The 72089-nt window shown below is 37.3% G+C and overlaps 3 protein-coding genes and 1 long non-coding RNA gene across 6 annotated transcripts in view; 2 read left to right on the forward strand and 2 right to left on the reverse strand.

Annotated features, from left to right (window-relative positions):
* Positions 1 to 2107: 2107 nt before the first annotated feature.
* On the forward strand, positions 2108 to 6157 carry LOC125652921 (uncharacterized). The gene is made up of 4 exons (XR_008803052.1): positions 2108 to 2305; positions 2606 to 2739; positions 2988 to 3226; positions 3564 to 6157. It is a non-coding gene; the product is annotated as an uncharacterized LOC125652921 (long non-coding RNA).
* A 28675-nt stretch (positions 6158 to 34832) lies between these two features.
* LOC125651427 (28S ribosomal protein S27, mitochondrial-like) lies at positions 34833 to 57780 on the forward strand. 3 transcript variants are annotated; one of them, XM_056165412.1, is made up of 10 exons: positions 34833 to 35545; positions 36500 to 36589; positions 41551 to 41621; positions 45082 to 45146; positions 47436 to 47550; positions 47973 to 48051; positions 49157 to 49302; positions 54644 to 54922; positions 55025 to 55174; positions 57082 to 57780. In XM_056165412.1, the coding sequence occupies exons 2-10, from the start codon at positions 36535 to 36537 to the stop codon at positions 57481 to 57483; spliced, it is 1362 nt and encodes a 453-aa protein (XP_056021387.1). In that variant the 5' UTR covers positions 34833 to 35545; positions 36500 to 36534; the 3' UTR covers positions 57484 to 57780. The 3 variants fall into 3 exon arrangements, with proteins under 3 accessions (XP_056021387.1, XP_056021386.1, XP_056021388.1); XM_056165411.1 differs by lacking the exon at positions 34833 to 35545 and adding an exon at positions 36208 to 36332; XM_056165413.1 differs by lacking the exons at positions 34833 to 35545; positions 36500 to 36589; positions 41551 to 41621; positions 45082 to 45146 and adding an exon at positions 45725 to 45788.
* A 4371-nt stretch (positions 57781 to 62151) lies between these two features.
* On the reverse strand, positions 62152 to 63247 carry LOC125651429 (uncharacterized). The gene is made up of 4 exons (XM_048880010.2): positions 63083 to 63247; positions 62713 to 62999; positions 62450 to 62635; positions 62152 to 62328 (listed from the first exon to the last, which is right to left on the reverse strand). The coding sequence occupies exons 1-4, from the start codon at positions 63234 to 63236 to the stop codon at positions 62215 to 62217; spliced, it is 741 nt and encodes a 246-aa protein (XP_048735967.1). The 5' UTR covers positions 63237 to 63247; the 3' UTR covers positions 62152 to 62214.
* Positions 63248 to 67069: 3822 nt separating this feature from the next.
* The window catches only part of LOC125651482 (uncharacterized), a 21376-nt gene continuing 16356 nt past the window's right edge, over positions 67070 to 72089 (reverse strand). Inside the window, exons 10-17 of the mRNA XM_048880105.2 lie at positions 70834 to 70947; positions 70520 to 70746; positions 70144 to 70346; positions 69124 to 70022; positions 68863 to 69037; positions 68500 to 68780; positions 67414 to 67599; positions 67070 to 67311 (exon numbers count right to left, since the gene is read on the reverse strand). Of these exons, the coding sequence (XP_048736062.2) occupies positions 67204 to 67311; positions 67414 to 67599; positions 68500 to 68780; positions 68863 to 69037; positions 69124 to 70022; positions 70144 to 70346; positions 70520 to 70746; positions 70834 to 70947 (2193 nt within the window). The 3' untranslated portion in view covers positions 67070 to 67203. The remainder of the gene's footprint in view (positions 67312 to 67413; positions 67600 to 68499; positions 68781 to 68862; positions 69038 to 69123; positions 70023 to 70143; positions 70347 to 70519; positions 70747 to 70833; positions 70948 to 72089) is intronic.

The raw sequence follows: 72089 nt of genomic DNA on the forward strand, positions 1-72089 counted from the left end.
GATGATGTGCATCGTTACTTCTGGAGTTGGAATTTGATGTGTAATGTTTGGGATTTCATCACATTCAATGATGGTTGGAAGGTTGAATTGACAACTTCTGTCAAGTGCTTCAATGGCAAGTCCTCTAGCTCTCCGTACACTACAGGTAGATTGTCCATTACATAAAAACAGGGTATAAGTTTGTTCAGAATCATTACGAATGTCAAAAAAGTCAAATAATTATGTTTTCACAAGCTTGTGATTGCTTTGCTCATCAATGATAGCATACACTTTAATTGGAATAGCACAGTTGTCCTTCGAATAAACACGCACAGAAATAACTTTTGCGCATGATCGACTACTGAAAATCACTCCACATAGTTGAGTGCACAGATTTGATGTTTCGTTGCTTGTCTGGGCTGTGCATCTGTTATCACTTATTTCTGACTTTGATTTCTCTCTAGTGACAGTCACCTTTGACTTGACTTTGTCGCCGCCATCGACAGGTTTGGGAATAGGTATCGATTGATCCGGATGTAATCCTGTAGCATGATGAGAGCTTGCACATAGTTCACATTTTATGGTAGCTTTACAGTTTCTTGATAAATGTTTTGATTCGCAGCATTTGTAACAGAAGTCTATCTGTTTTAGAAATCATTTCCTTTCTTGTAGAGGTTTGAGACGGAAAGTCCTGTAATGATTCAGAGAATGGCTAGCCTGATGTATTTGGCATCTTGGTAATTTTTCCGCTTGATCCTTATTCTCCGTAATTAGATCTGTCTTTCGAGTGTGGACTGAGAAAAATGCATTAACACCACTCATACACCACATACCACCACCTATACGCCACTAACACATCAGATGTCATCACTTACATCTTCTTTAACATTACTCACACCACTACCTATACAGGTCTGAGAATTGATAGTTTTACATATCAATATCAACGAAAAAGATACATATACCGTTATTAGTTGGCATGTATTACCATCATACTACCACACACATTTCCATTAACACCACCATACTACCACCCACATTTTATTAACACCACATATCACCACTTGTACGCTAAATAACACCTACTCCCCACTATCGGCACACCAGTCCCCATGACTTAGGGTTTCTTTAACACTACTCACACCATTACCTTTATAGGACCTTAATTTTGCATTTATTTCCATATTAATTAAAGAGATTGATTTAGCGTTATTAGTTTGCATGTTTCACCACCATAACGCCGCTGACATTTTCGTTAACACCACACACTACCACCCAAATTTTCATTAACACCATATACCACCAATTATGTACCACATACCACCACCTACATGTATCACCCTCACATTCTCATGAACACGACTACTGCCACCGCCACCACTCATATTTACTTTAACAAGGATCCATGTTTACCCTACTCTCAATTGTGTAATCATTATAAGATTGTTCATTATCTTCACTTTTTCATGAAAAATTATGAGATTTCCTATATTAAAAAAAAAGAAAAAAAAGAAAAAAGATAGTTGATATAGTAAAAACCCAGATCTATAGAGAGAGCAAGTGCTCCGATAAAAGGAAGTTTTAAAATGCATCTAATGCAGGATACTCTTTTTTCATTTTCAAGAGTATGCCAGACATAATCAAATGCGGAAAGGGTGGTTTCTTTATGTGTCAGAAGTGTGTCCTAACTCTTCCTTTTGTAACAGGAATATAAATATATACACTTTATACACCACCATACACCGTATATCGTTACCCCCTTTACATTCTGCTCGCAATAATTATGTAAATTAGATTTCCTTACATAACGTAGTGATGATCGGGAAAAAATAAAGGGGACAATGTGAATTACGACCTTCGCGCAAATATAAAAATGTCGAGTGATTTGACACGAAATTGAAATAATATATTATCTGACAAGAAAAAATTTCACGTATACAACTTATCACTTGATAACGCCTATCAATATAACGACAACATATATCTAGATGTACGTCGTGACTATAAAACTGTTCTGCTATATCCATACTATATCCATACTAGAGTTTAGGTCCAAAGTACTTTTAGAGTAAAATGAATAGGGTCTGTAAGTCTCGTCATGTGATTGCCGAGAATTAGCGAGATTATTAACTTCCGGGTACATCAACATCTCAGATTGCGCTGTGTAGAGAGTGGTATACATAGATATAGCGTTATCAATCGAGTATGTGGAGGTTTTAACGAGATAAACATGGGAATTGAAGCATTAGTGGAGTGGTCGAGGATTCTTCGCTTCGTGTTTGACGAATTACGTGTAATAACTGCCAGTGTACAAGCATCGACGAGGGTACGTCTTGCAGATAAAGAGCACGTTGGTAAAAGCGTAATGAGATGTACGATACGTTTTTATATTCTCAAATAATTCCAATTGAAAATAAAAACGGATTATGCATAAAACTTGCTTTGTGTTTATACGAATGTACGATCAGAAGGGGGGGGGGGGGGGGGGGGGCAACGATACTACATGTACGTACCTGCAGTGTACAGTTGTATACATATTCAATAAACAAAGCTCATTAAATGTAAATATCTATATCAGTTACATCACAGATGGGTTGATTTTTAATATTTGAAAATTATTTTATAGATATGCCTTGAATCTGAGGATAAAGGTGTTGTGTATTATGCAGTCATCATTAATGTGGATGTCTGATGCCAGTATGCCCATAGTGGGGCAGTATAAGTGTCGATCTTCATATGGCAGCAAATTTTCAAAGGCAGGTACACAATTTAAAGATAAAATAATGTCAATACATGTTTGGATCTATATTTATTATGATTATAATAATTATAAGATTATATTTTGTAAACTTTCTTTCTTTTAGAAATTTCTTTCTTTATAAACTGTCTTGCTGTTATGCCCTCTGGGCCCAAATTGGAATAAACTTATCTATACCCAAAGTAAGTAATAAATGGGTTCAAACTGTGAAAATAAAATTTTTACATGTAGATATATTGGAATTTTTCAGATATAAGAAGGCAAATATAACTGTTCAATGTAAAATACTCCAGTAGTTGGATAAAACATCCAAAGTCGGCACAGTCAAAGGTCACAACAACAATGGAGGAATTAACTGCATCCTCATTCCGAAGGGCAGTAGGCCATTTTCAGCAACCCCTGAAATTCTTAATTGAGGCTAAGTGCCCATTTTCAGCTCGAACAATGACAATTAAAGAGGCCTGTGCAAATGTTGGGATTTCCCTCTTGGTAAGTCAGCATTATAGATTGAACAATTATGTGTACCTAATACATGTACATTAGCTGTATATATATGTATTCATATATATTATTATGGATGTATCCAAGTTTATTATAACTTTAAAGTAACATTTTATGAATGAAATACAAATACTACTTAGACTTCATTGTGATATTGAACTGCTAATGTTCTTTATAAACTTTACTTGCATCAAGTTTTGAATACTGCAGTACATCTATGTCAAAAGAAGTATGCATATTGCAGTATAATACTTTCACCACTAATCCGACCACTTGTAAATCATGTATATTTTATCAATACATGTAATGACAATTGCCATTTTAGAATGTGATGTAAGAGATGGTTCGCTGCCCATTAAAATGCTCTCTCTCTCTCTCTCTCTCTCTCTCTCTCTCTCTCTCTCTCTCTCTCGGGTTTCTGTGGACGTAGTGTTTGTGTAACGATGGCATCCCAAACAGAAGCTGACACGAAGTATACACCCCCTCCTCTCTCTCTCTTTAGGGTTTCTGTGGACGTAGTGTTTGTGTAACGATGGTATCCCAAACAAAAGCTGACACATAGCTAGTCTACCCCCCCTTTCTCTCTCTCTCCCTTACTCTCAATCATTGACTAAATGAGTAATTATTGTCATACGTATGCAACACTATTGCCATGCCATATTATTTCATCTATATTATTGCTACAGTTTTACACATCTCTCTCTCTCTCTCTCTCTCTTTATAAACATAAAACGGTGATAAATTATAAATAGCTCAACAACTCTCTCTCTCTCTCTTTATCTTTATAAATATAAAACGGTGATAAATTATAAATATAACTCTCTCTCTCTCTATAAATATAAAGCCGTGATAAATTATAAATAGAAATATCTCAGTAACTCTCTCTCACACACACACACACACACACACACACACACACACACACACACTCTCTCTCTCTCTCTCTCTCTCTCTCTCTCTCTCTCTCCGGTCCTACTAAACAGAGTACGATAGAGTACTTTAGAGTACGCTAGTAAAATTTCATAATTTAATGCAATTTAACTGCTGTTCGTAGATGTTCTTACTTTAGTTTAACCTAATAAATGTATATCTGAAATATATTGTATTTGTTTTCATTATTTTAGGAATTATTGTAAGTTAAAGTTTACCGTTTGATTCCGATCCCGATCAAATTTAATACTTTTTCAAAACAAACTACTAATAATCGGGATCGGGATGTCGTAAATCTTCAATACATTTAATGTTTTCTGGTCAAAATATCGCTAAAATACCAAATACTTTTGACAAATATTGCACTTTTATTTTATAATCATCTTTATTTAAGTGGTATACATACAAATAAACAATTGAATTGCATTAAATATTGAAATTTTACTAGCGTACTCTAAAGTACTCTATCGTACTCTAACGTACTCTGTTTAGTAGTACCCCCCCCCCCCCCTCTCTCTCTCTCTCTCTCAATATAAAGCCGTGATAAATTATAAATAGAAATATCTCAATAACTTATTTATGCTTTTTTACTGTTGTTTGATTTCTGATTGTGTAATTTATAATCCATGTGGTATCTCAAACAGAAGCATTTTTTAAACTACTGTAACAGTTTTACGTATGGGCAATATAACCATTATACATGTTGATGTGCTGCGCCAATAAAGAATTGTTCATGTTTTTATAAATATAAAGCCACAATAAATCATTAATAGAAAATATTCCAATAACTTATGTTTGTTTGTTGTTTTTTTTAAATTTATTATTATTGTTTGATTTCTGATTGTTTAATATATAATACATGTATAAAGATGGAGAGAGAAAATACGATGATAAATTGCATGGTAAAGGGGACGTTAGAAATTAAAATATTCTAGGTGCGAGTCAATGCTATCAAAACTCAGGTATACTGGGGCTTTCCTCGAGATCTGAAGACTGCCGGTCATCATTAGCCATGATTGTTATCAAAACATCTTTCTCAGGTAGCTGTAGACCACGGTCTCTGCAAACGTCAATCAATCTAAGCTCTATTGTTAAAAGTTTGATTGACCAGCGGCTTATCATTGATCGCGACACAGGTAAAATTTGGGGGCGTTAACTTAAAGTTGGGTCTTTAAACGGACAAAATCGCCTATAGAAACATGTACTGAAATTTCTGATCACTTAAAACTGACAAGTATCTACAGGAATTTAAGGGAGTAACCTTTCAATTTTTATTGGGATATAGAGGCAACTGCGGATCCTGCCTTTTCCCGCAGCATTTTCGATTCCGTCATTTTTTTTTTTCCTTTTCAATATTCAACACTATTTGAATTCTGGGATATTGCTATCCTGCCTTTTCTTTACATATCGGAGCTCGCCTTTTTCACCCTGTATTCCCCCTCCCATACCTATTGATACTGCGATGGATTATAAGTATAGCACGGTTATTCCTGTTTAAAAGATCAAATTTATAAGGTATCTGATAAAAGTTATATCTTCTAAAGTTTACGAGATATCTTGTAACTTTTATAAGACATCTTATATTTTTTTCTTTATAAGATATCCCATTACTTTTTTATGCATGTAGATATCTAGTATATATAAGATAAACTTTACAAGACATTTTATTAACGTAATCTCAAATCTCCGTTGTCAAATCAAAACCGATATTGAATTTCACGCTACGTACGGTGCAACTTACACTGAAATCAAATAGTGAAACTTACACTTGTTAGTCACGAGATAACATAATGCCAAATACTTGGGAACGCCTACCTATAATTTAACCGACCAATCAAAAGCGCTCTTTAAAATCACTCGGGGACTTTCCATTGAACTATCTGGAGCACGTCATGTACTTGCCGATATGTCTCGTTCACACTTGCTGTAAACTAAGATATTCTTATAAAAAAATGGAATTATTTAGGAATTATCAATTAAGCTAGACTAGAAGATTTCCCCCCAATTATGATCAGCTACTATAAAATTCCATGAAATTTCCTTCAAATATCATAAATTATTGAATAATCCTTATTTATAATACAAAGAGACCAAGAAAATAACCCTCAGTCAATTGTAATTTCTTAAAAAAAATTTTTTTTTTAAAAATTGTAATTTCTTAAAATAAATTCTAAGTACATATATTGTGGCGTTACCTATTTTCGATAGTATCCTAATTTCGATAGATTATCATTTTTAACGATCATTAGATAATCGTAATGTCATTTTTGAAACGTTTTCCCCAAAATCAGAGTCAGTAACAAGAAGTGTCAGATAGCCGAAAAGATCGAGAATTACGCTTTTCAGAGAGGTAAGACTACAATTCTTTATGCATCCATTCTGAAAACGCCATTTTTCCTAATGCCAAAAAAATTCACAATAAAAATCTGATAATTTTCCGTTGAAATCAGCGTCCTATTCACCTATGCTGTCATTTGATAATAAACTCAATATTGTGTTCTAAAAATAGATAAGCCTCTCTTTGGGTGTACTATCAGTTCAAGAAACGCATTATAGTTATATTACCATACGTTTTGAAAAAAATTCTCTTGTTTTAGAATTAGTTTTGATTGATTTTTTGTTTATTTCTTTGCAGATATTTTCCATCCAGAGAGGAAGCTATAAGAATGATGATCCAGAGGCCTTGGACAATGATTTCCAGTCGGTGAAATATGGAATGAATGTCCATGGTGAATTGGTACTGCCAAACGTTTCCAAGTCCCCTTGACAATTTTAAGATATGTATAATAAATGGGCGTAATAATATTGGTGTGTGTCTTCAGAACCTTCATCAATTTTTTAAATTGTTTGAAGTTGCTTTATTTGTTCATCATTTAGTGTAATCAATTTGTTCGAAAAAAAAATAAGAGTAAAAGAATTATTCTATTTAATGTTGTTTTAACACTAACAGCGCGCCATACTTACTATCGAAAATAAGTGACGTCAGTCAAAACAAATCTGATTATGGCGGATCTCACGAAAGTTGAAATGCTACATGGATTTTGATAGTTTTAAACAAAAAAAAACAACAACAAAAAACAGCATACATGCATAATATAGGGTTAATTGATTAGAACAGATAAAATTCAGGTGAGAAATAAATTGCTGAATATATCAAATATGTAAAAATATTACTGCACTATGTAAGATCAAAAATTACCCGATCTTACCAGGTCAACCGTACTTACAATTACTTCCAGTTATAGTATTTATAGAGTTTGGGAATAACCCAAATTCTATAAATGTACCAAAAAATCTAATAAAGAAAATCGCAATGAAATTATTTAATATCCCTACCAAAATTATGAGTCCTGCATGTAAAAGAGAAAAATCGAGAGTCCCCGGCAGAGCCGCTGCATATCCTTATATCCCTTCTGACCGTCCCCCGGGCAACGCTCGTGCCTGGTGGGAAACTAACGGCAGGGCTGTCAGTGTCGCCGCTGGACACCGGCCCCGCCGTTAGACACTGCCTCCCACGGCAAATGCTAGTACTAAAAATAACTTTAAAATCCTACAAGATATCTTTTACATTACGATGGAAAAGAATAATAATAATATTAAAAAAAAAAAAATACAATTTACATTGCATAAATTCTAGATTTACATATCGTAATAAGTTAACATGCTAAAAAGAGAATCGGGCTCGTAATACAACAGTAAATGTAGGTCAATAAGCGATGGCGCCGACGACAAAACCACGAGCTAACAAGGGTAGAAAGGTAGTTATTTCACTTATAAAACAACATTCTGATAGAAAACCATTGTTCATAAGTGAGAAAACAACACACAAACTTCATATAGTTATACTTGTTAAAAGTAGGGTAAGTGTCAAAAGCATACACGATTTTCACTCGCTCACATACGTTAAGTACGGTAGATTTTGATTCATTTAATATATATGTATTTTGAATGAAATTTCCTTGCGCTAAACACCCAGTAACATATCAATATTAAAGGAGTTTATATGGGGACAACAGTTTCACATGATCCGCCTATTCATTGAACGCAAGAAATAAAACGCAAGGCGACGTAAACTGTGCATTTTGACGTCACATTCAGCCTCGACCTTTTTTCTCTTTTTCAAAGCAAACAATTATAAACAGCAATAATACATTCCGTATGCAATGAAAAAGGCCGTTAAAACTAAACTAAATTAACCAATAAATTCAAAATGGTAAAAAAGTAACCGTAATTTTAGGTGATGACTAGATGGTATCCCTCAAAAGCAGGTGACCCACGAGTTATTTGCCCCTGATCATAGATGGAAAGATAAGTCGTACGTCGAATAATATTTCGTAAAGAAATGTGTTTACGATGAAGAAGGCAAAGAAAATTGTTGGGATTTTTTTTACTAATTAAGATTACTAATTAAACCCTAATTAGCTGAACTATTAAAAATGTAAGAAATAAATAAAGCAATGAAGGCAATATGGAGAGAAATACGATTTGATAGAAAGTGTACAGAGTATTATTTAATTAACATAATTAATCAAATCCTAATTCTCTCAGATGTTAAAAACAGTAAGAAATTTGATATAAAAAACTGTAAGGGGCGAGATCAAAAGATTGATTTCGGATAAAAATCTAAATTCAGATAGTTAGGGGGAGGAGGGGTGGGGGGGGTGTTAAAACTTCTGTAAGTTTCTCTCATCCGACATCGATTACACATTAGTCGAAAAAGGAGAAAGACAAGTGACTGTTAAAACTACATGACGATATTACATTTTAATGAACATTTGATAGTTTTAATCTACACTTTCATTTGTGAATAAACAGAAGATAGGGTATACAGAGTTATTTATACTCGTTTGTTCTTACTTGTTAATCGATTATAGTTTAAACACTCATCATATCTAGTTTAGGGGGTCGTTGTGGGGGCGGAGGGAGGGGGGGGGGCGTAAAAACTATGTGAATTTAGTTTTTTGTCAGACATTGAACTTTCGATCTCGCCCCTAGGAAGTAGATAAAACAGCGAATGCAACATGGAAAAAAATAATATTTAATAAGAAGTCTTATTAAAAGCAAAACTGATGATATCTAGTGGTGGTCAAAGTAACATATCTTTAGAAATTATTTTTGAAAGTACAGAAGGGTATTTTTGATCAAAAGTTAATCATAGAAATTATTTTAATTACCCCCCCCCCCCCCCCCCCCCCCCCAATTCAGTACACAAAATCAACTCAAAACTTTCATTCAACATTATAACTCACTAAAACGACCATTCCTCAAAACCTGCTTTTGGATATCGAGTTAATTATTAAGACCAAACTAACTCAAGATCCAGGGCGATCTAAACACCTACTTTTGAGGAATACCAGGTAAGCTTTACCACCCAGCGAGAGCTATGCTAGACCTGCCTTTCAGGCATACCGAGTTAATTATCAAGGCTCAACTAGCCCGGGTTCCTGAGCCCTAAAGTCACCTACTTTTGAGGGATACCAGATAAGCTTTACCACCCAGTGAGACCTATGCTAGACCTGCCTTTCAGGGATACCGAGTTAATTATCAAGGATCAACTAGCCCGGGTTCCCGGGCCCTAAAGTCACCTACTTTTGAGGGATACCAGATAAGCTTTACCACCCAGTGAGACCTATGCTAGACCTGCTTTTCAGGGATACCGAGTTAATTATCAAGGCTCAACTAGCCCGGGTTCCCGGGCCCTTAAGTCACCTACTTTTGAGGGATACCAGATAAGCTTTACCACCCAGTGAGCCCTATGCCAGACCTGCCTTTCAGGGATACCAAGTTAATTATCAAGGCTCAACTAGCCCGGGTAACCGGACGATCGAAACACCTACTTTTGAGGGATACCAGATAAGCTTTACCCTAATTATGATGTTCTTAAACCTAACCCTAATTGCCCGCCTAATTAAAGAATCAAGTCCCGTGGGTAGAGTAATTAAGGTGTGGGCACGGCGTGGGTGTTAGATCCTCCGGAAATCGCCAAGTTTTAACGTGTCCCAACCCCCGGGACGCTAGGGTTTTTTTTTGACAAAGTTATGGCAAAATCCCTAAAAAGGCGAAAAATGCCCTTAAACTCTGATTTCCCATAAAGGATCAGATAAAACTAATTAGGGGTTGAATAGGGGGTCAAAATTAAGGGCTAACCCTCTGGGAAGGGATAGCCCAGCACCCCTAGAAATATGGCTCCAAGGGACCCAGGAACGAGGATGGGCTGAGGGAGTATACCCAACTTACCCAATAATAATGTCTAAGTATAAAAGTATTTCATTTTTTGGGTTAATAGTATGTTTTTCTTTATCCTTGGATTTTTACTGGGATTTTTACCCTGGTCCGAGGGACAATGGTTGAAAACCTACCCTCCCAAAATTGCAGCCCGATCCACCAACTTGGGGGGTGGGGATGGACTTTGAATTTTTTTGAAGACAAGACTGGCCCTAAAATCTCATATCGGTGGCCAGTTTGAGCCTTTTTTTAAACCCCCACCCCGGGTGCTAAGCGCCGCCCTCAGAGATTTTTTCTGGGTGGGGTAATGAAGAGTGGACCCTGCCCTACGGATCTGGCAAGTTTCGCGCCTGAAATCAGTCTGGAAAGGGGATAGGGTGATGTTTTACTAAGGTAGCCACTTGCCCTTAAAGTGCAGGGCTCGCCCTAAAAGGCTTTTTTCAGGGTTGTGCCCCTTTAGAAAAGGGGGTTAGACCCCTTCTTTCGACCCCAAAGGACCCCCAACATTTCAGATCGGCTCCTAAAAGGATATTACAGAAGAAGTCAAAGGCAACGGGTGACACTCCAGTTACTTCCCGGAGGCCTTGGGGGATGGTCTTGGCCCCTAGCTCCTATTTTCAACCATGGGTCAATAGAGTGGGGCCAGGTCATGTTTGGGTGCAAAGGGGTCTTCGGCAGCCCCAAAGACTTGGGCTCAGTGAAGAATCAAAGTCGCCGACTCGCCCCAAAAGGGTGGGGCTAGGGTGGGGGTCAGACGGACCGTTTACCCTTGACCCAGGGCCCTGATTTTTGGGGCCCGAATTGCACAATCATTTTTAGGTTGGCCCTGTAAAGGGCAACAAGATCCCTCAAAGGATCTTGGAGATAGCGTCTTTCAAAAATGGCCCATTTTGGTCATTTTGGCCATTGGGGGACTTCAGTCCTGACCCCATATCTTCGCTACCCTGTACGACTCGAAGCTGTTCTTTTGGGATCTCAAAGGGAAGGTTTGGGGTCCCATTTCATGTTAATGTCGATTCCCTAGCACTAAGGCTTATAGGACTTCCGGCCCTTCAAAAAAGTGGGAAAAAGTGAAAAAATCGACCTGGGCCTCACTTGAACCCTGATTTCAAGGGGCCAAATTTCCCCCATGGGAGTCGAGGACGGTCCCTTAAGAGGTCCCTCGAGAAAATTGGAACCCTCCGACCCCCTCGACCTTAGGGTAACGACTCTTGAAAAAAAGGTCGAAAATGGAAAACATGGGGTCCATTCGGGAGTTGTTGTCACCAAACCTTTTGAGGATAAACAATGCCTTTCTAGGATCGAGTAAAACATAGATGGGGCTCAAAAGGGGCCAAAACTCAGTCTCCTCCTACGCTCGGTTTTAGAGTTACGCCCCCTCAAAAATGACCAAAAATTCGAAGGTCACCATATGGGCCCTTCGACCCCAAGGGGCCAACAGACCCCATGAGGGGCGACTCCCATCCCTATTAAGGGTCTTCCGGTAATTTGAGCTATGTATCCCCGTCAGTTCCGGACCCTCGAAAAAATGATTTTGAGGTGATGACCGGGAAGGGACAAAATTCCGACTTTTCAAAAAATGGGACTCACTGGCCCCAGACCGGTTGAGGTCGCGTCCCCGAAGGGCCATTCAGCTCATACTAGACCCGGAAGCCCCAACACCCCCCAAAAAAAGTTATTCAAAAAAGATCACTTGTGCGAACAATGCTTGCATGGGGTAAATTGGTCCCATGGGGTCCGAGGGGCACCTCATGGAAGGGGCCTCGAACCGACTGGGGCCCCTTGTCCCATCCGTTCTAGAGCACCAAACCTTAAAAGAAAAGGAGTACTCCCCATGGGATTCCCGATGACCGGAGGGGCCATGTCACCCCATGGGGATTTCGGATCGCCCCCTTCCGAGGGCCCCTCTTTCGAATCGGGGACCCTTTGCCCCACTTCTGTCAGGTAGCCATTTTGGCCCTAAAACACTTAGACAATTTTCCAGGACCCAGTAGCCATTTCTGCCCTCAAAGTAGCCAAGTAGCCCTATAAAAATCACCCCTCTTTCCAGCAAGCACGGTGACCATACCTCGGAACCTAGGGACCCCATTTTCCGCACAGGAACTCCCAGAGAGGGGCTCTGTTGACCCCTAGAAGGGCAACTCCCAACAAGGGTCGAAAGTGGATTGGGGTCACCCCTTTAGAAGGGTGTGGTCAGGGTGGGTATTTAGCCCCCTAGTCCCAACACGGCCCCATGGGGCCACAGAGTGGGGCCCCAACATTTCTCCCACAGAAAGTTGTCTGGTCTGGCCCCATCCAGTAGGTCTCAGTCCTGACTATAAAAATGTTGGTCCCGTCCCTGATGGCCCCTGACCCCACTGGGGCTCTGGGACCCCACAGGGATTGAGATCACCCCCTTCCAAGGACCCTCTCCCAAATTGGGGTATCCTAGCCTCATCGACCCCGGACCTACAGGTCTTCCACTAGAGGGTGATCACTCAGGGAAATCCTGCCCCAGGGGGCCAAACTGGACCCAGGGGGCCCCATCCAGGGTCCTTGTCCCAATTTCGGTTCCGTAGCCCCTTCCACTCCAGAGCTACAAAATTTGCAAAAAGGGTCCACAGGGGCAAAAGGGGCTCTTTTGGAGGGTTCATATCTCGGGAACTGAAGTACTTGAGGACCCCATTTTTTGCCCCCCGACCCCTCGAGTAGTTCTCTTACGATCCCTGGAAAGGCAGGTCCCTAAAAGGGCCCATAATAGTTTGGGGCCACCTTCTTAAAAGGGTCATGTCAGGTAGTATTTATGGCCCTTAGCTCCAAATGGACCCCAAGTGGGCACAGAGTTGGGCCCCACTAATCTTCCAAACAAATAGGGTTAGGTCTGACCCCATCATGAGGGGCTCGACCAAAGGTTAAAAAATTCTAGCCCCACCCCTGGGGACTACTGACCCAAAGGTCCGGGACCCATTTGCCCCAAAGGTCCGAGAACGGACCCCTCTTAGGCCCCATCCCAAATTGGGGCCTGCTAGCCCCATCGACCCCAGTGCTACACGTCTACCAGGGAAGGGTGACCCATTTTTCAACTCCGGCCCCAAGGGGGCAAACTGGCCCCAGAACCCTCAAAGGCGACCCCTCTCAAGGTCCCTCCCGAACTTTGAGTCTTCTGGCCCTACAAGTTTGGCAGTGACCCCTTTTTTAAAAAGGCTGTTATTCAGGTAGCCAAAATGGCCCTAAAAGGTAACCAAAATGGCACTTAAACAAAAACGTAAACAATCCCAGAAGTTTGAGAGTGAACCATTTTTTCAGAATTCGGATCTTCCGGTACCTAGAACGGCCCTTAAAAAAACGTTAAAAATCCCCAACTTTCGATTGGTCATATCTCGAGACCGAAAGTACCTAGGGACCTCATTATTTGGATCTGGATCCCTCAAAGGGCCCTTGGTTGATCCCCGGAAGAACAGGTCCCTAAACGGGCCGGCAAAAGTTTGGGGTCACCCTCTTCAAAGGGTCATGCCGGGATAAGGTTTTTAGCCCTTTGCCGAAAATCGACCCCATGGGGCCATACAGTGGGGCCCAATAATATTAGCCCCTTAAAAAATATGGGGCTGACCCCATCAAGTGGGGCTCAGTCAGCAGTCTAAAAATTCTTAACCACCCTTTGGGAACCCCTGACCTCTAGGGGGCAAATTTGCCCCACAGGGGCCGAGAACGGACCCTTATTAGGTCCCAGCCTAAATTAAGGTCCCCTAGCCCTATCAACTCCAGAGTTACAAGTCCTCCGGTAAAGGGTATCATACTTAAATACTTGGGTCCCAAATGAGCCCCATGGGGCTACAAGTCGTTCCCCTCAAAGGCCCCTGCCCGAATTTGGGTCCCCTAGCCCCAACCACTCTCGAGCCCCATAACTTGCAAAAAGGGTCGAAATTGGCAAAGGGGGCTCTGTTGGATGGTTCATATCTCAGGTCCGGAAGTACCTAGGGACCCCAATTTTTGGCCCTTGACTCCTTGAAGGGCTTTCTGTCAACAATTGGAAGGGCAGGTCCTAAGAGGGGCCGACAATACTTTGGGGTCACCCTCTTCAAAGGGTCATGCCGGAGTAGGTTTTTAGCCCTTTGCCCCAAATAGACCCCAAGTGGGCACAGAGTGGGGCCCCACTAGTTCTGTAAACGAATAGGGTTAGGTCTGGCCCATCATGAGGGGCTCGACCAGTGGTTAAAAAATTCTAGCCCCACCCCTGGGAACTGCTGACCCCAAGGGGGCCAATTTGCCCCACAGGGACCGAGAACGGATCCCTGTTACGCCCCATTCTAAATTTGGGCCCTCTAGCCCCATCGACTCCAGAGCTACACGTTTTCCAGTCAAGGGTGACCCTTTCTAAAACTCCTGCCTCGTTGGGGCAAACTGGCCCTGGGGGCTCGAGAGAGAGAACACGGAAGGCCCCTCCCCAAACTTGAGTCCTCTGGCCCCACCCATTTGGCAGTGACGGGTCTTGGTAAAAAGCCATAATTCTGGTAGCCAAACCTACCCTTAAAAGTAATCAAAATTGCCCTTAAAAGTAACCAAAAATTGCCCTTAAAAATGTAAAATTCTCCATTTCTCCAATGGGCCATAATTCGGTACCGGAAGTACCTAGGGACCCCATCTTCTCAAAAACTGACCCCAAATAGGGCCCTCTGATGACTCAGCGAAGGCCAGGCCCCATGAGGGGGCCAGAGTGGATTGGCATGACAAATTGAGAAAGGTAGGGTCGTGATAGGTTGTTTGCCCCTTAGGACCCCATGGGGCAACAGAGTGGGGCCAGTCCTTTTGCCACTCGGGAAAAGTCCGGGCTGGCCCCATCAACTTGGGCCCAGTCGGAATTCAAAAAATATTGGCCCCACTTTTGAGGACCCCTGACCCCAAAAGGGCCGATTTGCCCCAAAGCGACCGAGAACGGACCCCTTTTAGGCCCCATCCCAAATTGGGGTCCTCTAGCCCCATCGACCCCAGACCTACAAGTCCTCCAGTAAAGGGTGTCACCCACTTTGGCCCTACGGGGGCAAATAAGTACCATGGGGCTCCAAGGCGCTCACCACGAAGGCCCCTCTCCAAATTTGGGTCCCCTAGCCCCACCCACTCTCGAGCGCCAAAACTTGCAAAAAGGGTCGAAATCGGCCAAGGGGGCTCTCTTTGAGGGCTCATATCTCGGTACTGGAAATACCTAGGGACCCCAGTTTTTAACCCTGGACCCAACGAAGGGTCTTCGGACGACCCCTAGAAGGGCAGGTTCTTAAATGGTCTCACAATAGTTTGGGGTCACCCTCTTAAAAGGGTCATGTCGGAGTAGGGTTTTTCTTATGTATAGTAACCATTGGTGTAGCACCAATCAGCGGGGAACCAGTTTAGGTTGGGACCCAATCGAAATTCCTCGAATGTCTCGCGCACTATCATTCTCTCAACAAAGGAGGCGTTACGCAAGCTTCTCTTACCAGAGGGGGCGTTACGGAAGCTTCGCTTATACCTCTGTCAACGTTTGGAATCACGTGATAATATAATCACATGATATAAACAATTATTCTCGTTTCCTTTCCCTTTAAAAGTAGCGCACAGAACACTGGGTAGAGGATGGTGCACTATGTCGAGTGCACGAGACATTCGAGGCGTTCCGATTGGGTTGGGACCTAGGTAAACTGGTACCCTGTTGATCTCGCTTCTCTCGTGTGTAGCACCAATCAGTAGGGAACCAGTTTAGGACCTAAGGTAGTCTCGTGCAACCAGACGCTCGGCTGTCTCCAGAAATCTCCGACGAGCAGAGATTTTCGTTGCAGATTTGCCGAGACAGCCGAGTGTCTGGTTGAACGAGACTAGACCTAGGTCGGGTATGACGTAACAATGGAAGCCGGGAGCGGTATGACGTAGGAATGCAAGAGCGTACAAACTCCCCGTCGAGGCCTCACTGTGTCACCTATGTATAGACCTCTCCTATGTGACACAGTACAATATACAGATTTGTATATTGTGAATCCGCGATTATCACGCGGGCAAATAACACTAAAGAAGTAGTTCGTAGTTAAAGCTTGAAAAATTGATATTAAGAGCATATATATAAAAGTATGGATTTTATTTTAAATATAAAATGATCAAAAGATCATTAAAGAGAAGGGAGACTCTGTTCAAATTATAGTGTAAAGTAATAAACTTGTTGTTTACGTTCTTGATTTGAACTATTTACGTTTGACGTTATGGTTCTTTTTTCGTCATTCTATAGTGACGTCACACAGTATACAATCGCTATCCCATAATGCCTAACTGGAAGAATTTGGTTTGTGAGCAAACAAACTCTGGCGGAAGTTTGAAGAGCGATATGACGTTAAGTCGAGCATGACGTAACAATGGGAGTTATTAGCTTTACGTCGGGAAAATAACGTTAGAAAAATTGAAATAGCAGAGAATACAATTACGTAACAGTTGCAGTATTGTGATATAGGTGTAATGGTAAGTATGGGTGGTGGTATGTAGAGTATGGGCAGTGTAATAGTATGTGGTTTATAGGTTGTAGTTGATAGTGTATGGGTGGTGTACACCACATACCACCACCCATACAATCACCTATATCACCTCCTATACATACGTGGTACCACTGGCACACTTATTATTAACACATTTAAACACTACGTCGACTTTATCGATTTTTCCCTTGTCATTGCTACGTCATAGCGCTCTTGGCTTTCTCAATTTTTTCTGTGTTATCATTACAACATAGCACTCCCAACTTCTATTGTTACGTCATATCCGACTTGACGTCACAGGTCTCTTGTATTTTTATATATATTTTTATATCATACCCTAAACTGGTTCCCCGCTGATTTGCAAGAGAAGCGAGGTTAACAGGGTACCATATATAAAACTTATACGGTACCAATTTTGATGCACCAGATACGCATTTCGACAAATAATGTCTCTTCAGTGATGCTCAACCGAAATGTTTGAAATCCGAAATAGCTATGAAGCTTTAGAGCTAAATATAGCCAAAAACAGCGTGCCAAAAAAGTGGAGCCAAATTCGTCCAAGGATAAGATATCATACCCAACCTAGTTCATCCCAATCGTAACTACTCGGCTATTTCCGCAACCGCAAATGAACCTCATATGTGGATCGACGCCATCAGAGTCTGTTACCATGTGTACAGAAATGCAACTATGACGTCACAGGCGTACGTTACAATATGAAACGCGAGCTTTCAAATGCATTTTTAAAGATATCATACATATCTAAGGTATTCTACCATTGTTATTTTTTACTTTTATGTTTATGTATTGGAGTGAATAAGACGTTAATGATACCAAAACTGAATCTCTGGTGAAAATATAAATAATACATTATACAAGGATTCGGTTTTGGCCTTTTAACCTAATCCACAGGCGCGCTTCCGGCGAAGAAATGCATCAATTTGATGCAATTCTTGCGCCGATCCACGTCCGAGTCTTTTTACCGGTTACGGAAAAAGACGAGCGCGTGATCCGATTGAGTCCATCCTAATCCTACGTCATTGACATTTTACGTTATAGCGCTAATGTTTTATATTGTTACATCATCACTTGACCTTTGACCCACCTATCAATGCTGTTTATACTTACAAAGAATGTGATATTGCAGAAAAGAAGGATCAATTATACGCGTAACTCTCAATTAGATTTTTCACCCAAGATTTATAATAAATCATTTCTTTTTATGGTAATGTTGGTATATCAGTAACAATTCTGATTACATATAGTTGCAATGTCTCAAGCTCTCTCAATGCAATGATACATGCTTTTGTCAAAAATATGATGATATATCTTGCGTATATATTTGTATACAGATAAAACAAGAGGTACTGTGAGCAATGTTCACTAAGAATACCCCCCGCTTACTCCAATCTCCCAAAGGGTGTAGGTAATAGGTAAAACTTCAGTATTATGATCCAAAAGGTATCTAGGAACACAGCATCTCCATGCGATGAAAAAAGCCATTAAAGAATTTAAATGGAAACCATATTGCTACTTCGATGTCCAGTGCGCATGACCTTTGACCTTTTGACCCCAAAATTGATAGGGAACATCTTCATCCCATGGGTAGTCCATATGTATGATATGGTGACTGTAGGTGGAAAGGATAACGCTTTAGAGCCTGGAAACCATATTGCTACTTCGATGTCCAGTGCGCTTGACCTTTGACCTTTTGACCCCAAAATCAATAGGGAACATCTTCATCCCATGGGTAGTCCATATGTATGATATGGTTACTGTAGGTGGAAAGGATAACGCTTTAGAGCCCGGAAACCATATTGCTACCTCGATGTCCAGTGCGCTTGACCTTTGACCTTTTAACCCCAAAATCGATAGGGAACATCTTCATCCCATGGGTAGTCCATATGTATGATATGGTGACTGTAGGTGGAAAGGATAACCCTTTAGAGCCCGGAAACCATATTACTACTTCGATGTCCAGTGCGCTTGACCTTTGACCTTTTGACCCCAAAATCGATAGGGAACATCTTCATCCCATGGGTAGTCCATATGTATGATATGGTGACTGTAGGTGGAAAGGATAACCCTTTAGAGCCCGGAAACCATATTACTACTTCGATGTCCAGTGCGCTTGACCTTTGACCTTTTGACCCCAAAATCGATAGGGAACATCTTCATCCCATGGGTAGTTCATATATATGATATGGTGACGGTAGGTGGAAAGGATAATGCTTTAGAGTCCGGAAACCATTGCGTCTACAGACGGACGGACAGACAGACAGACGGACAACCCGATTCCAGTATACCCCCCCCCCCCCCCCACAACTTGTTGCGGGGGGTATAAATATTATTATTATCTTACCTTCACTCAATGGACTTATTGATTAAACTGCAAAATCAAAATAAATGAGGAGCCTTTCTTTTACACTGCAGTCGGAGAGAGAGGGGGAGAAAAAGAAAGGGAGAGAGAGAGGATGGATAGAGAGATAAAGAGGTGAGAATGATGGAGAGAGAGATAAAGAGGAGAGGGTAGAGAGTGAAGGGTGGTACAGAGAGAGAGGAGGAAGAAGACAGGAGATAGAGGAAGGATGGGAGAGACATGGAGTGGGGAGAGAGAGGGTAGATAGAGAGAGAGAGCTGTGGAAATAGACAGGAGAGAAAGAGGGTAATCAGAGGAGGGAGAGGGAAAGAGGTTAGAAAGATGGAGATAGAAAGAACAACAGAGGGAAATATATATGGAGAGAGGTTAAGAGAGAGAGAAGGGGAAAGAGGAAAGAGATAAAGAGGGGACAGAGAGAAGTTAAAGGGTGGGAGAGGGAGGGAGAGTGAAGAGAGAGGGAAGAGAGACATATGGCATAGGGAGATAGAATGGGAAAAGAGAGGAAGTGTGGGAGGGGGAGAATGAAAGGAGAGAGATAGTTTAGAGAGAGGAAGGATGGGAATTGGAGATAGAGAGATGGGGACAAGGGGAGAGAAGAACATAGAGAGGGAAGAGAAATAGGAAGGGTGGGAAAGGGAAGGATAGAGAGAAAGAGGAGAGAGATTAGAAAGAGAGGAGGGAGAGAGATGGAAGAGGAAGGGTGGGAGAGGGAGCCGAGCGAGAGAAGGGAGAGATGGGGAGAAATAGAGGAAGGATGAGAGAAATGGAGGGAGAGGGATAAGGGGAGATAGGAGATAAACAGGGGAGAGGGAAGAGAGATAGGAAGGGTGGGAAAGGAAATGAGAGAGAGAGGGTAGGGGAAAGAAGAGAAAGAGGAGGGAATATAATTATGGAAGAGGGGATGTGGGAGATAGGGAAAGAGGGCGAGAATAGGGAGGGAAGAGAGAAGAGAGAGAAGAAAGAAAGAGATATGAGAGATAGAGAGAGAGGAAGGATTGGAAAGAGATAAAAGGAGAAGGTGAGAGAAGATAGAAAGGGAAGAGGGGAGAGAGATAAGATGGGTGGAAAATGGAGAAAGGGTGGGAGAGAAAAAAGAGAAAGAGAGGAGGGAGAGATACACGGAAGAATGGAAGAGGGAATGTGATAGATGGAGGAGAGAGATGGGGAGAGATAGAGAGGAAGGATGGGAGAGAGAGATAAGGGGAGAGAGGAGATAGAAATGGGGAGAGGGACGAGAGAGAAAGAGGAAGGGTATAAAATGAGTGAGAGAAAGGGTGGGGGAGAGAGAAAAGAAAGATGAGAGAGAGAAATGGAAGAGAAAGAGGGGGAAAAGTGGAAGAGGTAGAGAGATGGGAGAGAAAAGATGAGAGAAGAGAAGAGAAGAAAGACATGGGGAGAGATGGAGAGGGGAAGGATAGGATAGGGAGAAAGAGATGGAGGGGGAGAGAAGAAAGAGGAGATAGAAAGGGGGAGAGGGAAGAGAGATAGGAATGGTGGGAAAGGGAATGAGTGAGAGAAATGGTTGGAGAGAGGGAGAAGAGGAGAAAGGGAGAGAGAGAGGGAAGAGTAGGATAGTGAGAGAGATAGAGAGGGAGGGAAAGGGTAATGAGAGGAGAGAAAGCGAGGAAAAGAAGGAGTGAGAGAGAAAACATGGAGAGAGAGGAGGAGGAAGGGTGGGGAGAGAGAGGGACAAGAGAGAAAGGGAAAGACAGACATGGAGGCATTGAGTAGGGAGAGATAGATTAGACCGAGAGAGAGAGAGAGAGAGAGAGAGGAAAGGTGGGAGGAGGTAGAGAGGCAAGAGAGCGAGAGAAAGAAAAACAGTAACAACTAACACCCAATATCATATGTGCACACATTCATTTACAAATTATCATAGCTGATGAGCTTAATCAGTCTATCAAAAATTCCGTACTAAATGTTGTTTTAATTTGATCTAGTCAATGCAACATGGTGATTATTTCATAACGTTTAAGGATGTCCATAGAGATTTTTTTATCATTACAGTGTAGCGTCATTTCCATTACAGTACGAAGTGTTTCTCATTTACTAGTATTATACATCTTAGTTCCATAGTAATAACTATGCTAGGCGCGAAATACGTTATTGTAATAGCTTCATTTGTGCACAATAGTCCTCAAAGGCATCTTAGTAAAACAGCATAGGAATTGGCTTAGCTGTCCAAGGATTACTAACTCCGTATCTCTAAAAGGCAGATCTTATGAATCGATCTTTGTATAGGAAATCAAAAATACTACCCTTAAAAGGCAGATTAGTATCGTAGCCTAAAAATCGTACTACACTCCTCGTTATGCGTTACTGATTAACTCAGTATCCCTGAAAGGCAGGTCAGATATAGGGCTCGCTGGGTGGCAAAGCTTATCTGGTATCCCTCAAAAGTAGGTGACTTTAGCGCCTGGGAATTTGGGCTAGTTGAGCGTCGATAATTAAATAGGTATCCCTGAAAGGCAGGTCAGATATAGGGCTCGCTGAGTGGCAAAGCTTATCTGGTATCCCTCAAAAGTAGGTGACTGTAGCGCCCGGGAACTTGGGCTAGTTGAGCGTGGATAATTAAATAGGTATCCCTCAAAAAAGGTCTGATAAAGGGTTCGTTGGGTGGCAAAGCTTATCTGGTATCCCTCAAAAGTAGGTGACTGTAGCGCCCGGGAACTTGGGCTAGTTGAGCGTCGATAATTAACTCGGTATCCCTGAAAGGCAGGTCAGATATAAGGCTCGCTGGGTGGCAAAGCTTATCTGGTATCCCTCAAAAGTAGGTGACTTTAGCGCCGGGACCTTAAGCTAGTTGAGCGTCGATAATTTAGTCGGTATCCCTGAAAGGCAGGTCTGATATAGGGCTCGCTGGGTGGCAAAGCTTATCTGGTATCCCTCAAAAGTAGGTGACTGTAGGGGCTAGTTGAGCCTTGATAATTAACTCGGTATCCCTGAAAGGCAGGTCGGATATGGAGCTCGCTGGGTGGCAAAGAGTATCTGTTACTCTTCAAAAGTAGTTGTATATATCACTCATGAACACGGGCTTGTTAAGCCTTGATAATTAACTAGGTATCCCTTAAAAGTTATATTCACATAGTTTTTACGACCCCCTCCCCTTGAAATAGATATGATGAGTGTTAAAATTAATCGATTAACAAGTAAGAACAAACGAGTATAAATAACACTGTATACTATATCTACTGTTTACTCACACAAAAAAAGTGTGTATTGAAATTATCAAATGCTTATTAAAATGTAATATCGTCATGTGAGGAAAAAGAGGGAAAAGATGTTACAATTGTCTTTTTTCCTTTTTCGACTGTGTAATCGATGTTGGAAGAGAGAAACTTACAGAAGACTCCTCTTAATTATTTGAATTTAGATTTGTATCAGAAATCAATCATTTGATTTGGCCCTTACAGTTTTTTATATCTAATTTCTTACTGTTTTTAACATCTGAGAGAATTAGGATCTGATTAATTATATTAATTAGCTAATACACTGTACAATTTCTATCAAATCTTATTTCTCTCCATATTGCCTTCATTGCTTTATTCATTTCTTACATTTTTAATTGTTCCGCTAATTAGGGTTTAATTAGCAATCTTAATTAGTAAAAAAATCCCAACAATTTTCTTTGCCTTCTTCATCGTAAACATATTTCTATACGAAATATTATTCGACGTACGACTTATCTTTCTATCTATGATCAGGGGCAAGTAACTCGTGGGTCACCTTCTTTTGAGGGATACCATCTATTAGAAGACAACTAAATCTTCATCAAAAAATGTCAAATTTGCACAGCAGGTGCCCGTTTCATTAATCAATAGTATACCCCATGCACACAGCGATCGGAGCAAGATAACTGACGTAACTGGTGATTTACTTCCCCTGGGGACTATCGTGATTTCTGCCTGTTTCATCAGTGAAATATGAGGCGCGTGTGGTACTTTTTAAATTGAAATAACTTTGTATAAAATCAAGATATTTCCGCAAAAATGGTTTCATTGGAAAGAAGAATGATGAAATTTGCTATTTCAATCACTTATTAATCCTAAATTTATTTATACATTTTTTTAAATTGTTAATTATTTCAAATTTCATATGAGTGAGATCTTTGGTTTTGTGAAAATATTCAATTTTCGGTACTATAATGGAATCTGCATCTGGTCAATTTGGTATCCTAGAAGAGCCCGTTAATTACGCTTAACAGATTAAACCAAGTTGATACTCACGGGTGATTAGTGTTTCAGATAATGGCCCCCTAATCTGGCAGGGGTTGTGCGTATTTAGCCTTTCTTCAAAGCAGGGGTAACACATTAAGAAGACTAAATACTGATTAAAACAAATAAATAAGACTAAAGTCTGACTGGATAATATGACGTTTTTAAACGTGTACACAAATCATACAGAAATCATCGATGTAACTGTTCATTACAAAAAATTTAAGCTAAAACATTTCCTAAATTTTGGTTCTAAAGAAGATGTAGGTCAAATATCAAGGGCGCTAGGTATAGTGACGTTGAATTGCAAGTGTTCAAAATGCTCAAAACGGTAAGAATATCTAGTGACAAACTTGATATGCAGGACAGAACACAAATTTTTGGTCAACGCTTTAGAAGCCGGCAATAGAATTATGGCCTACGTCGTCAGAGCCTTGATATCCTGCTACGGAGGGGACTGTTGTAAATCGTGCCAGAAATATTACCTCGCGTGTTGGGCCCTTAAAACGAATAATTTGATATCTTCTGTGTTAAGGAGACATTTTGATGTTCATATGAGTGACCTTGACGGGTATTTACCATGAATTATCTGAATTTCTCTTTATGACATAAAATTGAAAATAAAATAAAATTTCTAAACTCTACGCAGAAATACGAAATCTCTTAATTGGGTTAATTTACAATAAGGACATTGAATCAAGAAGTCATAGAGTTATGTATGATGCTTATGAATGTCAAGGAAAGTCCATCTAACAGTTGCGCAAGGCAGGAGGAGGGGGGGGGTTATTGTGCAATATGCGTATTGTAAAATCGATGTGAAATTTTGATACGTCTTTTGGATGTGTTAAGTGTTAAAACCGCCGGTGTATGCTATGTAGATAGGTGTTTATACAAATATTTACGATTTTCTAGCTGTATAAGACAAAAAATACGTTGTTGATACGTATTTAGATGTAATTGAAATTTCGCATTGTGTATTGCGTCATGTTTCTTGAATGACCTATTAAAACACCGTTTTGTTTTTCAAACCTCTTGTTTTGATATCCAGTGCTGATCTTGAGCCGATGAAAAGGGAAAGGACTGAGAAAAACGGGAAATTCTGAAATTCACGACTTCCTTCAAGGTATCACACCGGTAATTATTTTCACTATATATTACTATAGAGGGGGAAAAATCATTAAAAATCAGTTTACAAAATTGATGCCGAATAACGCAGTCAGACACGTTCTATGTTACCTATCTCGTCTGCCGACACCAGAAAAACAATACCCTACGAGGCATTTTCGAAAAAAAATTACCCGCAAACAAGACTACCCTCAAATCCACGTGTTTTTCACATGTGTGTAAACAGCCGGAGTGCACCTCAGGAAGTAGCCTCAGCTACCAACAGCAAATAGTTCCTTTGTATACACTTGATTATTTCTACAAATTACACAAAATTTCCTAATCAGGGGTACAAAAATTAAGAGAAAAGAAGAGGAAATGAGAAAAATCGCGCAAGGAAAAAAAATATTTCTTTAAATATATGGAACTACAATTGACTAAGTTCATATTGATTGGACAATTACCGGTGTGATACCTCTAGTCATAACCGTAATTTTATCGTATATTCTTATTCAAAGAAACTCATGAACTCGTTCATTTATTTAATCGTATTATGGTTTTATATGTATTTATTTGCTAAAACCTGTTACAATGATAATTATACTATTCACTTTAAACAAACTGAGTATTTTAATTACGAATTGCACGTCAGAGTCTTCTATTATTGGCATTCAAAATAAAACACGAATAACTGTTGAAGCAGGTAATGAAAAAATAAATGGCGGCACCCATATGGATCACGAAAATTTTAGTGAACGTATATAGAAATTATCTCTTTTTCTTTTGCTGATTTTACATACGTGTTACCTGTAGAGCCTTGCTTCGCTCGGTATAATTAATTCTATCATTTGTCATGTAAAAAAAATTTGGGTTGCCTTTCCCTTTAACATTCAAACGCAAAAAGTGCAACAGTAAATATTTAACATTAACATCGGATACAGCTCCGATAATTTGCCACATTTTCCCCCTCTTAAAAAGATTGGTGTCCTCACCAATTCTTGACATTAAAAATATATATACCATTCACGTCTATGTCACAATGAATGAGTGATATCATCTGATCTACATGTACATATGAAATCTGCTTAAAGGACATATCTCATGTTTTCAAAGTATACAATATTACATGCATTTTGTTTTCTTTATGCTTATAGTAATTAATTCTAATAGTTCGTTCGCTGAAATTTTGCGATAATTAACCACAATACAGACTTAAATCTAAGCCCCAATTTCAAAAAGTCAAGTTAATTAGGTAGGTAGTCACGTGGTACAGTGACGTCACAAGCGCCCTTCGGATTGTGAAAGTACTGCGAGATATTATTAAAAACTCAACTTTTAGGGGCCTAATTAATTTACCATGGGCAACATTTAAATCGATGTTGATAAATTGTCCGAGTTTTATATGTGTTCGCCACCAGTGCACACATATAACGATGTAAATACCCAAATATAGCGAGTAAAGCGTGTATGAAATCGGCAAAATTGTGAGTAAATAATGTTTATATGGGTCGCTGTCTACAAACTGTTTGGGGATGTTATTCCTTTATACATCTGTAATTGGTGCTGTTTTTCTAAAATAAACAGTGCAATCATTATTTATTTTTGGATTAGACAAATTATGATACGTTAAATTGTTGACAACTAGGCCCTATGCCAAGCTATCGTCACGCGTGCATTTCGGAAAGAAAGAAAAAGACAACACACACACAAATCAATAAAAATATTCAAATTTAAAGTGGTAATCAGTCACATTATTTTATTTTGATAAAGCAATCTTATTACTATTTTTGAATTGTGATCTGCACGTCTTTAGGAAGTACGAAGTGGGAGCACGGCGTTATAGCCTACTGACGCACTCAAGATGCTACGAGTTCAATAAAGTAATAATTTTATAATTCAATTTAAAGTTAGGAAATACAATATTCTATTATTTGTATAATTTAAAGTTCAATTATTTTGTATCTTTATTTTTTGTTGTTGTAAATCTACCAGTTGGTAGAAGTTACATTGTATCGTCGATACATGTTGTTACAAGGTGAAGGTCAGTTGACCCGAGTGTGTATTGAATTTGAAGAGCAAAACAGAATGTATGCTATAGGCCTACCAGTGCTTATAGCTTCGATATATCCATTTTCTCGCAGTTTATCAGGGTCTCTGTCCAAGCGATGTTTGAAAAGGTGACTGGGTGTGTTTTTTAAGGTAAAGTTCTTGCTCCAACAAAAAAATTATCCACGTCTTTTTTCTCGTACCTTCCTTCGAAAAATTGAAAAATACTCAGTCTAAATCCTTTCTACCGACAACTAGTACACCCGAACACGGCACAAAACATCTTAATGCATTATTATTTACAAGCCGTTAACGTGACAATTGGTTTTTTGTCGATTAAATCTAATCTGTTTATGAAATGGCTAATAGATGTTTTCAAACCCGAGGGCGCATATGACGTCACACAAAATGGCGCGTAAACTAGCGAAAGAAAATATGCATATCGCAAGATTTGAATTTCATCGCTTTCAAACTCGAAAAGTACGCAAAATATTTCATTTAAAACACATTTAAAGTAGTTTTAGGCATAAAAAGAGTTAATTTTGCTGAAAAAATGAAAAAGTTTAGAAACATGCGTTGTGTCCTTTATCACTTATGATGTACAAAAAAGTCAAGCTTAACTCACTTATTCTTAAAATCTGATTTTCATACATATACTTCTGGAATTAAATTACCATGAATTTTCACTTTAAAATACCTACCCTATTACATCATTGATGATACCGTATTAATATCTACAGAATTATATTTCTATTTTAAAAGTTGATTACCCTACTTTTTATTGTCCACTCTCTCTCACCACTGACTTTGGTCTTCTCACAGTTGGCCTGGAATCAATCCCAAAATTCCGTTGTCTACTCTGTCTCCTGGATTGTTCCTCCATGTCCTGAAGCACTAGGGTGTTCTTTCGTAATCCTGTATTTACATGTAGCATAGTCAGCAGCCGGTATAGTAAATATTTAACATTAATATCGGATACAGCTCCGATAATTTGCCACAATATATTATGTATACTGCGAGAAAACCAATTCGTTTGTTTGTTTGCTTTTTTTTTTTTTTTTTTTTTTTTTTTTGTTGTTGTTGTAAAAAAAAAAATGGATCAGAATAATGATATGTATTTTACAAATTACTTTATTTCAAATTATGTAATTTCTCCGAGACGCCGTTTTCATGTACGTTTTCATTTAGCAAATTCAATTTAATGACGAAGTGTTATCGCCAATTTGAAAAATAGTATCAGTCAATCAAATAATTAAGTGATCTTGTCTATCCAGTTTAAACAAGAGGCCCATGGGCCACATCGCCCACCTGAGTCATCTTGGTCCATATCAGAAGACTTTCTATATAGGCTATATTTGCATGTAAAACCGTAGTCCTTATTATGGCCCCAACCTACCCCTGGAGGCCATAGTTTTTGCAAACTTGAATCTACACTATGTCAGAAAGCTTTCATGTAAATGTGAACTTCTTTGGCCCAATGGTTCACGAGAAGAAGATATTTGAAGATTTTTCCTATATATTTGTATGTAAAACTTTGATTTCCCCCCCCCTTGTGGCCCCATCCTACCCCCAGGGGCCATGATTTGAACAAACTTGAATCTGCACTATATCAGAAAGCTTTCATGTAAATATCAGCTTTTCTGGCTCAGTGGTTCTTGAGAAGAAGATTTAAAAAAAAAAAAATCCTATATATTTGTATGTAAAACTTTGATCCCCTATTGTGGCCCCATCCTATAACAGGGGCCATGATTTGAACAAACTTAACTCTGCTCTATGTTAGGAAGCTGTTCATGTGAATATCAGCTTTTCTGGCTCAGTGGTTCTTGAGAAGAAGATTCTTAAAGAATGTCCCTATATATTTGTATGTAAAACTTTGATCCCCCCTTGTAGCCCTATCCAACCCCCAGGGGCCATGATTTGAACAACCTTGAATCTGCACTATGTCAGAAAGCTTTCATGTAAATATAAGTTTTTCTGGCTCAGTGCTTCTTGAGAAGAAGATTTTTAAAGATTTTTCCTATATATTTGTATGTAAAACTTTGATCCCCTATTATGGCCCCATCCGAACCCAGGGGCCAGGGGCCCGTTTTACAAAAGGTCGCAAGTCTTAAAATTAGTCGTAAGACATAACTTACGATGTGAGACCGTTTTACAAAGATTTAGGATTTACGAGTTACGATGAAATTCGGCCTCAAGTCTACGACCGCCCGGGTGCGACCCTATGTCCCAAGTTTTGTCGTAAGTGCTCCATAAAATCTTTGTTACTATGGTTATTAAAATAATTCAACATGGCTGCATTTCTAATGTTTAATGTTATGAATGAGACTCATAAAAAACGTGCGTTGCGGGTGTTTCGCGATAGAAATAATCCGTTGGACTACCTCAGTGATGTTGAGGTAGTCGAGAGGTATCGTTTGCCCAGGCAGTATCACAGGTGCTTGTGGACAGGACTTCCGGTACCCCCCTTCTTTTATTTTTAAATGTTCAATTCCTTGGGTATTTCGGACCTATTATTGATAAAATATGTAACTTCAGAGGTTATCTATTTCAATGGAATACACAAATCTCGCATAGAAACTGTTTTTAAAAATGTCATATCACCGATCATAATATATGAACAAGGTGTGCAACTCAGCCAGCGACATGTTGAAAAAATCTACACCTCGCTGAGAAATCCTATCGAAATAACACCAATAATGCACATACCAACTGAAAAGAACGGTCATTCTAAATCTACTGATGATTCGTGGATTAAATGCATCGCTATTTGGTGCGCAATAATTACTTCACACCGCTCAATTTCATCGTTTTGACCTCGCTACTTCTCATTTCTGACTATAACGAACGGAAGTTGTAATGCTGGAATATTTCTGTCGCAGCCAACTATTTTTAGAACGAGAAAACCCGGGACGAGGTCTTCCGAATACCATTAGCTACATGAAAAGGAAAGAGAATACTCACTTTAGCTCAGGTGAGCTAAAAAATAAATCCGGTAGTTTAAAGATATTGATGACTTTACTTGGTTGTTCTATAGTGATATCAATTGATCGTTTTGAGTTGGTGATGCTACATAAAAGTGGGTAAAGCACGTGTTGTGATGACATTGAAAGATTCTAAACATGAAAAAAAGTAAAGAGCAGCAGGAGTAAAAGTAAGAACAGGAGGAAAGTGTTCAGCCTCCTCAAGACAGTTCCGGAGGCGGAGAGTAAACTAAGACATATATATAGGAACAATGGCGGCAGGAACCGGAGGCGGAGAGTAAACTAAGACATATATCGGAACTGTGGCGACAGGAACCGGAGGCGGAGAGTAAACTAAGACATATATCGGAACTGTGGCGACAGGAACCGGAGGCGGAGAGTAAACTAAGACATATATCGGAACTGTGGCGACAGGAACCGGAGGCGAAGAGTAAACTAAGACATATATATCGAAACAGTGGCGGCAGGAAGACAGGTCATTGTACGTCTTAATATTGAAAAGAATACTGAAAAAAAAAAAACCGCTGAAATTTCAAATCCAGCCACGTTTTGAAATAATTTTCAGAAACCAATAACATTTTCAGTATACCATATGTTTGTATTTTATTTATTTATTTATCTATTTTACAAACCAGCAGTTTTTCAAACATCTGTGCTAGATAAATCTTAGTAATCAAAATGTTGACTATTCGAAGTTTACGAAACTAGAGAGGAAGAAAACAAGTCAGAAACAACAGATAGACATTGGAACATCGATCCTTTATAGAAATATGGCGGTCCCCACACTTCCAACGATATAATTCCTTCAAAGATCATTTCAGGTGGGGCGGGGTATATCACCATTTACAAATTGTAACAGAGATGCTTCATTGCAAGAACTAAAAATGTTCATGGGACTTTTTGTTTTACTGTTGTACGGTACGGAGTGGTCAATATCAATACTGTGTACAACGTCTGCTACTGATTTGTTCATCAGCAGATCCCGTAGTCAGTTCCATGAAAAGCTTCTAGTACAATCTACACATTATAAATTCATACACCTATATTATAATTACATGCATGGTTATCACAATCGCCATCAGTTTTAGGAGTTTCAATTCTCGGCTATGAGAGAGATATATAATTCAAACACAAGCAAGTTGCCTAATCGATGGTAATAATATACGTAAACATATGAATGTCTCAATCTCTACCCAGAGTTATCGTTCCTTACACTCACTTACACCTCTGTCAACGTCTCAAGGGTTTTACAAGATTTTTGTAAAATGGCACGTATGCTTAAATAAAGTATGGTTTTGACTTCAGTTACAAAAATATACGTAAATATATAAATATTGAGCAGATGTCAAGTTATTTTGTGACACAAGAAGCATTGATTGGGGTTGAAACGTGGATATTAGGTAGTTCTATTGCACCAGGCCTATAGATAGGTACATGAAGAATATATAGTAATGGAAAAAAATATACAAATAGTTGCTTGTCCTACATTTTCCCGATATTTTATAAAATAGTTCTTAGTTTTACTAGCCGTAAAAAAGTGGATTTACATGTGGAATAACATTGCTTATTTTGAGACGTTAACAGAGGTGTAAGTGAGAGCAAGGAACGACAACTCTGGGTAGAGATTGATGAATGTCTGCGTGATTTCCAATTTAATTTTTTAACAACAACCCCCCCCCCCCCCCCCCCGAAAAATCACACCCGACTCGATCAAGAAATTCATTTTTGTTTCCATTAACATTTTTTACTCTCTCGTACAAATGATTTCAACTGTTTTCGAGTTTGAACAGCACCCATATTTAAAATATAACTCTTATAATATATGCGAAGTATGAGTGTGTTACTACCCTGAAGTTGTCATATTCACACTAAATGTAAGAATACAAGAGAGATAACTCACGTTTTCGGAAAGGCCTATAGATGCTAAACAGATGGGAAACGGTTAAAAAAAAAAACTTACTTCAGTATAAGGTAATATTCCCTAAGCAAATAAATTGCAGCATCAGATCTGTAAACCACAGGAGTCGGCAATTTTATCAATAAAGTAGAAATATATGAGAAATGGGCATAAGTACTACCACTTAGCTTCGCCGCACCGACTCCTGTGCTGTACACATTCCCGTTCATACGATGACGCCACGTAAACAAAGTTCTACAACTCTTACAAATTATATGAAATAATGAAAACGGGCGAGTTTGGTAAATCCGAAAAATGAAATAAAAATAATTCACTTATTTCCAATTTTGGTATTAATTAGCAAGCCCCTAGGAGCTGCTTAATAGTATATACATGTACATGAACAACACAGCGATAGATATGACGAGTTTCTCAGCCAAGCAATTCAGTTAATTCTAGACCACATGAAGGGATGTGGACCCATAATTAATCATCCAATTATCGTGACCAGCAATGGAATAAAGCTACAAAACCCAGATCGACTTTAGCATGTTTCACAATGCCAATAGTACTGGAAACATAACCATTAAAGTAAACTCACTGAGGGAATAAAATAGTCAAATATCGTTGTACAGTATACCATGTATTTATGTTTGGGTCAATACTCCCCCTCCCCCCCCCCCTCCCTAATTTTAAATTTATTTTTTTTATCAACTTGCTGTGTTTTAGGTATATGCTATAAACAATATCACACTCTAATGTTGATCTCGGACCTGGAATTGCCCCTCGAGTGATCTCGGCCCGAGCCCATAGAGCTCGGGCCGAGATCAACTCTCGAGGCCAATCCCAGGTCCAAGATCAACATTAGACTGTGATATTCTATATGAGTCTAATAATAAAATGAACAATACTCACCCGACTTCGTGGACACATCCTAAAATATGACTATGCATACAATTAAATATTTGGTAAGTAGTGTAACAGTGTTTTAGAAATGTTTGTTCACAAAGCAATCAACTTCTGGCCTTTAGAAGTAATATATAGCAGACGGAATCCTTTGTTCTGACTTGTACTGCAAACCCACCGATAAACATATGTACCTTAATAAAACCTCTAGCCACCCCGAATCTACAAAAAATCTATTTCCTTTGCACTTGGACTCCGTGCACGTAGAATTTGTTCCACAGAAGAAAAATATCAAATTCAGCGGAAGGAAATAAAGAAAAATCTAAGAAAACGCAGTTATTTAGATAATTATGTAGAAATTAAATGTAGATAAACTCGACCGATCAAATCTCCTAAACTGCAGAAAAAAGACGAAACAAGGTAACCGTGTTCCCTTTGTGGTAGACTATTCTAAAGGGCTTCCCGATATTCATAAGATTTTAAAAAACCATCAAAAAATTCTTGAAAATTCTGACCGCCTCAAAAACGTTTTTAGAGATATGCCCATACAATCTCTCACCAGTGGGTGTATTACGCTGTGCTACAACACCTCTGTCAACGTCTGAATGTCAAGATTCTTGGCAAAACTTATTTTTACCTATTGAATTATAAAGTATGATTTTACAAGTTTTAGTGTTAAGCTTAAAATCTTACAGTAAGTTCACAAAAACAACGAATTCCATGATTATTCTAGTATTGTTGGATGGATGAATGAATATCTATATAAAACCTTTTAATTTGCTCAGGTGTCTCATATTTACCAGCTTCTGCGTTTATGAAATTCAGACAAGTGTTTGATTTACTTAGATATGTGATCATTACAGTTTGATATGCTAAGTTAGTTTTAGTATGTTTTGATATGATTTTTAGACGTTGACGATAACTCTGGGTAGAGATTGATGCTTTTTTAAGCTTTTTTAAAAGAGACAAAAGTTTAAAAGACACTGATTCTGGTGCATAAGAAACCCAATAACCTATTTTTTTTTTTTAGAAAAGAAAATTTATGCGAGTCGTGTGGTGCTAAAAAAGTGTACTTTATGTCAATATGTCATTAAAACCAATCAATCTGAGGACTGTGATGGTAACAAATATCATATCAAAAATTATATCAATTGTAAATCCAGCAATGGAGTATATGGAGTGTTTTGCAAAAAAAAAAAAAAAAAAAAAAAAAAAAATTGCAACAAAATTGCATATGTTATGTGGGAGAAACTGGGGTAACTTTATACCCAAAGGCATGTTTTGAATTTGTCATTTATTAGACGAGAAACTGATGACCCTGTTGCTATTCATTTCTATACGGATTCTCATATAGTATTGACGATTATTCTATAATAGGAATTAAAAAACTTTACAAAGATGACATTTATCGTCGCAGGCCCGTACCCAGACTTTTTCAATGGGGGGTGCATAAATTTACGGCGAGCGGTTTGGGGGCCGCGTAAGGCCCCCAAGCGGGTCCAGGGCGAAGCCCGGTGGGGGGTCCTGGGGGGGGGCGAAGCCCCCCGGAAGCAGAAGCGAAATAGAGAAAAATAAGGGTAAAAATGCTCTATCCTGGATGCAATTTTTGCTTTTTATGAAAGGGGAAACATACTAAAATTGGTCATATGTAAGGAAATGCGGGTCAATAATGTGTTCTTGTCTAATGAAAGTTATTTATTAATTATATGAAGTTGGACTTTCAGTTTTGCTTTTATTTGCTTAATATCCCCTAACAGGTACCAAGGATCACTTCTTCTATAATTTCATTCACAGAGTCAAGATGCAAAATATGAAGTAAAACATGTATACATGTTAACATTTTTATTCAAACTTTGTTTCAAGAAATGGTAATGAAAGGTGAACAAAACTTCAACACAGTACAAGTCCAAAAACTAATAATAACAGTAATACCAAAAATAATAATGATGTAAATTGACTAGATTATAACAATAAATTGACTAGTAGATGATAACATTCTAACTGATCAAGAATCAATTCGTTTAAAAAAGAAACCGAAACCGGATACGATGTTAATCGTATTTCTTTACGCATAGGCAATATGTATTGAATTTATTTCGTGACATTCCTTACTGTGAAAGGAAAAGCTAGGGATTTTAGAAAATATTTGACTTTAATAGTGCTTGGTGATTTACACAGCCGACTTTAATAGTGCTTAATGGTTTTCACAGGGGGGGGGGGGGTGCGTTTGCACTCCCCGCATCCCCCCCCCCCCCCCCCCCCCCCCCTCGGTACGGGCCTGCGTCGCTTTAGAGAAAATTTATGGAAGATGGAAGAAAAAACTGAATACTTATGTATCACACGGAATAAAGAAAAGGGAACATTTTTGTCTTTAATAATTAATGTCTTGTATGCAAAGAACGTGTTATAATAATTGATTATAACAATATTGATGTATTTACGATTAACTACTTACCGTAATATGTGGTAGTTGTACTTAGTTTAGTTTTATATTTTTATATTGCCATTCACATTCATTCACTTCAATACATATTGCGCTGCTCTACTTACTAACTTTGTGTTGTGTGTTAAAGAAACCTAAACACCCTTTTAAATATAATGGTTTAATCCGTAAGGGTCCAGTTAGAACATAACTCGGATTAGTTCATGTATCTCTTAGGTGTCATACTTGTTCTGTCATCTGATTGGTCTTAGTATTTTGTTCTAGCCAATAGGAATTCCTGAGTTCTTTTTATGAAATAGTTCAGGAAAATCTAGTTTTGAAAGAGATTCCAAAGGGTGTTGCCACTATTGAGTTCTTAATAAGCATAAAATATATATTTAATTTATAGAGGATTTGCTAACACCAACAACTGTAAGTAGCTGATAGTTTTACTATATGATTAAAAGCAAGTAATGAATTTAAATAAGTAATTAAACTTTTCTTTATTCATAAAACTTGTGTGCAAGTCATGAGTGAAAGATTTACTGAAAGTAGAATTGTGGAAAAACATAATTTCTGTTCTTTAAGTAAATAATGAGTTTTAAGTAATATAAATGCGCAGAGTGATATATGTGTACAGAATTTAGTATTTTAGTAAATTATTCAATAGGTCATCATAAGAGTTTTAAGCAGTTCACCTTGATTTCGGAAGCTGTAGCTCAGTTCCATAAACTGGTATGTACATGTACATATGCAATTCACTGCAGTACATTATATTCATTTTTTAATATCAATTACTTATAATTGATGGTTCAGAGAGTTATGTCCTTTGACGATAAAATGATGACCAATATATATATATATTTGTATCGTTGCATATATCATATGTTCGATAGTGTCTTTTGTCTTTGTATTGTATTTGTCCTTATATGTTTTTATTGTTGTTATAGGGTTTGTTTTCATTGTTTCCAAAAAGTAAACGAATCTACGACCTTAACCATCTTGTGGATTATTCTTATACTCAAGACCGGTTACAATATTTCTTGTTTGTATTCACTTAGGCCAGAAGTTGACTGCTTTGTGAACAAACATTTCTAAAATACAAAAGCTGATAACAAACAAAACGTTTTGTAGTTTAGTTGTAGTTTTAGTTTCCTTCTCTGTTTAGTTTTCTTATCTATGTAAATATTCTATCGTCCTGAGGAAGGGACAGGTTGTCCTGTCGGAAATTTGACTACACACATACACACACACACACACATACACACACACACACACACACACACACACACACACACACACACACACACACACACACACACACACACGGATACTAAGGAGTAACGTACTTAGCTGGTTTAGGACTACTGTTTAAAGTTCGAATGAAAAAGTGAACAAGCTATTCAATAATCGCACCATACTTTCACTTTCGAATCACCTCAACGCTCAACAGCGATAATCATGTGGCGACACTGTCGACAATCGTCTGTGATATGCAGAGGTTTTACTAAATTTAAGCATGGTATTGTAATTTTCTTAATATACACCGTCACTTAATCGATTGAAGTTTAAGATCTTGCTGTTTGAATTCAAGTGACAAGTATTTCGAATTTCCTCCACACTATTCAATTTTGCTTTAAAACTTTCTCGATTAGTGTATCACTGTATGTCATGTGTATTTTTGCACAGTATCTTGGCTCCATTATCTATCTAAGGAATATGCTATGCAAGATGTTTGGGAGAACAGATGGCCAACTACAGTGGAAGACATCCCATTTGGTGAGTTACATATAGTGGTTCATTCATTTCATTTGTCGTATGCCGAATGCGCCGGTTAATCTTTGATAACTCGGCGTAACACGTCATTTGCGGTCCTAATAAACAGAGTACGTTAGAGTACGCTGGTAAAATTTCATAATTTAATGCGATTTAACTGCTGTTTGTATGTGTTCTTACTTTAGTTTAACCTTATAAATATATATCTGGAATATATAAATTATATTGTGTTTCAGTTTGTTTTCATTATTTTAGGAATCATTTTGAATTACAGTTTACCGTTTGATCCCGATCAAATTTAACTACATATTTACATAAAGTACCAGTGCATTACATTTAATTTTCCAAGATTATGCCTTTATCTTATTTTTAAAGTATTATGTCCTTTTTAGTCCACTGAACAGTGAATTCCATGAAAATAAATCATTCAGTGGTATTTAGATTTACATAAAAATGAAATGATTACATCTATGAAGATGAGTTCTTTGATGATTGTCGCTGTTATCTTAAATCAACACTGGATGTGTGTTTTTTTTTAAGGCCAGCAATTATTCAGTTGATTTGAATCAATAATTAACCAGTGGACAAAGAAACAAGTATAAAATAAATTGATGAATTGAAAAGGAAGGTTTACAAAGGCATAAAAAAAAACCCAAAACAACCAAAAAAGGGGGGGGGGAGAAAAATCAAAGATCATGAATTCAGAATAACTATCAATCATACGTAAAATTAATTACTGATGCAATATGTCTGCACATTGCTCAATTCTTTCTCCAAACGAAATAATGAAAATCGGGATCGTGATGCCATAAATCTAAAATAAATTGAATGTTGTTTTCTGGTCAAAATATCACTAAAAAACAAATACTTTTGATAAATTTTGCAATATTATTTTATAATCGTGTTTATTTAAGTGGTATACATACAAATTAACAATTAAATTGCATTAAATTATGAAATTTTACCAGCGTACTCTAAATGTACTCTTAGCGTTCTCTGTTTAGTAGTACCTCTTCATTTGCTTGTTTTTTTTAAAGAAATAAGATATCATTTTTAAATGTTAATGGGATATGACATGAAGTTGGTCACATAATCAAATCCTATAATGCCCAAAGGGCGTTATAGTAGATTTGATCAAGTACCAACTTCATGTCATATCCCAATAACACTAAAAAATGATATTTTATTTCTTATATTTATATTTTCTGTTTTGCTTTGTGTTCTTACCGAGCTTCCATGATTATGTAGCAGATGACCGAATAATGATCGTAGAACACAAAATATAGTTCGTTAGAGTTTTATCGAATAAGAAATCAGGAACAATATCAAAGAGAATATAAGATATAGATATTTAATTTTAAAGGTTAAAAAGACGAAACAGGTGTAAAATAAAGGTAATTTAGAGTGTAAAGTTAACTGAAATAAAGACAAGAAGAGCGGAGTAAACTACATCCGTGATGTGATTTGGTCGTGATCAGCGATGGAGAAACTGGCATTGGTCTAGCCTACTAAGTTGAAAACGCAATTGTTGAACACAGATTTCGACAGAAATTCAAAGGATCTGATTGTATTCATACGCAAGGACAAACTGATCACGTGACCAAATTCATGTTACACGAAATTGAACATCGATTTCATTAGTACTGTCATATAAGGAAGTGCATTGGCAAATGTAAATATGGCCCATTGGCGTAAGCCAAATGTGCCGACTGATGAGTGTCTCGTTGTTTTATGAAAAATGGCTTATAACACAAGTAAACATGGTAAATACAAATTTCAGTATGTAGAGATGCAATTATCATTACTTTGCAAATTTTTTATTATGTCAAAAGATAATAATAAAAGGTCTGAATAATAATAAAAATAAATAAATCGTGCCTAAACAGAATCCATGTTTAGTTTTGTACATATGTATGTATCTGTCATTGTGATGGTACTTTTATGGAATTATCATAAGGATTGGGATATATATAAAAGAGTGATAGCAATGTATTCCACCATATGATATTTTTGGATTGTTTATTTCATTTGTCAGTGTGCTGTATTTTCAAAGGGGAAGGCAACCCCAAATTTTTTTACATGATAAATGATAGGATTAATTATGTGATAAAGATTTGTCATACTATTTTGTTGATATTCGGCTTTATTAGATAAGCTTCAGTACTAATTTGAAAATGTTAGAAATTGAAATCCCTGCTATCTACGTCTTCACAAGTCAAGGTTTATTGATTCGTTACCTCGCACTAACCATTGACTATCAAAAAGTTGGGCTCGTTCTGATTATTTCCATAAAAGAGTGAGAACCAATGAGAATGCGGTTCTATTTATAACAAACGTGAAGCAAGAGATGTGTATTGATACCTACAGTTATGGCAAAAATGCTTCCAAAATTGATCTACTATCAATAAACGTAATTAGTGGTTTAAATATTACAATTGCGGATGTTTATCAATACAGCACTATGAGATCGCATCATTTGTATCCATGTACACCATAACAAGATGCAGGGATTTCATGGGATGTTTTGTTTATAGTGGATTGCGTAATGGTCTAATGAGCCCAACTTTTATATAGCGACTGATGTCAAGGGTTCGTGCGAGGTAATGAATCAATAACCCTTGACTTGTAAAGATGGCTATCTATAGAGGCTGCCATGACGTAGAACTCTTTTGTATTGAAGACCACGGAAATCAATAATTTTGACGTCACACAGTCTGTTCCGGTTTTTATAAGATTCTAAAATCATCAAAGATGTGCATGTGGTAGATTTTACAAATAGATAGATTGATGCCTTCCTGTCAAGCAGGAAATTGCTATTAGCATACTTGATTCTGATAAAATCTGTCCGAATCGCACTAAGCTGGGTATACCTGGTGACGCACTAAGAATCAATTGACATAATTACAGTAATGAAAATGTTGAACTTCTATTGTATAAACATTATTCGGCATAGAAATGACCAACATATTTACAAATCATGTTTATTTGATCAGTGTATATATTAAAAACATGTCTTAGAATAAGCAACTCTCGATACTACAATCTCCATGGACGCCAGCTTGAAGCGGGTGCCTTCGCCTATCAAAATTTTCCGGCTCAATCGGCTTACCCAGCGACATGCGAGTGCTATTCTGGCTCACAATCAAGCACATCACCGGTCATCATAACTTGGGCCCGCGGATTGTTAGAATCAAGTATGCTATAACTAATGTGAAGGAGAGATGTGAAAAAAGTTTGGTTTTTTTCAAAATTCCTGACCCAACCATGTCATCTGAAAAGAAAAGACTATGTAAACCGTGGATCCATCATTTGTGTAATGACAAGTTGACGTTCGAGACATTTGCAGGAAGAAATGTGCACTGTCTGCCTGGTCTGTGACTCGACTGAACGTCTTCTTTTCTTAAATTCTTCTTGCAAAAGAACAGGCTCAAATTTATATGGCTCCAAACTTAACTGTTCATGACTTGTCATGTTTACAGTGCTGGTGATGAAGTAAACCAGAACCAACGGTGTGATGTCAGAAATTAAATTTCAATGGCCGCTCTCGTAGTGGCGGGTAATTCAAAATATGTGATAGATTAATATTGATTTAATTGTTAAGCAAGGGTTTTTGTTGTTAAAGACTGTCATTTACGATATCAGTAAGTAATATTTATAAAAACAACAATGTGGTTCAATCTAATTAAAATGAAATCCTACGATACGCTCATAATCGCTACAATAGGATCTGACATAACCCTATAGGGGGTTGGAATATTCATGAGAACTATTAGCCAGTCACATTGTGCCAAACAGACAATGATGGCTATTTAGGCAGTTCCCAGCAATTCGTAAACAAGTTGTAGTAATCTATCTCCCATGAAGTTTATTCCACACTATGAATTTGTGTATTCTCACATAAGGAATTTTAAACTTTGCAATAATGCCTAATCTATTCCATTCATACAAACAACAAAACATACAATATAAAATACACTCAAATTAAATTAATTGTGAATTGCGATTTATGTATGAATAGGGATGGATACGATTTGAATAGTTCTCAAGGTGGTTTACTTAATTAACGCGAGGAATATAACGCCAGTCGACGTAAACAGTGCATTGTGATGTCACATCTAGATGTGATGTATTTTCTTTCAAACCAAACAATTGCAGCCATTTTCCTTGAATTGTGAACACTGACCATTTCAGAGGCGATGCGCTGATTGGCTAACATAAAGTTCAGATGAACATGACCCCTAGTCGGGTTATGTCAGATCTTCTTATGCAGAGTATACGGCATGGATTTAAGAAGTCTGATTTTATTTAGATTGTTATATGGTTAAGGTTGCCTTTCCCTTTAAAAGGACATGGACACGATTTGAGCTGAAAATGTTCAAGTTTTGTTTTTGATTTTTAATGTTTAGAATGCTTAACTAATCATCAACAAAAATTTGAATGTCAGTAGTCAAGGTTACATGGGAGATTTATTAGGTCACAAGTCCTTGTAATGTAAACAAGGCTCGTGCCATGTTTTTGTTTACATATAGGTTAAATGAACTAGTAAAAGTTTTGTTTAAAGCAGATTTTTTCAATTTGCAAGTGAATTCTTAACACATTTGAAAAGTTTCTAGTGTTCGGCACATCTCATTTTGTTTTAAATACGCTATTCTCTATTAAACAGTCTAATGTAAACAAAAACATGGCACGAGCCTTATTTACATAACATAGAATTGTGAGTGCTGTATCTCACTTATAACTCAGCAACTGATATTCAAATTTTGGTAGACCAATAGAAATACTTTAGTAGTAAATAATAATAATGGAAAAATAAACTTTGAAAATTTTCAGCTTAAATCGTGTCCATGCCCCTTTAAAAACCATACCTATTTTCCAAGTAATGAATTGTGCTGAACACAGTTACTTCTACACTGTCAGAAAGAACTTAAAGAATACAATGAATGCATTCTGTTTACTTTTTTCAGGCAGATTATCAGTGAAGATGATTGACAACTTTGAGAAATTTGGTCGAAGTAGTGTGCTAGACATGGAGATGGTAAATTAAACACTATACAACTCAATCTAATAACAGATATCACATACAACTCAATCTAATAACAGATATCACATACAACTCAATCTAATAACAGATATCACATACAACTCAATCTAATAACAGATAACACATACAACTCAATCCTATAACAGATATCACATACAACTCAATCTAATAACAGATATCACATACAACTCAATCTAATAACAGATATCACATACAACTCAATCTAATAACAGATATCACATACAACTCAATCTAATAACAGATATCACATACAACTCAATCCTATAACAGATATCACATACAACTCAATCTAATAACAGATATCACATACAACTCAATCCTAGAAGATATCACATACAACTCAATCTAATAACAGATATCACATACAACTCAATCCTAGAAGATATCACATACAACTCAATACAACTCAATCTAATAACAGATATCACATACAACTCAATCCTATAACAGATATCACATACCACTCAATCTAATAACAGATATCACATACCACTCAATCTAATAACAGATATCACATACCACTCAATCTATTAACAGATATCACATACAACTCAATATAATAACAGATAACACATACAACTCAATACAACTCAATCTAATAACAGATATCACATACCACTCAATCTAATAACAGATATCACATACAACTCAATCTAATAACAGATATCACATACAACTCAATCTAATAACAGATATCACATACAACTCAATCCAGTAACAGATATCACATACCACTCAATCCAATAACAAATATCACATACAACTCAATCTAATAACAGATATCACATACAACTCAATCCAGTAACAGATATCACATACAACTCAATCTAATAACAGATATCACATACAACTCAATCTAATAACAGATATCACATACAACTCAATCTATTAACAGATATCACATACAACTCAATACAACTCAATCTAATAACAGATATCACATACAACTCAATCTAATAACAGATAACACATACAACTCAATCTAATAACAGATATCACATACAACTCAATCTAATAACAGATAACACATACAACTCAATCTAATAACAGATATCACATACAACTCAATCTAATAACAGATATCACATACAACTCAATCTAATAACAGATATCACATACCACTCAATCTATTAACAGATAACACATACAACTCAATCTAATAACAGATATCACATACAACTCAATCTAATAACAGATATCACATACAACTCAATCTAATAACAGATATCACATACAACTCAATATAATAACAGATAACACATACAACTCAATCTAATAACAGATATCACATACAACTCAATCTAATAACAGATATCACATACAACTCAATCTAATAACAGATATCACATACAACTCAATCTAATAACAGATAACACATACAACTCAATCTAATAACAGATAACACATACAACTCAATCTAATAACAGATATCACATACAACTCAATCCAATAACAGATATCACATACAACTCAATCTAATAACAGATATCACATACAACTCATGGGACTCATCAAATTTTCGTAGGACTCAAGCTGCTTATAAACCTCGAGTCTGGGACTCGTCTTCAAGAATTTCTAGTGACAACCCTGCTGTGAAGTACCAAAACTATAAATCCCTTGCAGTCCTTTCAAATTTAACTATCATGGGAATGAAATAAACTTAAATTAACATTAGATGTATTACACAATAAGAAAAGAAAATTCTAAAGATGCAATTGTTCCTATCACATACCGTAGAATCACTTAATTTCATGGGATCAAATTTACTTGGTTTGAGAAAAATACAGCAAGCATGTTTCTTTGGTTAAAAGATAACACAGGTAATCTTAAGGATGAACATGACAGAAACAATAAATCTTAATGTTTTTATGCCCCCCAAACTTGAAAATATAGGGGTGGGCATGTTGTTTTTTGTCTGTCTTTTTTAGCTCACCTGAACCGAAGGTTCAAGTGAGCTATTCTGATCACATTTTGTCCGGCGTCCGTCTGTCTGTCTGTCCGTCTGTCTGTCCGTCTGTCTGTAAACTTTTCACATTTTCGACTTCTTCTCCAGAACCACTGGGCCAATTTCAACCTAACTTGGCCAAAAGCATCCTTGGGTGAAGGGCTTTCAATTTTGTTCAAATGAAGGGCCAGGTCCCTTTCAAAGGGGAGATAATCACAAAAATGCAAAAATAGGGTGGGGTCATTTAAAAATCTTCTCAAGAACCACTGGGCCAGAAGAGCTGAAATTTACCTGAAAGCTTCCTGACATATTGCAGATTCAAGTTTGTTCAAATCATGGCCCCCGGTGGTAGGATGGGGCCACAAGGGGGGATCAAAGTTTTACATACAAGTATATAGGGAAAAACTTTAAAAATCTTCTTCTCAAGAACCACTAAGCCAGAAAAGCTGAGATTTACAAGAAAGCTTCCTGACATAATGCAGATTCAAGTTTGTTCAAATCATGGGCCCCGGGGGTTGGATGGGGCCACAATAGGGGATCAAAGTTTTACATACAAATATATAGGAAAAATCTTTAAAAATCTTCTTCTCAAGAACCACTAAGCCAGAAAAGCTGATTTTTACACGAAAACTTTCTGACATAGTGCAGATTCAAGTTTGTTCAAATCATGGCCCCCAGGGATAAGATGGGGCCCCAAGGGGGGATCAAAGTTTTACATACAAATATATAGGAAAAATCTTCTTCTCAAGAACCACTGAGCCAGAAAAGCTGATTTTTACATGAAAACTTTCTGACATAGTGCAGATTCAAGTTTGTTCAAATCATGGGCTCCGGGGGTAGGATGGGGCCACAAGGGGGATCAAAGTTTTACATACAAATATATAGTTAAAATCTTTTTCTCAATAACCACTGAGTCAGAAAAGCTGATATTTACAAGAAAACTTTCTGACATAGTGCAAATTCAAGTTTGTTCAAATCATGGTCCCCGGGGGGGGGGGGGGGGGGGTGTAGGATGGGGCCACAAGTGGGGGGGGGGGTCAAAGTTTTACATACCAATATAGAAAAAAGCTTTAAAAGAACCATTGGGCCAAAGAAGTTGACATTTACATGAAAGCTTTCTGACATAGTGTAGATTCAAGTTTGCAAAGGGTAGTTTGGGCCATAATAGGGACCAAGGTTTTACATGCAAATATATATGGAAAGTATTCAGATATGGGCCAAGGTGACTCAGGTGAGCGATGTGGCCCATGGGCCTCTTGTATTTGTTTTTGATTTTTTGTGTGTTAACCTTATTCATATCTTTTTAAACTACACAAGATAAAAGACTGTATACTCAAGGTTAAGATGATAAGATCAAAAGTATATGACTAATGAAGCTTAAGATCATTCATTAATGTAAAAAAAAAATTCAGTTTGAATGTGACCAGGATTGAGGACAAATTGTTTAAAAAAACACCCTATTTTGCATTTCTTCTTTTTTATCAATAGTTGGTGAACAGCATGAAGAATATTTCAACGGAGAACATAGAACTGATAGAGGACATTGTGTACAGGTAAGTACAGGAGGAGAAGATAGAACTGATAGAGGACATTGTGTACAGGTAAGTACAGGAGAAGATAGAACTGATAGAGGACATTGTGTACAGGTAAGTACAGGAGGAGAAGACAGAAGATAGAACTGATAGAGGACATTGTGTACAGTTAAGTACAGGAGGAGAAGATAGAACTGATAGAGGACATTGTGTACAGGTAAGTACAGGAGGAGAAGATAGAACTGATAGAGGACATTATGTACAGGTAAGTACTGGAGGAGAAGATAGAACTGATAGAGGACATTATGTACAGGTAAGGACAGGAGGAGAAGACAGAAAATAGAACTGATAGAGGACATTATGTACAGGTAAGGACAGGAGGAGAAGACAGAAGATAGAACTGATAGAGGACATTATGTACAGGTAAGTACAGGAGGAGAAGATAGAACTGATAGAGGACATTGTGTACAGGTAAGTACAGGAGGAGAAGATAGAACTGATAGAGGACATTGTGTACAGGTAAGTTCAGGAGGAGAAGATAGAACTGATAGAGGACATTATGTACAGGTAAGTACAGGAGGAGAAGATAGAACTGATAGAGGACATTGTGTACAGGTAAGTACAGGAGGAGAAGATAGAACTGATAGAAGACATTATGTACAGGTAAGTACAGGAGGAGAAGATAGAACTGATAGAGGACATTATGTACAGGTAAGTACAGGAGGAGAAGATAGAACTGATAGAAGACATTGTGTACAGGTAAGTACAGGAGGAGAAGATAGAACTGATAGAGGACATTGTGTACAGGTAAGTACAGGAGGAGAAGATAGAACTGATAGAGGACATTGTGTACAGGTAAGTACAGGAGGAGAAGATAGAACTGATAGAAGACATTGTGTACAGGTAAGTACAGGAGGAGAAGATAGAACTGATAGAAGACATTGTGTACAGGTAAGTACAGGAGGAGAAGATAGAACTGATAGAGGACATTGTGTACAGGTAAGTACAGGAGGAGAAGATAGAACTGATAGAGGACATTATGTACAGGTAAGTACAGGAGGAGAAGATAGAACTGATAGAGGACATTATGTACAGGTAAGTACAGGAGGAGAAGATAGAACTGATACAGGACATTATGTACAGGTAAGTACAGGAGGAGAAGATAGAACTGATAGAGGACATTGTGTACAGTACAGGAGAAGATAGAACTGATAGAGGACATTATGTACTGGTAAGTACAGGAGGAGAAGATAGAACTGATAGAGGACATTGTGTACAGGTAAGTACAGGAGAAGAGGAGAAGATAGAACTGATAGAGGACATTGTGTACAGTACAGGAGAAGATAGAACTGATAGAGGACATTGTGTACAGGTAAGTACAGGAGGAGAAGATAGAACTGATAGAGGACATTATGTACAGGTAAGTACAGGAGGAGAAGACAGAAGATAGAACTGATAGAGGACATTATGTACATGTAAGTACAGAAGGAGAGGGCAGATGATGATCGAGGAGAATGTAAGGGAAAAAAGTTAAAGCTGGATACAAACTGATAGCAGTGACTGCAGTGGTTCAGACATCACTGTACTGTGTTAAAGTCATGAACAAAGAGCACCTCATAATTTTGAAAAAGTAAGGAAAGTCACATGTATGATATCTATCATTAGATATTATGTATGGGTATTTACAATTACCAATGTTTTCTTAATAATAAATCTGTGCTTTTTCAATGTATTGTATTTCTTGATATAAGCACTTGACGTGAAAACCTATACATCCAGAGAGGATCCGGGTTAGAATAGGTCCTCAGTACCCCCCACCCCTGTGGGAATCTTGGTTAGAATAGATCATCAGTACCCCTTGCTTGCTGTAGGAGGTGACTGAATGGGGTGGTCCTTTGGATGAGACCACAAAATCTGATGTCTCAAGTCACTGCAGGTGTGGCACGATAAAGATCCATTCAAGCTCAAAGGCCATAAGCCCTGATCATAGGCTTAAATTTTGCAGCCCTTCACCGGCAATGGTGACATCTCCATATTAGTGAAAGATTCTCGAAAGGGACATTAAACTATATTCAATCACTGAGAACCTATTCATTACAGAATACAGATAAGGAATATTTCTGGATGATCAGATTTGGCAGTGATATTTAGCGTTTATTTTATTGTATATAGAGAAAAACAACACAATATTGTAATTTATAAATTTGTGAAGATAATCTGTTGTCTGCTGCATCCACCCATTTGTTTAGGAAAGCATTTTGCTAGAGTATTCTGTCTCTGGAATTATAACAAGGTTGCTTTATGTTACAGATTTCGACATTCAGATGATGCTTTTCCTGTGAGAGACTCCATTGTGAATGCTATAGTGAGGTCGTACATAGATATGGATATTGCACATCGCCTTGTTCCTTTCATAAAAGACAAGGTGTGAAGTTTTTATTATTCAGAACTAATAAAGATATTTGAAGATTTAAATGCTGTTTTACAATGAAAATGGAGGGTAGGTTTAAGTAAAAATTTACTACCTGTATATAAATTCATATCTTAGAATGTGGATGGGGTATATGGAGTAGAGGGATTTAATGTTTGACTGTTACCCTTTCTTTCAATTCACAAGATCTTGATTACCATAGTAATAGTCGAATGGTCTGATGCAACTTATTTTTTTTTAACATATCTTTTATGATCTGCAATTTGATTGATCTAAAAAATAGGGTGAAAAGATGGAAAATGATTGACAAACAGGATAATTTGTAACTTTGAATATTCTTGAAAGCAAAGACGTAAAAAAGAAAAAGCAAGTGGGGACGTTCTATTTTTAACAGTATTCATTCTTTTTCTTGACAGCTTGGATATGGTTTATTGTTAGATTTCTACACAGCCAACCTATTAATGAATCATTTCCTGGAAAAGAATATGACTGAAGGTATGACATCACTTGTTTTCAGAGAGAATTTCATAAAAGCAGCATAATAACAGGATAAAATATGGGCGGGATAAAATATGCGTAGAATAAAATATAGGCATGATAAAATGTGGGTAGGATAAAATACGGTTAGGATAAAATATATGTAGAGTAAAATATGGACAGGATAAGATGTGGGTAGGATAAAATATAGGTGTGATAAAATGTTGGTAGGATAAAATATGGGTAGGATAAAATATGCGTAGAATAAAATATGGACAGGATAAAATGTGGGTAGGATAAAATATAGGCATGATAAAATATGGGCAGGATAAAATATGGGCAGAATAAGATATGGGTAGAATAAACTGTTGACAAGATAAAATGTGGGTTGGATAATATACATTTATTGCATAATAGTGAGGGAGATATGAAGATTTATTCACCCAAGAAAAATCATTTTCCCCGATGGCAACACCCGAGGGAAATATGATTTTTCTTTGGTGAATAAATCTTCATATCTCCCAAACATTCATGCAATAAATTGTTTATTATACCGAAACAAAGCAAGACTACAAAAGTGCATTTGAAATTGGAGTCCACTCCGGTATTACGGTAGAAGGTACAAACAACGAAATACAGTGATATGATAACCAGTTTTTGTATTTCCATTCTCCTTGAACCAAAACTATCAACCAAAACCAGGCGATTTAACTGTATCAGAGACCTGCATATTTTGTGCCTTATGAACTATGAAAGTACAATGACTCAGACTTATTGTGACATCACAATACACTTCGTCTACCTTGATGTTAAATTATGGAAAATGCATGAGGCTGCCCAAGGGATAAATATGATGGGGAGATATGATGTTTGAGAGGGAGATATGAAGTTTTATCATCCCTGGCATGTGACTGTCTAGACCAATCAGATCACGCATTGCAGAGAATATTCATACTGAGGCATAATATTATATAGGTAGGATAAAATATTGACAGGATAAGCTATAGGTAGAATAAAATATTGGCAGGATAAAATATTGGTAGGATATAACATGGATAAACTTTGGGTGGGATAAAATATGAGCAGGATAGAATATTTTCATACATATTACTGCATTTAACAGAGGCTGCCCAGGTAGCTTACGAAATGATGTTCCAAGAGGACTTCAGTCACAATCTTACTAACTGCATGTCCATGTACTGCTGTGTAAAACGTTTACAAGACATTGGTGATGTCCAGCCGGAGGAGGATCCAAGTGCCCCAGAGGAGGTTGGTACAGATATTTTATCATCTGCCATTTTGCTGACGTTGTAATGCAGAGTCTTACAAATGATGGTTCTGTTTCATAATCTTTTGGTATTTGAACTTGTTTACACCAAAGAAGGAAGATTTCTCGGAGAAGAAGCTAGTTCCTAGAAACACAACTGATTTTTGTAGTGCATCGGTGTAATGTTTGTGGTATTCCATTATTATAGTCAACAATAGAATTTTCTATTTCTACATTGTTTTGGATATTAATAGAATCCTTCATACGAGTGTCGGATAGGGAAATTCCATTGAGGAAACAAGATTTCTGTCTAGGACGAGGATTGGCCGTGTCCTAGACAGCGAATCTTGTTCCAGAGATGGAATTTCTCTACCCCACATGAGTAAATAATGAAGGATTATTTTTCTCACATTTTACCCACAATTTAGTGCATTAATTTAGTACCTTTTAGAAACTTCATAATTATGAAAATCCTCATTTGAACTAATTATAGATAGTTGGTAAAATGGGTAGTAAAAACCGGGCCGGGCCGGGTCAGATCACCTTCGTAATCCGAATTTTTTAGTTTTCTTCGTTGATATGTCATTGTTTCTTTTGAAACTTACGGAATATATTCTCAATGATACATTTAGTCTTCGCCACAAAGTTTATCACCTAATATTACCTATAGGTAAGGAATTCAATGATTGTATGAAATCTGGTTGGTAAAATGGGTAGCGAGACCAAAACACACATTATTGCATATTTTCTGTATAATATGCATCTTCTGCTGAAAACCTAGCATTTTTTCAATTCACATAGAGTTGAATTTGATACTTAATGCATTATTTGACCATTTAAATGCCTTTTATCTTAATTATCGGCGATTTTTCCAAACCCGGGCCAAAAGGAAACCGGATGCGGTCGACCCGGGCCGGCGTTATTTATTCCGATTTAATTGCTAATGCTTTGATTAATTAACCAATAATAATGGTCCTAAAAAAATATCACCGACTGATAAATTATGCCTACTTTATGAATATTTAAACTGAAGATAGAGTTTAAAGAGGATTATATGGAGAGCAATTAATTACTTTGTATACCATGCCTGATTAAAATAAAAATAATAAAAAATGGTAATTTATTAAAAATTAAAAACATTTTAACCATACTGATTATGATCTGTATAATAATGACTTAAAATATTGTATTTATAGTGCTAGTATTCATTTCTTCATTAATAAAAGATATATAATTTAAAAACATCTTAAAACATCAAGATATGAAGTGTGCATATTCATAATATAAAATGATGGTATTATATATCTAATTTTTAAATGAAACAATTAACAACACAGTATATGTACATAAATTTTATTTTCAAAATGGCACGCAAGTAAGTCTGCATATGCTTGTTAAATTTTAAGTTAAATTTGAGGATCATGAAAATTGCAATTTTGGTAGGCCTTCCTGCTCTACATCACTATGCATTTAGTTTTTCTTACATATATGTGGTGGTAGAGAAGATTGTTGAAAATTATTCAATTCTGTGGCAGTTTTTGCCCTGCCTTTAAGGCCAGTCCTGAAATTTACCATTTATGTCCCCTTTGTCCCAAAGATGCTTCATACCAAATTTGAAAGGAATTGGAATGATCATACTTATCAAGAAGTTAAAAATGTTCAATATTGTTAACGCACGATGACAAACGACAAGCAATTGCAATGTCACCCGAAACCTAAAAATCGTAGAAACGTCTTTTTAAATCGTTTCTACGACTTTCTAAATCGTAGAGACGATTTTTTAAATCGTAGAAACGATTTTATAAATCGTAGAAACGACTTTCTAAATCGTAGAAACGACTTTTTACATCGTTTCTACCATTTAATAAATCGTAGAAACGATTATTTTTATTTTTTCTGCTAGGTTAAATTGGCGCGAATACGCCGTCGTAAGTAACTTAATGATAGTTAGGTTAAAATTTAAATTAAAAAGATGGTTCTTATGAGGATACCTCCAAGTGGTAAGAACCGTGCAATGTCACGTTTCATGAGATCGTGCACGTGATAGCTAACATCCTCATTTTATTCGGAATTTTAATATCTGGCCCGGGTTACCGTATCCGGTTTCCTTTTGGCCCGGGTTTTAATAAATCGTGAATATTAAATATATAAGACTCGCATAACAAGTGCTACAGCATTTTGGTGATAAATTATCATAATATTTATCTAAATCATGTGTAGTTTCATTGTTGTGTCACATAGTTCAACCGTAATCGCAGAAAAATGTGTATTTTCCCTCGCTACCCATTTTACCAACCTGAAATAAACAAACATTGATATTTTCACAGTGAAGCAAAATTATGCGGTATTTTTTGTAGCGAAGATCCAATGTATCATCCAGATTATGATTAACAAGTTTCACACCAAACGAAAATAAAATAACGAAGAAAACAAAAAAATTCGGATTACGAAGGTGATCTGACCCAGCCCGGCCCGGTTTTTACTACCCATTTTACCAACTATCCTAATTATAGACAGACAGAAAGAGCATACCCGAAAATGATTTACACTATATTAGGTTAAACCAAAAAATCTCTAGACGGTCCCCAGAAAGCTACATCAATCGAAATACGAGCAAAACAATATGATATATTTAGCTTCACCATGTAATGTAAATCATAGAATGATGTCATAAATTACATGTACATCACAGTAGTGTAAGAAAGAGAAATCTTACATGATTGTTTTACACCAGAAAATGCTGTTTAAACTGCTAATTACATTTTACGTGAGAAGAAATTTCCATCACTAGAAGATAAATATAGCATTCATTCTTCATTAAGGTTAATTTGATATATAATTATTGACATTTGATGATGTTGGCACCTGGTTTTATCAATGGATATTCACCGAGGTCAACACCCAAGGTGAATATCATTTCAAGATGATGAAGTGAGTGTTTTCTTGGGTGAAAAAGTGAGAATATCCATTTTCTCATGGTCAAGTTATCTTAGTGATGTACAGGTAACAGGTATCATGATTGAAAGTTATTATAATGACAAACAGATGATAAAAATGATGCCATTTTGGCAAATGTCATCACAATGGTGAATAAATGCAATGTTCACCTCTAGCAATATCTAGTGTGCAGGAAACCAGTCAGAAGAGAGAACATTTTCAGTCATTCAATAAGATGCTACATTCTTTATCAAGGTCAATATAAATATTTCCATCAATATGCATGAAGCTATTAAATATTTGATTTAGGTCAATGTGAATATTTCCATTTTTATTCTTGTAATACTAAATTTGTTATAAATATTTTGATTGATATACGTATAACACTAAAATTTAAATAGGGCCAATATGAACATTTAATCAATATGCATGCCAGGCGTGTAGCCAGAAAGAAAACGAAGTGTACGCGAAGCATAGCAAGGGATCTGAGGGCCGCCATGCGGCCAGGGCAAAGTCCTTGTGGGGGTCCAGGGATTTACCATGGGATTTACCAATGAAATCACCTATTTGGTGCATAGAAACAGGGTTTCTTGTCAATTTCAAAACCCAAAAGAATTCACAAAATTATTTTTTAAAGTGTTCATCCTGTGTACGTGGACTGACTTTACATTCGTTATATGATTTTTAGCTCACCTGAGCTGAAAGCTCAAGTGAGCTTTTCTGATCACCCGTATTCCGGCGTCCGTCCGTCCGTCTGTAAACTTTTCACATTTTCAACTTCTTCTCAACAACCACTGGGCCAATTTCAACCAAAGTTGGCACAAAACATCCTAGGTAAAGGGAATTCTAAATTGTTAAAATAAAGGGCCAGGCCACCTTCCAAGGGGAGATAATCAAGAAAAGGTAAAAATAGGGTAGGGTCATTAAAAAATCTTCTTCTCAAGAACCACTGGGCCAGAAAAGATGAAATTTATAGATAAGCTTTATTAGGTAGCGTAGATTCTAAATTGTTAAAATCATGCCCCCCGGGGGTCGGATGGGGCCACAATAGGGGGTCAAAGTTTACATACAAATATATAGGGAAAATCTTTAAAAATCTTCTTCTCAAGAACCACTGAGCCAGAAAAGCTGAGATTTATATGAAAGCTTCCTTATATAATGCAGATTCTAAATTGTTAAAATCATGGCCCCCGGGGGTCGGATGGGGCCACAATAGGGGGTCAAAGTTTTACATACAAATATATAGGAAAAATCTTTAAAAATCTTCTTCCCAGAACCACTAAGCCAGAAAAGCTGAGATTTATATGAAAGCTTTCTGATATAGTGCAGATTCAGGTTTGTTGAAATCATGCCGCCCTGGAGTAGGATGGGGCCACAATAGGGGATCAAAGTTTTACATACAAATATATAGGGAAAATCTTTAAAAATCTTCTTCTCAAGAACCATTGGGCGAAAGAAGTTCATATTTACATGAAAGCTTTCTGACATAGTGTAGATTCAAGTTTGCAAAAACCATGGCCTCCAGGGGTAGGTTTGGGGCCATAATAGGGACTACGGTTTTACATGCAAATAGATATGGAAAATCTTCTGATATGGACCAAGGTGACTCAGGTGAGCGATGTGGCCCATGGGCCTCTTGTTCCCCGTTGTTTTCGACAGCATGATATCGGTAGAAACATGTATGGTAAATGTTACTGATGAAAGGTGAAAATTACGAATACTGATCAATCTCATAACTCCTATAAGCAATACAAAACAGAGAGTTGGGCAAACATGTACCCCTGGATATACCAGAGGTGTAATCAGTTGCTTAGGAGGAGTAAACATCCCCTGTTGACCGGTCACATCAGCCGTGAGCCCTATATTTTGACCAGGTAAACAGAGTTATCCGTAGTCAAAATCAGTGTGCCAATAACAAAGAATATCCTAATCCGTATACATGTACTACATGTACATTCACTGTATGATGAACATTAAAATGGTATTCAACATTATGTTAATGATTTGAAATTGATTGAATAGACATTATGATACTGATTAAATCATAAACTGGGATTATAATTATATAATGCAGTTATATTAGGCACAACTATCTTAACGGCAAAGTATCACTCTCTTCTCTCCCTCCCCCCCCCCCCCCCCCTCTCTCTCTCAAATAATGTGTACACAGTTGCGTACTTGCGTATAGGCAGCTACGCGCCTGCATGCAGCTACTAAACTCTTGATTAAGGTTATTGCACTAGAAGCTCTATGACCACTAGGGCATTTCATCATAGTCTATTTTCATTGATAGCATGTATTCAGATTATCATTTACACATATAAATCAAGGATGTAAATTTGAAAGAACCCAGTACTTCTTTATAACTAAACCAAGTGAGTGTTTGATGTTTTATCAATTTATTAGGAGGATGAATGGGTGAGAGTCAACATTGTACACCGCCCTGTGTATGATGACCATTTCGACATCAATAAAGAACACTTCAGACTTGGAAAGTCACTATATTTTCTTGGACAAGCAAATGTGATACCTGATGAAAACTCGTCCAGGAAAGACTTGTTAAACCACTCCCTACAGTTTGTAGGGCTTGGACTGTATAACAAGTTCAGTAAAGCTCTGGATCTGCTGGAGAAATGGATAGCAGCCGCCAAAACAGATAAAACTCCAGTGTTATTTCATAAGCAGGTACATGGGTATCATCAAAAGACTTTAATGATAAACCTTGTAGAATTATTCATGCAATATTTCAAGTTGAGACTAATGCTGCACTCTTTGACTTGATTTCAGATGGAGACATTTAGAAACCATTTAGACTGGAGTCCTGTTAGAAATCCAGAGGAGGAAGAGCTGGACTTGGGACAACAAACTGTTCAATATCAGGCCAAGAAACTGTACCTGACTGAGGAGGAAAAGGCAGCTTGTGTAGAAAGGTTTGAGGTACGTGTCTGCTCTTGCTGTTCTTTGTAGTGTGATAAAGTGGTTGCAGACACTACATAAGATGTATAGTAATCACTTTATCCATTCCTCCATCTGTCTGAGTTTCAACAAGTTTTTGCATATTTCTAATGTTTTGAGAGATTTTTATACTGTAAATTCGAACTGGTATACTTGTAGTCAGGTTGGTCTGGTATATACTATACATGTACTGGTGACTCTCAGTGGATGGAACTTCGATGTCTCTAAATTCTTGATCTCTTGAAGTGAAATCATGACCCCAAAACTAAGCAGACTTACTCTCAATCTCTAGAACTTTCAATTTCTTGAAGTTTTCGATCTCTTAAAGTATGGGTCCCATAAAACACATTTCATTGTTTTCACGATAGCATATACACACCATCAATGAAACGTATAATTATTTCTGCTTGGACCTGACCTTGTTAACGGTGAATGTCTGGGATAGGATGGCCGTGTTAATTAGGTATTTACATAGATAGCACATCCTCTATACTTCTGTAGGGGTTGGATAGTTAATCATCACATTGGTCAGTTTTAACCCTACACCTGTGCTTTGTTTTATGCATAATGCAACTAAAATAATAATTTACAAATTGTTTTGACTTGACAATGAGACAGTAATTTTAAGAAAATAAATTTTAGACATGTCTATTTTAGCTTGTAAAATGATTGATTGATTGTATCCTGCTTAAACCTTTGCTCGGTGCTTACGGCCATTGAACAGTGAGGGTTCTTTAGTGTGCCACACCTACTGGGACATAAGACATCCGTTTTTAAGGTCATCTCTGAAGACCCGTGATATTTACACCTGATGCCAAGCGTTTTGTGATGGAACTGTTACTACCTGTTTTAACGACTTAGGTCTGTCATGGCCGGAATTCGAACCCTGGGCCTTCTGCATGCGGAGCGAATGCTCTAACCTCAAGGCCGCTGCGGCGGTCAGTATGTAAAAGAACAAATTTTATTTATGCAAGGTATAATCAGAGGAGATTGGTACACATGTACAAGTACTTTAATAGTCAAAGACTGTAGCTAGATGCTAATCATTTGGGAATGGTTGGTTGTATATTGATTAACGTCCCGCTTGAGAATTTTTCACTCATATCGAGACGTTAACAATGCCAGTGAATGTCAGCAAAATTTAGGCCTATACTGAGCGCTTGAGGCATTTAGAGCGGGAAGGTAACTTTATTGTGCCACACCTGCTATGACACGGGACATTGGTTTTTGTAGTCTCATCTGAAGGACCAACCCATTAGGGCTGTAATGGACTGTATATTGTAAGGGCCTAATTTGATTCCATAGAATAAATTACTTCCATTCATTTTTAGATAAAGAGTGTGTATTTTTTCTCTTTCCAAGATACATTTTATGCATAATGCTGATATTTATGAAATATGGCATCAAGAAATAAATAATTCTCCCTAATTTTCAAAATTTAGATGAAAATGCACAATATTGTACCACTTTTCTTTCTGCAAGACTTGTATAAATCAATGATGTGAACAGCATTCGTATTGTCACTATTATTACATATCTTTCAAAGATGCATTAAAAAGTCAGATTTGGCCTTGAACTAAGAACACTAATTTATGGTGTGCACAAAAATATAGGATTTTATATTTATTCCTTATTGTAGAACATACTTTGAAAATGTGAATTAGTACATCAGATTTGATTGAGCTAAATCTTAAATATGTACACATACAGTACTTTATAGAAAAGTTGGTATAATTTGTATTTAAGGAGTATGCTTGATGGTTAGAAAGCATTTTATATACATTCAGAAAGCAAAAAAATATTTGCCTTGGTGAAATTTAGTGTATTGTATGATACAAATATACTCTTTGTTATTGAGTTTTATGTATGAATATTTTTTCATTTTGCAGAAACTTGTAGAGGAAGCAAAATCTTTTAATGGAATTGCAGATGAAGATATTTATGAACACATTTTAAATAACATCAAAGGACAAATCCAAAATTTACAAAAAGATGATATTGGTATCCAAAGAAAGAAATATCAGACCTGGAAAACAAATATGGTAGACATGTACCAAAAAGAAATGAGGGAAGAAGAAAGGAGAAGGAAGCAAAAGGAAATTGAATTAAAAATGGCAGAAATGGCAGAGAAGGAAGAGTTGATTCTGGCTCATGAGAGAAAGAGGGAAATCCTGCTGGCACGACACAAAGCCCCAAGGGAGAAAGTAAAACAAAAGAAGGAAGAACTGGATGAAGATGAGCTAGAAGAAAGGATGAAGAGCAGGAAGGCACTTATCAAGAAAAAGAAATAATGTTAGACTGATTTAATGTTAGTTGTCAGAATACAGAAGGAACATCTTCAGAATCCCAAACAACTGGAAATGTCGCCCACTGACGGAAACGTTTTCAAAAAAAAAAATTGCCCATCTATCACTGTGACTGATGTTGAAAGGGAATAAGGTGAAGCAAAAGTAGGGAACAGTATGTGTTTTCAGTATGCATTTACAATTTACAAGTATGTAAACTTTAAGTGTATGAATGATCAAATGAATGTTAGAAATATATTTTTGTGTGAATTTTTTAAGTGAAGATAAAAGTTTCCATATTGTTTAAGATTTTATTTCTCATAAGCTAATAGATCTGATTTATACAGGTTGGGTGTTTGAAAGTACATGTTAACCACACCTCCACATCTTCTTTTGGACTCGCTGTATCTATTGTCATTATGATAACTTTGGCACAAACGTTCCTCCTTCCACCTCTTTTATAATACTTTGAGTCTGAAATAGAAAATAAAGGGTAAGATGAGAAGATGTTGAAATGAGGAATTTGAAGATGTTTTCCAGTATACTCACCCACTGATAGAAGACGGCAGCTCCGGCGCTGGCGTTACGAACTGACTTGTAGCTGATCTTGGACAGAACTTTCTTGGCTTTGATTACGTTGTCGTGGTCTACGTCACCAGTATAGTCAGAGATCCTTGTAATGATGCTGTCTGTCTTCTGCTTATACAGAAGCTTCTGAATATCTGGCCAATTCTGAAGGAATTTACTTCTTATACATACATACAATGGTAATGATATTCTAGAAAATTTGAAACAGTTGTGCCAAATGTTGTAGAATCATTTAAATTGGGGAGGGGGTGTTGCCAACTCATGTGTTTTGGGAAAATAGGTTAAACTATGCGAGGACCTCATATTTTGGTTGTACAGCGAATACTCTATATTCATGTGCATGCCAATAAGATGAAAATAACGAAACATTTTTACAAATATTAATAACTCTTCAGTATTTCGATTAAACTCTAGTTAGCGATTCCAGATTTCTAATTGAACGTTCTTGTTACCTACTTTGAGATTTCTATATTTTTCTCCCAAAACAAGATACGTAGCCACCAGTGTATTATGAACCTCTCCCGGGGGATTGGCGTACGTATGTAACTCAACTATTGTGGCCGGCTTTAACTCTAGCACCTCGTGACGGAACTGCTTCAGTTTGAGGAGCTGATCTCTGAGTGCCTCTGCTCGTTTGATGTGAAGCGTTAGAGCCCGCTTGTATTCACTTTTTTCTGCCTCTTCTATAGCTCTCGTCAAGGTTTCCTGGTGTCTTCGTAAAATAGCGTGTCGTAGAACTGAAATGTATATCGTATCTAAAATTTGCAATTTGGACATCTCTACCATTTAACAATTTAAAATGGTTTTAACCGGTACTAAATTCTTGGAGCGCGTGCATAATTTCGTCCTAACATCACTTTGACTTGCCCGTATGCTGACGTAGATAACCCAGCCGTCTTTGTGCCCTCTCCAAATCTTCGTCTGGATCTGTTATTTTTTCTTTGTTTGCCTTTTCAATGGCGTCTTCTATTTCGCCAATATTGGTGGTAAATCCGGCGTTTAATAGTAAATCTCTAGCCTTCCTTTGCTGAACATTCTATAAAAAAGATTGATAGATGTTGTAAACAAGTGTAATGCATGCTTTAGTATTTTATGTTTGAGATTTTACCTCTCTTCCACGTATTCCCTTGCCATCGTTGCGTGGATCTTTCGTTGTCAAAAGATAATTCACTGCATTTACATAAAACATTTTTTCGGGATCAAAAACATATATCTGCAATGCGAACTCGAGTTCGATTTCCTGATCATCTGGTATAGTGATTGCAATATCCAGTTCTTCCCCATTCAATTCGTATTTTACCAGCCGAGAGAGGGCGTCTTTATTCAATTTCCGATGACGTAGTTTCACGCGCATGTCAATCTTTCTGACTAGAATAAACCTCAACATCTGAACATCTCCTTTCTTAACAGGAATCACACCCCAGCGGTGGGAAGGCTCCGTTAAACCCACGTTCTCCGTGTGTTTCTTTGGTCCCCATAGGTATTCCCCGGGAAATGTAGGCAGTGGAAAACATCTGTCGTTAACTGAAGAACATTCTAACCTGAAGTCTGCCATCCATTCAGAGTCCTCACCATTTTGGCTTCCAAACAATGAAAATCGGAATGTCCCGGGGGTAGGAGCCCGGATTTGGATGTACCATTTATTGTAATACCTATCCAGGTATACAGAGGCACTGTCCTCGTCATTATTTCTAGCCGTCCCTTTGTACTGATACAAGTCGTAAGCCATGACAACACTGCGAGCTTCCTTAGGTTCTTGTATTTCTATGTAAAATATCCCTGTATCGGAGAAGAGAACAGCTGTTCGTTCTGTGTTCATCTCGAAATTGTTCATGAAGAAATGGGGACGAAGATTTGGGAGATACCGGAACTGCTCAAATGAAATTTCACCGTTCACAAGTTGCCATATGTCTATCTCGGGAAAACATATATTCAGTATATCAGTTGGATATGGGAAGAAGAAATTTTCGTTGAATACACGGCTGTCTGGTTTCTCGTTTATCCTTGGCACGGTTGTGATATTTCCGTTGCTTGTTATTACGTCCTTGCTCCCTGACTTACTTTTGCCCACAGGTAGAGATTTTTCGGAAACCATTTCACGTTTGAATTTCACAGTGGTTAAAGATTTGGACTTTAAAGTGTTCGGATTTCTCTTTTTTGGTTCGTCTCCAGGTTTAAACAGTGGCATCATTTGACCTCCGACCTCTATGAGAGCCCATTCTGTGTTTTCTGTCGGCCATTTAGCTACTGGTGTACATATCAAAAAGGGATGTACCAACCGCCATTGTTTATCAATATACACGGCATTCCAACTACATCGGCTCTTTTTTGGATCAATCTCGTCTCCTGTGATGTAGTGAGCGGTTTTGTAAAATCCATGGATGATGACACAGGGTAGGTTTGCCTGTCTAAAAATGTGCAAAACGGTAATTCTATATTTGAAAATACATGTGCATAACAAACGTTGAAGAAATAAGCAATGGTTAGAAATCCTTAATCACCTGCACAAGAGAGCAAAGAATGCGGCGAATGTCCCCTTTTTATTAAATATTAGTTTCATGTACCCAGCGGGTGTGTTGGAAAGCCCAGTAGGTATAGCTCTGGTCCTCAACTTCTGTCCACTCATCCAAGTCAGAATAGAACGTACCTTTAAGATTGGATCCTTAAAGGGTTGCGTAAGGTACTTCACAAGCCCAGAATAGCTTATCAAAAGCTCAGTGGGTGCCTATAGTGAAACAGAAAACGTGTCAGTACATTTTTCACTCAAAATTTGTACTTGTGAAAATGAATGAAAAATGCTTACAAACTGTATGGAAAAATACTGTGAAATCACTTCAATTCGTTTGGGACCATTTTCGTGGATTTTTAAAGTTTTGTTGGGATGTAATTTCGTGGATATAGTTTCAGTACACTGAACAGGATATAGGGCTCACGGTGGGTGTGACCGGTAAACCGGGGATGCTTACTCCTCCTGGGCACCTGATCCCCACCTCTGGTGTGTCCAGGGGTCCGTGTTTGCCCTATTCTTAATTTTGTATGCTGTATAGAAATGAAATCAATCACTGTTCGTTATCTTCATTTTTTCATTGAAATATAAGTTTTATTATCCGTTGTGGTTTGAAATTAATGGGACAAGGGTACCCAAGAAATCCACGAAATTTGAGCCCTGCGAAATGAATTAAGCCTAACAGTTACCTGAAGGGCATGTTCATCTACAGAAGTGAAATCATACTGGCTTATGTCCAGAGGAACTGGTTGGAAAGGTGCATCATAGTTATCAAAAGCCTCTGGTACATTCAGCTTCAAAACAAAATGAGTAAGAACTGTTAACCCAGTAAGATCTCAGTGTATCACTTCATATCACAGGTATGTAACGAGTCATGTGACTCACAGAATCTGTAGATTCCTCGTGTTCCCAATCTCCCTCTAGATCCAGACCCTCGTAGACATTGGCCTCTTCTAAGGACGCAGCACATCCCATCTTTTGCAAGTCGAAATCGAACAAAACTTACAGACGCATGAACCGCAAGAGGTGGGAAACAGTCAACCGAAACTCACAACCATAACCAATCATAATGTATAATAAAACATAAAAACCTAAATGAAGGAGCACACACATAAATACGAGAAGGTGATCTTCTTTGATTAAACAGTTTTACAACGGCAAGAATCACAAAATCAAAGATAGAGATGTTTCACTAATAAAATCACGACTTCATATTTGTAACTGTAGAAGTCTGATGTAAAGAACGAGTGGTGGCCACACGATACACATATCTCTACGGTTCAATTATGCACAATACAAACTTTTACACCTTTTATATGCCTTTGGTATCTAAATAGAACAATACTATGACCGAGTAAAACAATTTGTGCATTCATTGCATTAAAATCTATTGTTCCGATGTGTTTTAACCCACTTACTATAAAATATGTCACATTTATGGTCGTTAGCAGTTAAGACATTTTTTATTCAACCAACTCCATACCAACTCTCAAACAAATTCTTGAATGCTTGGAAAATGGAAATGTATTTCTCAGATCAATATTACAACCATGCACTTTATCAAAATGCTAAGAATCAGCGATTAGTTCATTCCTTTATTAAAATTCAACATTCATGAGAGCACCAATGTATCTTTATGGATTTTAAAGTTTCTTTGCACGTTTTCCTTTCTTGTTATGTGTAGCCCGAAGGGATTCATCCTCTCTCTGTCTAGCGCTTTGTAAAAGAGCATTCTTTTCTTGAACGATGTTGATCGACTGAAATAGTAGATGTTATATACAAATATAAGCTTTTTAAATTCACAATTCGAAAATCGTATTCACAGTCAAATTTACCAACATATATCTTTAAATACAGCAGAATACCGACAAATCGTACCCATTCGTAAAAGGCAGCGACACCCGAACTTTTACTGTGGATCACCTTGACGTTATACTTTTCCAGCATGGAACCCACCCTGAGCGCGGAGGATTCTGACAAGTTCGACATATTGAAGCTCTTAATCCTGACCATCAAGCTTTTCTTTCCGGATTTTCCCATAAGGAAACGTATGTCATCCCACTCCTGTAAATGTTTAACATTCAATTTTCCATACTTCTTTGTAAAATTCAATTCTCATCTATGACTACATGTAGATTTACCTGAATGGTTTCTGGTTTTTCACCGAGCAGCATAAATGTAGCTGTCATGACATCGTGAATCTCTGGTGTAACTTGTCTGTAACCGTGAATCTCGGCAATGGTAGATGAACTGAGATGGAGAACGGGATGAGCAAATTCTTCTTGTTTCTTCAATGTTTTCACAATTTTTTCGGCTTCTTTGATGAGCCTCTGGATGGTAATGTTCGTCGCAAATTTGGATTGGACAGCTTTTTGAATTGCTGGATTCAAAACTTTGATGAACCTGCGTTTCATTGCATCTCTTAGTTCTACAATATAGTGCATTTTCGTAATAGATTGAGGTAAGCACCAATGTAACGGACTAATTGCATATATGATTACAAAGAGTTACCTGATTGCAGCAGTAAGAGATCGCGTTTGTCCCTTGCAATCGTAAGATCCCCATCATCCTCCAGACTCAGTTTGTTAAAAGCCTCAATGGCCTCTTCCAGTTCTTTGTATGATGTTGCGACCTCGGTTGCATATTTGAGGTTGGTTCTCACCATACTCTCCGTTGGGTTCTACAAAAGAGAAGCTTTAGTATCTATTCCAATTTAGACTATTTCAAGACAAAAATTATTCCTACCTCTTTTGAGCTCTCGCGTATATATTTCCTTTTGCTTTCCATGGACGTAACTAAGTAGTTACAAACATTGTCCGCGTTTGAACCTTTCTTTATGTAGATGCATAAAGCATATTCGCTTTCATGTGGAACGGTCACCCAGATGTTCAGCTGGTTGTTGGCGTTTCTGAATTTCACTGCACCAGCCAGTTCACCTGGATTTATAGTCTTGTTCAATAGGTCGACATGAATTTTCTCTTGCGTTCTCAAATCAAAACCTATAAGAGTTCGAATACGTGTCTTGATGACAATAATACCAGTCGAGTGGGTAGCGTTGATTAAGCCTGATTTTACAGTATGTAGACTAGGTCCCCATCCTATGAATGAAGGCTCAAAGGTTAATTCCAAAGGTTTCCGTGGTACGTTATCACATTGTATTCTAAAATCACAAAATTTCAATAAATGTTTCGGAGATTTACCACCCATGATACGCATTAGAAATGTTCCTTGGGTTGGGAATCGAATGACAAATGTCCAAGTGGAAAGGGTACGGCACATTATGACGTATTTCGTAAACTGGGTGAAATCAGAAAGTGTTTGGTTCGTTTTGTTGTCAAAGGTAGACAATTCGAACATTAACAAACCGCCCCAAGCCTCATTCTTAGGCTTTATCACTATTTCTGTCCTACCCTGTTTTGCCTGAAGTTTGCCCTTAAAAGCAGAGCAAATATGCATACCGTTTCGAAAAAATGGGTTGTATAAATATGGAATTTGCACAAATTTCTCCACTCCAAACGGCACATTAAGAAGCTGCCATTTTGGATCATCCGGAAGTGCAAAGAAAACAAACTTGTCTGGATCCGTTAGGAACCAGAACTCATTGATTGTAGCCCTTCTCTTCCTCAGTCTGGATTTCGGAAGTTCACTAATATATTCCTCTAAAAAGATAAAGTAGAAGTACATCGAGAACAAATGCTACTGCACTGATACAAAAACTCCTTGTTATTTACTTGTCAGACATATAAGACAAATAAGATTTTTACCTTGTTCCTCTCTGGTTGCGCTGTGTCTCGGTGTGAATGCCCATTTAGGAAAGATGATCCGCCAATCTCCCTCAACATAGACAGCCACCCAGGCATTTCTTAGGCAGATAATTTTGTCTATAGGATCTCCAACTGTATAAGTTTGGCTTTTGGCTATTCCTTTGATGTAAACGCATTTTAAATCACACGCCCTGAAACAGTATGACAATTAATAACCCGATTGGTTCTTATGGCTGTCAATAAAAACTGAAAATCTCTCATCAGAAAGGCTTTTTGTAATTATCCTTACCTGCACAACTTCAGGAAGAAGAAGGCCAGCGACATTTTTCTTTGTTGCACCTTTCTAATGTCGTTGTAAGGTGTTTCTGACTGCATTCCTTCGATAGGAGGGAGAATTCGGTGCGTGATATCCTGAGCCCCCATCCAAACAAACAACGTCCTGAGCTTGTCCATCTGGGAACGGAATCCCCACACCAGGTATTGTATCAGAGTTCCCCAGCTGTAACTCACGTCAATGGGGGCCTGTATACACATACAAAGACAAAGTCGGAACTTCACAAAATGGATTCTAAGAAGCTTCCTAATGATTGGATAGATTTGGAATTATATTGAATTCCGATTCAAGAGGGTATAACGAAACAGGTTTCAAATAAATTTCGATAAACATTCAGTTACTTACAAAAGTTCAACAATTATTTCAACAACAAATTTACCATGAGCCCCCTTTCTTCACAGTCTGCAAATCCATCCGGTGTAAACACGTCCTCTTTCCGGTTCCTGGGTGGTCTCGGAGAGGGGTAGCTCGACTCTATGAATATGAAGTCATCCTCACTCTCCTCCGGTTCACGGAGCGAGTCACGTGGAGAATTTCCATGTCTGGTGTTATTTGTGGATGCACCGTTACCCATAATTTCAATAAGAACTATCTAACATAATTTTCTACCAAAAGGAACAGTTGGTCACAGTTCAGTTTCAGCTATCCATCTTCTGAAGATATTATTTATTTAGTTCCATCGAGTCTCGGGGAGAAACAAAACACACAAATATGACAGTCAATTGAAATGCTCTCGCCATTCTGTTTTATTGTGATTATTTTTAAGACAATGGGGAATTGAAATTCACCCATGCATACGACCTTTAGAAACCATTATCTACCCACTTTTGCCTTTGGTAAGTTTTAATTCATTTTTTTAAAATTAATTAGTTTAAATTCAAAAGGCTGAAGTGACTAGATTAGACGTGAAATAAAGTTTACTTCCAGTTCTTTATAAATCATATCCCAACGTTGTTTTTTAAAAAAAATAATTTACATGTGTTTAAAATATTTTTGAAATAGGACAACAAATAGGATATTGAAAGTCACCCCAGCATAACATCTTTAGAAATTTAAAACTTTCTATATATACAGCATATAACATTTTATATTAATGACTTTCTTATGTTAAAGGTCTTTATTTGTTCTCAGTGACTGTTGTCATGTTTTGAAACCCCTTTGTGAATGACTGTTAACACCAAGGGAAAGAGCATTGTTTGAACGTTGATGATACTAGCCCTCTCGTACAATTTCACCAGTTTCTAAATCGACGCAAAGATTTCTGCGTGCTTCACTAGAACATGACACAGAACTCTACACAATTAATCAAAACTGTCCGGCATGTCTTAATTTACACAATTAATCAAAATTATCCGGCATGTCTTAATTTACACAATTAATCAAAACTATCCGGCATGTCTTAATTTACACAATTAATCAAAACTATCCGGCATGTCTTAATTTACACAATTAATCAAAACTATCTGGCATGTCTTAATTTACACAATTAATCAAAACTGTCCGGCATGTCTTAATTTACACAATTAATCAAAACTATCCGGCATGTCTTAATTTACACAATGTCTTAATTTACACAATTAATCAAAACTGTCCGGCATGTCTTAATTTACACAATTAATCAAAACTATCCGGCATGTCTTAATTTACACAATGTCTTAATTTACACAATTAATCAAAACTATCCGGCATGTCTTAATTTACACAATTAATCAAAACTGTCCGGCATGTCTTAATTTACACAATTAATCAAAACTGTCCGGCATGTCTTAATTTACACAATTAATCAAAACTATTCGGCATGTCTTAATTTACACAATTAATCAAAACTAATCAGCATGTCTTAATTTACACAATTAATCAAAACTATCCGGCATGTCTTAATTTACACAATTAATCAAAACTGCCCGGCATGTCTTAATTTACACAATTAATCAAAACTATCCGGCATGTCTTAATTTACACAATGTCTTAATTTACACAATTAATCAAAACTGTCCGGCATGTCTTAATTTACACAATTAATCAAAACTATCCGGCATGTCTTAATTTGCACAATTAATCAAAACTGTCCGGCATGTCTTAATTTCCGGATAGAATATACATGTATGAAACTATATATTTTGTGCTAATATACATGTATATGCAAACAACAAGTTACAGCAATTGATAAGAGTAAGCCTGACATTTTCTGAAGTTGAAATGGTGAAACTGATCAGATCTATCCTTATTATCTGCAATGTATTGTAGCACTCACTATGACGTGAAGTATCTGCAAAACACAGATTGGTCTGTTCCTCATATGGACGCAACTCTCGCGTCATAAGAAACAACCGCCCACAACTTTCAAAACAAAAGAAACAACCAATCACAAACTCAAAACAAAGCTTACAAATAGTTACTGGACTGGTTTATTATTTGTATTGAATCATTTGCACAATCATCGAAGCAGAGGTGAAGTTTCAAAGTCATACATGTGTACATCCAAGAAATGGAATGTATTTTATAAATGAAGTATACAATGTCTGCAAAATGGGTTAATTCTTCACTTTCTGCCTTCCAGTAGCCACAGATTTATCATTAGCTGTAAATACCGTAGTTTTATTCTTCTTGCCTCCGATAATTTGGGTCGCTATATTCTTCGCCTTCAATGAATGAACAAGAACTTAATAAACAAATAAAGCATATACGTATATACATCTACAATGGAATCACTAGTAGTGTATGAAGATTACTATATCCAATACCCAGTTATAGAACGTCCCGGCTCCTGCACTGGCGATTGTGGCTTGTTCCGTCGTGTATGGTTCTAGAATTTTTAGAACTTGCATTGCTATATCTTTATCGGTTCCAAGTGTGTCGAACTTCCGGATCCGGTATAATAAACTCTGCCTGCCTGTCTGTCTCATTAATGTCTGAATATCCTCCCATATCTAGTTAAAAATGATTTGTAATCCGCGATATTACTACTACTAATCTTATCAAAAATCAGCGTTTAACATTAAATCATACACAATATAACTGGTTTCTCAGGTTTGGAGAAATTGATTATTCCAGTTGAGTAAGGTCGAACACATTTTACACAGTGGTCACCTATAGGATAGGTTTATTATACACCACCATTCCAAATACGCATAATAAATTTTGACATGGTGTACTAATATGTATGTAAACATATATAAATACGTAACTTTGAATTTACAATTTAAATTGATTATCAATCAAATTCTAAAAACTCAATTCAAGCATGATGAAATGTACTTTATCACAATTAGAAATCAATTTACGACAGATAAAAGAAACCATAGTACAACTTTTGTAATCAAATTAGGGAGTGTAAAATAAAATGGACTGTCATTTTTGCAAATATCAATGGCCTATCATGGTTACTAGTAAGACATGAGACATGTCGTGGTAGCTCAGTGGTTTGGGCGTTCGCTTTGAAACCGGAAGATCCGGTTTCTATTCTCTATCGGATTCCGGTTGGCGCGTCAAATATAAAACAATCAACATAGGTCATGGCTGATCCTTCGCTAAATGTTCGCCATTAGGGGTGAAAGTCAGGGGTATTTTGGATACTGTGTGTAATGGTAAGCATTGGCACGATTTAGAATCCCTCACTGCTACAGCCCTGAGTGTCATTTATAGGTCAAAGTGACACTTTACTTACAGCTACGGAAAGATGAGGATAACGAACAGTGATCAATCTCATAACGGCTAGTTATGTCTCTACATGCGTGAATAATTAGGTATGTCGCTACATGTGTGAATAATTAGGTGTGTCTCCACATGTGTAAATAATTCCTGAATGGGACGTATAACAATACACAAACTTGTAAGTGATGAGAAGGTTCGCCAAGGAGAAGAAATGTCGCCTTCATGACGCCGAGGATCAACGGAGGCGGAATGGAATAACGATGAAGTTCTGATATCGTCGTTTGTTTCATCTCGAGCACATCATGTGCAAATTTCTTCAGTGTCATCAGGTGTTCTCGGAGTTCATCGGCTTCTTTTATACGGTCCCTCAGTTTGTACTCATGTTCTGAAGATTTCGCAGAATGTAAAGCTCGTTCTAAAACATCTAAATTCCTTCTATTGATTCCATCCAAAAGACCTAAAACAAAGGTGTGTATGATTATGTCTGACAACTCACCTTAGCAACGAAAAGGGTATTTTAATAAATGGTGATAGTTTACCCTTTTGTAATTGTAAAAAGTCCAAGCGTTCGTGGGCCACTTGTATGTCTCCGTTATCCTTCAAACAAAGAGTGTTGGCCTTTTCAATGGCATATTGAAGTTCTTCAGCATTCTTGGATGTTGCTGAAAATGTTTTTGTTCTCAGGTTTAGCCTTGCAACTCTTTCCCGAGCATTCTGAAACATTATAAAATTGCATTCATCTTGTAGGTTATCATAAAAAGCGCGTTAGTAACACAAATATTCCAAACAAGTATACCTACCTCCCAAGATCTCATGCTTTTGGCGTCAGTATTAAGTACATAGTTGCACACATTTGTGAATCCTTTCGTTGTCCCCTTCTCTTTAGCGTTAATGTGAAGAGTGTACTCGCCATCTTGTGGTGGTGTGACGTCAATGCGCAAATTATCGTTTTGTAAGCGTTGTGTGACGTATTGCGCAAGACTGTCACTGGGGATGGCAAATCTGTGAAGCGTGGCTTGAACGACAACGAATTTTGTTAAAGTAAATTTGATTTCACAGGTTCGGTTTCGGTGAACTTGTACAAATCCAGATTTGTGGGACAATGCCTGGAGCCCCGCATCCTGTGTCAGTTTCTGTGGTCCGAAACCTATCTTTGGAACCGTGGGATAGGGAAGAACTTGGTCCTTTATCTCAGAGCACAAAATACGACTAGAACAAAGCCATCGCCTCTCGCCTTTCATTCCTCCAAGTATCATCAAACTGTAAATTCCTTCCACAGGAAATCTTATCACAAACGTCACTTTGAAATCCTGGTGAATCATTGCTACGTAATTCTGAAGCTGTAGTTGGGAAGGAAGTTTTACGCCTGAGTCTTTGTTATTGAAATATAATTCATAATGCATTGAAATAGACGAATCATCTGGGAATCTTATAGCTACAACACATTCACCATGTGATGATTCTAGTTGGCATGAATAGGTACTCAGTAACTTTAGTTTGCTTTCAAAGAAGTCTTGCCTTAGGTACGGAAGTTCAAGAAACCTCTCTTTGGAAATAACTTTTGCGACCAACTGCCATCTCGAATCATTTGGAAAACAGTGATAAAGAAAGATATCTGGATCAGTCAGAAAGTAGAACTCGTTCAGTTTGTTTATTACGGTTCCAGCCGAGGCTCTCGACTGTTCTTTCTTCCCAACGCCTAGAATAGAGAATTTAAAAATAAGTATAATTTTTTATAACACAAAATAACATAGTATTTGATTTTATTAATGCATTCAATAAAGCATTGAATTCATTTGTAATTCTTTTCTTTTTTTTACCGTTTGACTCTATCAAAGTCCATTTTCCTGTATCGTGACCAGTAATGCACCTACAGGCCCACAACGGAAAGACAATTCTCCAAGCACCACCGATATACACAGCATTCCAAGAATTGAACAAATTATCGGCATTTCTATCGCCGACCTCATACGCAGCACTTTTAGCAATTCCTTGTATTATAACACACTGAATATCAACTGCCCTATGAAAAATATAAAGGAAAAATAGTATAACATTAATTTGCTTGAAATCAGAGAGACCCAAGCAACCCATGTACTTATTAGCCCACACTCTTCAATTTTTACTGATTTTTAAAAAAAAAATTCCTCGGCATAACATTTCGAAGTCTATGAATGAATAAGACAATTTTCATACCTACATAGCGTAGCAAACAACGTGGCATATGACATTTCCCCCCTCTGCATCCTACCAAATGCGCCTTCTGGGGAGTCAGCGGGGGCAGCAGACGGCCACTTTTGGCTGAAAATAGGCTGAGCTGACATCCATACGAACAATGCGCGGACCTTCATCATCGCCTTGGGGTATGCCTCTGTCAAACGCTTGGCTAAAGCGTCAATTGTATTGAATTCATTGGGGGAAACCTAAGTTACAATTTCATGAAAAATATGATAATGTTAGAAGTACAGAGCATCCATAATTACAAAAATTGGCCAACTGTAACAGCTTACCTTTTTTGCATCAGAATCCACTCCGGTGAAATCTGTAAACTGTAGAAGATCCGACTTTCTGTTGTGAGTTGGTTTCGGAATAGGGTATCCCTCGAGTGTATGTGGAATCGGATTCTGCGAAAACGGAAACATCACACTTACACTGCGTTCATGAAAAACAATTTTCAGGTTTCTTTATGTGTTTTTTATCTACGAAAATATCAAAGTTTAATAACTTTAAACCCAGAGCCATAGCAATCCCTATGTGTAGTACATTACCAGTTCTACTGTCGGCTCCTTCAGAAGGTCCGTCGTGCGAACAGTGCCAACAGACGAAGAGCCGCAACCCATTCTTATCAAAACTAGGTCAATGCTGAAGTTACCATCTGAATCATGAAGAATTATAAAGCATCCTTAAATAATCATACAAAACTAAGTCAATGCTGAAGTTATACCGACGAAATATCTGAATCATGAAGAATTATAAAGCATCCTTAAATAATCATACAAAACTAAGTCAGTGCTGAAGTTACCGACGAAATATCTGAATCATGAAGAATTATAAAGCATCTTTATCCAGAAAACTGGTCATAAATCGGTAAAATTCAAATGGAGCTATGTAAAATAATCATACAAGAATTGATCAATCAAATATATAAGTATGAAATTGATTCCTCGTAGGGTTTGAAATACACTTCTTTATATTTGATACATTTTTCCACAAATGAAGAAAACTTACCTGTCTTGCATATATTTTCATTTTCCGTTTGTTTATATTTACTTTCACTTAGTTTCTGTACTAGTACTGAACACAATCATATCAAAATAGAAAAAAACACACAACCGGCATTCACAAGCATTCAGGCACTTCACCCTCCATTTAAAGATATTCAGTTAAGACATTGCACCAAAAACAAAACACAAAAACACAAAAGAATTAATGAAATCCGAACTTTTCACCATTCTACTAAAGTCGTTATTCCTAGTTGTATTCTAAATCAGTGAATGTCCCTCGCGTAGGGTTATATTCATGCGAGTTGTATTTTAAAAGACTCTTGCAAAGTACATTGTACCATATGATTGTGCCACAACATACAATACATGAATCAGAGAAGTTGTGTAAATCAAACGTGGATTCTCAAAACTTTTAAAATAACTTAGTAAATTTGAAATCACGAAACTTTTCCAAACCCAACAGAATCAAAACGTGTAACTTTTCAATACTTTACGACACCATGCCTCACAAAAAATTAAACACTAAGTTGTGTTTACATCAT

This window comes from Ostrea edulis, chromosome 5, assembly GCF_947568905.1.
Source record: "Ostrea edulis chromosome 5, xbOstEdul1.1, whole genome shotgun sequence".
Lineage (NCBI taxonomy): Eukaryota > Metazoa > Mollusca > Bivalvia > Ostreida > Ostreidae > Ostrea > Ostrea edulis.

What these genes read in the sequence shown, in the direction of transcription:
- LOC125651427 (XM_056165411.1), top strand. Translation starts at nt 36,272, where the DNA reads ATGTGGCGACACTGTCGACAATCGTCTGTGATATGCAGAGGTTTTACT. An exon ending in AGTGGAAGACATCCCATTTG is followed by an intron (nt 36,590 to 41,550) that starts GTGAGTTACATA and finishes TACTTTTTTCAG; the next exon opens with GCAGATTATCAGTGAAGATG. An exon ending in TTCCTTTCATAAAAGACAAG is followed by an intron (nt 47,551 to 47,972) that starts GTGTGAAGTTTT and finishes TTTTCTTGACAG; the next exon opens with CTTGGATATGGTTTATTGTT.
- LOC125651429 (XM_048880010.2), bottom strand. Translation starts at nt 63,236, where the DNA reads ATGGTGAGAACCAACCTCAAATATGCAACCGAGGTCGCAACATCATAC. An exon ending in AAAAACCAGAAACCATTCAG is followed by an intron (nt 62,636 to 62,712) that starts GTAAATCTACAT and finishes AAACATTTACAG; the next exon opens with GAGTGGGATGACATACGTTT. An exon ending in TCGCTGCCTTTTACGAATGG is followed by an intron (nt 62,329 to 62,449) that starts GTACGATTTGTC and finishes CTACTATTTCAG; the next exon opens with TCGATCAACATCGTTCAAGA.